The sequence below is a fragment of the Mytilus edulis genome, chromosome 11 (genome assembly GCF_963676685.1).
Source record: "Mytilus edulis chromosome 11, xbMytEdul2.2, whole genome shotgun sequence".
Classification (NCBI taxonomy): domain Eukaryota; kingdom Metazoa; phylum Mollusca; class Bivalvia; order Mytilida; family Mytilidae; genus Mytilus; species Mytilus edulis.
Window position 1 is genome coordinate 49626033 of NC_092354.1, and position 72089 is coordinate 49698121.

Consider the following 72089-nt stretch of genomic DNA (forward strand, 5'->3'; position numbering starts at 1 on the left):
CAGTAGTTGTGTAATCAGTGACACGTGCCCTCATTATTTTATAAGAATAACATATCTATCTAAGTTCGATTCAGGCGCGGATCCAGAGGTGGGAGGGGGGGTCCGGGGGGGGGGGGGTTGGAACCCCCCCTTTTTTTTGGCCGATCAATGCATTTGAATGGGGACATGTAGTTGAACCCCCCCTTTTTAAAATGGCTGGATCCGCCCCTGCGATTTCAACTTCTACCAAAATTTAACTCTAAAATAAGAAGCGTATAACGAATATAAACATCCATCATGTGTGCAGATATGATTACGGTAATGGGTCCTGAGTGCACTTTGTATGTCCTGAGTGCACTTTGTATGTCCTGAGAGCACTCAGGAGGTCCTGAGCGGTTGTTTAGACGTACCCGAAGAATAAATCATTTCCTGAACCTAAAATACATTTATCTGTAATTAAAGAAAATTCGCCTAAAACATTCTCTCATATATTTAAACAATTAATTGTAAAATAATTAATTCAACGTCGGACTTTCTGTCTGTTTACTAATACTTTTCTTGTTCAGTTTAGTTTATACCCATAATAGATGAACGGAAATAAGTACTTTTTTTAGGAAAATTTACAATTAGATGAACGGAATTAAGTACTTTTTAGGAAAATTTACAACTCAAATTTTCAAAAACAAAATTCTACACTTTTTACCTGGATGTTTTTCTCTGTCTCGAAGCCGCAACCTTTGACCCCGTATCAAACGTAGCGACCAACACCTCACATGACGTATTCTCGATGTTGAGGTATTGACAATATACAATCACATTTATCAATCACATTTATCAATATACAGCAAGTAAGTAATTTGGTGTTGAATGCCAGTAGATCAGAATTTGTTAATTGAACTTTACCTGTTTAAGGGGCACTAGCTGCCAAATTCATGTTCTTCATCGATTTTAATAAAATTCACATAACGTGTATATAGTGTTGAATTGTTTATTAAAATGTTGCGCACAATCTTGGCTGATATGCATAAAACCATTATATTTCATGACACTGCATGAAAAAGAAATAGACTTATCGCATAATACCAGAACCAGAGACATATATATTGTATCTAATATCTCTGCCAGAACTAAAAAATAAACTACAGTAAGTCCACATACACATAAGAGGGCATGGATGTGAATTAACAGAATAGAGAACAAAGGACAAAGAAAAAAAAGGAATAAAGAATAGAGAAAGAAAGAGAATAATGGAAAAAAGTGTAAGTTTTTAAAAATATAACTAAAACAAGAATGTGTCCCCAGTACACGGATGCCCCACTCGCACTATCATTTTCTATGTTCAGTGGACCGTGAAATTGGGGTAAGAACTCTAATTTGACATTAAAATTAGAAAGATCATACCATAAGGAACATATATACTAAGTTTCAGGTTGATTGGACTTTAACTTCATCAAAAACTACCTCGACCAAAAACTTTAACCTGAAACAGGACGAACGAACGGACGAACGAACGGAGGCACAGACCAGAAAACATAATGCCCCTCTACTATCGTAGGTGGGGCATAAAAAGAAGACAGAAAAAAAGACACCCCTCCGAGACGAGCCTTACATGCACTGTTATTACCCAAGGTTAATTTTACGGCGGCTCATTTTATTTTGGCTTAGAAATAAACATAATTGACAAGTTTCCTTCCCCTGCATTCTCGATCCCACATGTAAATAGCACGGTGATTTCAAAAAGACATTGATACATCATTACAACACTTGCCGTCAGTATTTGAATATATTGATTAAGAAGGTATAGAAGATTAATGCACGCACACTATTATCCACCACTGGCCTAAATAGTTAGTCCGCAAACAACGAGGGTCATAAAAACCCAGCACTTTGAACACAGCCACCGGCATGGTGTGAATCTGAAAGCTTCCCACTATCCATTTCTACCCATAGAAAACTTTTGCCTTTCATTTATCAAAAATGAAATATGTTGATATTAATGGTATATAAGAATTATTGGGGAATTCAAACCATTCCTATTGTAAGTGATACAACTAAATTTATATCAGGGTGATTGAAATGAGGAAAAAAAAGGGGGAATCAGGAGTTTAGGGCCCCCTGTTTGGGAAAAGAATTGGTTGATTATATATGGAATCACTGAGTCATGGCAGGAGCAGGCCCCTCTTAGGCAGTCGGTGGGCCCCACTTATGAAAAATTCTGGATCCCCCACTGTGGTCATGGTGGTCTTCAGTTGTATTATCTTTTAAAAAAAAAATTACACCTGTATAGTGTATATTCTTTAGTGTAAATCAAGGGAAAATACTGTGAACTATCTGTGCATTGGGGCTTATTAAAAGGTATTTCGGGGGGAAGAAAGAAGGGAGGGTGAGTCCATGGGAGGTAATCCCCACCCCTTTCAATTTGAGAATATATATGCTATTATCTTGTAAACGGTCCAGATCCCCATCCCTAAACCATATATATTCTTGAATGGGACGATAAAACAAATCAAATGAAATTAAAAGGAGGTCTTTGGGGGTTACCCCACTCTGTTCAATTTGAGAATGTGCTATTATCTTGTGAACGATCCAGATCCCCACCCCTAAACCATATATATTCTTGTCGGGGACAATAAAATTAATAATGAAATAAAATAAAAGTGAAGGTCCACCCCCTCTAGTTTGAAAACTTGTAAACGGTCAAGATCCCCACCCCTAAACCATATTTATATATTCTTGTATAGAACAATAAAACAAATCAAAGGAAATATAGGGAGAGTCCATGGGGTTCACCCCCACCCCCACATGTTTGAGAAACTTTTAAATGGTTGAGATCCCCTGTCATCCAGTGGTTAGGTGAAAAAATTTCAGGATCCCTGATCCCCACCGTCAAACCATATATTCTTGTATGAGACAATAAAACAAATCAAATGAATATAGGATCATCCCCTTTGTCTTGGGTTGGGAACCCCCCTTTTTAAAATGGCTGGATCCGCCCCGGCATACCATCTAGCTAGCTATAAAGGCTTTAAAAATATGAAATCAAACAAGGAAATTAACAGTGTAGGCAACTGTTTTGAATTTAAAAAAAAGTCTTTTACATATATCATGTATATATAACAATGTTAAATTTTTTGTGCATTTATTTTTGCTTATCGTATTTTCAATAATAGACAAAATTGCATGATTGAATATTGTAATTTAAGAAAAATCAGCATACATGATATAAAATGGGAAGTGGAAACTGGGAATTTGACAAAGAGACAACAACCCAATCAAAGAGCAGACAATGGCCGAAGGTCACCTATGGGTCTTCAATGCAGTGAGAAAAATTCGGCACTGGTCTTCAGCTCATAAATATGTATCAGAAATGAAAACGAGATACAGCTTTCAGTTGTATTAATAAAAACCTCACAATAAGTTCTGAATATCAGAATATACAGTATTGCAAGATTCTCTCAAAATGTACACATAGAGCTGAAAAACTGTCAGTGACTAAAATTAATCATGCTTACATTAAAGTCCATGGAGTCCATCTTAATATGCATACTCTCGTACAAAGGAATATAAGTATGCAATAGACATCAAGTTTTCAAAAATAAGAGTATCTATGCCATTAATTTACGACAAGATCTTAATCAAGTAATAATTAGTTTGTTTAAATATTTCGGAGGTTAGTATGACCTCCTCTTTGGTGATGATGTTTTCGTTTTAAAGTTGGGAAAATTGTTTGTACATGTACCAACAAAAATAAAAACACAAATTCAATCTAGAATTATGTTTTTATCATTTTTTTATGTTTAGGTTGTCAGCAAGATGAAAAGGACAAGTATGCAGTTCAAAATTCAAAATGTGGATAAGTTGAGGTTCTAGGTCTTACCTTTGCAGATTTTCATATTTTGCATGAATGAATTCAAAGGTTATATGATGGACAGCAGAGAAAGAAAAAAACAACTTTTCAATTATCCTGCTCCTGGATAAATGTAAAACATCTTGTTTTTCGGTAAGTTTTATGCTCTGTTTTGATAGTGTTAGTGCATTCATCTTTCCAGTCTTTCCTCTAAATTGTAAGTTTTTGGTGAGTGTTCACCATGAATTTCAGTAAGTAACTTGTGGATTTACATGTATATACTCAAAATTTAGTACTAATATTAATGGGATTTTAGCATGACATCCTGCCAAATGCTTGTTAATCATGTTTATGTTCCAGAACAAACAAGTATTTGGACTGTACGCATACAGTCTGCCCAATTTTAAGAAGTTGGTCAAGTTTATTACAAACAAATGTACAGTACAGATCAACATAACTGAAATCTTTAATAGATTAATACAAAAAATTTAATTGCAGTTAAAATAAAAACACAGGTTTGGTTGAGCTGGTACCAGACAGTACAAGTATACTTAAATGGTCTGACTGTACACATATGGTGGGACTGTAAGTTCTGGACCATAAAAGTAAGAACCGAATACTGATATGGTCTGGAACATTTAAACATGTCTTAAAATTAATATCAAACACATTGGTGTTTTTGAACTTGGTAATAAGTTATGTGATAGAACTATAATGTTTTGGGATATCAAAATCAAAAATATCCCATTTTTACTTTTAATAAAGAAGAAGATTATTGATGTATGTTTAAATGTATATTAAAATGAGACAGCAAGCCAACAACACAAAAAAAAAAGGATAAAACATACATATTTTGTCTGTATCAATGTTATAATTTCCAATATGTTCAAGGTATTTGTTCATTGAAATAAAACACAAATTGAAATCTGTCTGAACTTCAAAAGCTTAAAGAAATATTGTTTCTGTTGTCTGCATTTTGTATAATATATTGCAAATTCTTGTGAATAATGGAATGTTATTATAGTTGTCTAAAGTTTTAACTTTTAACATTGATCTTTATACTGTAAAATTCATAAATTATTGCGTGCATTTATTATTGCGATTCTGTCATTTTAGACTTAAATGCGATTTTAAATTTTACGATTTTGAAAAATCCTGTTTAATCCATATAAAATATTTCATAATACGAGTTTAAATTATTGCATTTACAACTCCGTTGCATTTTTCGCAATAAAAAAAAACTTGCATTAATTCCGAATTTACAGTATATATATATATTATGTATATAACTTGGGAAAATACCCAAATTTTATAAAGAAGAATAAATTAATTGATTGTTATATGGTATTAGAATAGGAAGATGTGGTATATTGCTAATTTGACAACCCTCCATCAGAGACCAAAGGATGTAGAACGTTAGCAACTGATGACACTGGACAACCTTTAACAATCAGTAAAATCCATACCGCATAGCTATTTTTATTGAAAATCATATTATTGCTACATGTATGAAAACAATTTTGTATAATCCATTACTTTAGATTTTATTGGTTCTTTTTCAGAAGGATTGATATTCACCACCTAAAATAAATGGAGAAAACATAGAAACAAGACCAGAATAAATTCAAAGAAAAAAGTTGGATCAGTTATTATTTTCATCACTCAGTCAATGATTTGAAGTTCTTTTAAATTCAAAAAAATATTGAAACCACAATAATGTCAAAGTTCTGTGCTGAATGTCCAAAAAGTGGACTATACCATCAAACAATGCTGGATGATAAGAAACTATTAATGTTTTGTGTTGAGGGATATTGTGAAAAAAATAGATTTACTTAAATAGCTACTAGTATGTAAAGCCTAACAATAGAGTTTTTATTGATTTCAAATGGCAAATAATTGTGTTTCAAGAAAGTATTCTATAATTCATGAATAAACATATATTGATACTTACATTATCTGCTTTGTTGTTTAAAAGTTTAGTTTTGAACAGTTAAAGAACAATATGCTAAATTAACATTTCCCAAGAAAAAAAGATATTCAATTAAAAAGATTCATCTTATAATAATTTACTACCAAATAGAATACATTGTAACATACACATTACTGTTTATTTATATCTATATATTTACAATTAGAATCCCATAGGATTTTAATTTGTCCCATGGGATATTAAAAATCCCATGGGATAATAAAAATCCCATGGGATTTTTTTTGTCCCATGGGACAACAAATATCCCATGGGACTACAATAATCCCATGGGACAAAAAAAAATCCCATGGGATTTAACCAAAATCCCATGGGATAATGGTAAATCCCATGGGATTTTGCCCTGTCCCATGGGATATTGAAAATCCCATGTTTTTATAATTCAAATTGCAAAATAAATATGAAAGTAATTGTAGAAAACCAATGAAATTATTGAATCCCATGTAATTCTGCACATTTTGGTTATATACATGATATTGTAGCTCTTGTTTGAGGCGGCGGCGGATTTGCAAATGAGTGTTTTGCAAATTAAAAGTGTCCAGTGTTATCGGAACAAATATAATTGGTGTTTGGGATGTTTGTAGAGGTTCATCAGACCTTGACCTCTTTTTATAAATCATTGACTATCTTAACCGTATGTGCAACTTCTAGTTAAACCCTTAATATTACAGACGTTCAACACAGTGATCAACAGCGTGTGCACGTGGTTGAACTTTAACTTAACTCCACTCACAATAATATTGAATGCTAATAAAAGATATTAAAGATCGATTTTGTCCACTGCACGAGATTTTTATATGGCGGGAAATGTCGTAACAGTAAACACAGTTGACCTTACTGACCGACCGTGGGAAAATTCATTCATGATTAAATTTGATGTGGAATGATTGACAGTATTGTGTTTTAGTTTTGAGGCTCTTGATCGATTTACCAGAATAGAAATTTAATCGATTTACATACATGTATAATAAAAACACGATTTAGTCTTCTTTAACTATTTTTTTTGTTTTATTTTTATCAGTCATTTCCTGGATTCCCATTTAAATAATCTATTTGGAGACCTCCTTTAAACTTCGGAAATAATACAACATCGATTTAAAAAATCAAACTGACTGCGCGAGCTTTAAAATGACTAGAAGTACGACGAAAAAGTAAAGACAGCTGATCATGACTAGTAGGACTAGCGTTCAACCCCATTGGGGTATAAATGTGCATTTAGTCAATAAACTATATAAGGTTAAACTTTGATTTTCGTGTATCGATTTGATACAATTTGTAAAATATATTTATAACACCCGCGATTTTCATAAAATATTTTAGACATGAAAATAGAAAGGCATATTATCTCGAGTGTCAACAATTTTAAATAAAATAAAAAAAATAGGAATCGAAATATGATCTCGGCGTTATAAATATTGTATTAAAGGAAACCAATTGTTTGACTTTCAAAGAGATTAACGGGAAATATGTCAAAATAGAAAGCACGAGTGATCTGTCTGACCAAAATGTTTCACTTGCGAGAAATGATTGACAGGTGTGAATAGATGTAGAGGCTCCGACGGGGAAAGTTGTATCAAAAGGAAAATAACTTAATTCACAATGCCTATATATATTTCATAAATACGATATGTTGGCCTTATACTTAAAATTGAGTTTCTTATAATAACATATAAAGGAACAGGACGTTAAAAGCGGGAAATAATATAACCATCAACGAAAACTCGTATAATTTACGGGATTGAAGTCTCAACTATTTGATTTAACTTTTAACAGTCTTGGTTGTTGTTAGGCTTATTATTATGAATTAGATGAAATTTTTACGGTTTACAAATACAAAATAGTTTATTGGCACAAAACTATTGAAATAATTGGCAACACAATATATTGTTAAAAATCGTCTTTATTTCATTTTCAAATTATAAAAAAAAAAAAAATTATATTTAATTTTAATTTTTATTCTTATATTTAATTTTAATTTTATTTCTTATATTTAATTTTAATTCTTTTTCTTTGAATACAAAACAATATTTTACATTTATCTATCCTCCATAAATACTAATATATCTGTACAGGTAAAATTTAATTCTAATCAAGCTGGTACAGATTGATTTACGACCTTCCACTTGGATATTGCACAGCAGGTGTTTATTACACTGGGACAACTGTCCGACCAGTCTGACATCTAGACGGATTAAGGCATCCATAAAAATAAGTCCCTACCTGTACTGTACTATCATAGGTATATCAAACGAGACATTTCAGTATTTGCGCTCTGGTTTTATTCAGTCTTAAAAACATTCTTATGACTTCTTTTATTGGTGTGCCCGTTCTTAATTTCATTGATTGGATTATCATTTACCTGAAAGTAACCATTATGTTACCTTTAACTGTCCAAATTTTTAAGAATGTCCCTCGTCTTTTAAAAAATAAATATTGGACAGTTGAAGGTATCATAACTGGTTCTTACAGGTAAATGATAGTACATTCATTGAAAAAAACACCTAACAATTCTGTCATTTTTTTTCATCATGTGAAAAGAAAACAAAACATCAAAATAACAAAAGGCAATTACAATTTTATTTTATTAAACAAACCTTCCAATTCAATAAGTTTGTGACTCTTTAACACTATCAAAAGATTTATTATCGTCCGTTTTTGGTTATCATAATTGACCTCTGATTTTGCAATTGATATAAACAATACGACGTTACTAAATACTTTTGACAGATAACCTTATTATCTTGATAATTTGATATTTGTCAGTGTGCCTCCATCGACCATATATAAGATTCATGACAAATGGGCAAATAGACATACATTAAGGTATAATTAACACAATTACTGAACTCTTGAGGTAAATTAAATAAATCTTCAAAAATCAAAAGCTACACAATTCTAACCAGCGGAACAAATAGAACACACTTGAAATATCAAGTAATGTGATGTTTCCTGGTGTTATGGCTACCGTAACCTTCCTCGTGTAGGAACATTGTTGAAGTTTCAAAGCGAATATCAGTTTTTTTTTTTTTTTGATCATCAATAATTATAAATAACAATACATACATCAGATAAATAATACATTTTTTTCGATCAACACATTTTTTAAAAGATTTCCGCAACTTTATTTCTCAATATCTGACCAAATCTACTTATAATGCCAAGTAACCATGTCTTTATTCCGACAAATCTCAAAATAACATTATTAATGAATCAGCTATTAACATTTCTTTATAATTTTCCAAACATCAAAATAAACCCATGTTATTTGTTTTTTTGAAATAGTCATTCACAATTAGAGCAACATATAACAAAATTCTTGACTGTATATGCATACGAGCCTAGTTGAACAGTATCACCATTTGTTTTCTTGATAAACAACACATAAATGAAAGGGTAACAACAAAAGTTTTTCTGTGACATTTATTTTAAATATTGGAATTATTCAATATTCACTCACTACTTTTGTAGACCTTTTCGTCCATTATCTGACAAAGAACAAAATGATTTATACAACTGGACACAATTCTATCATGTCAAAATATGTTGTTGGATTCATATAATTTGGTAGATTCCTTGTCATAATTTAATTTATTTTTTGGGCGCGGAGGAGGGTAGGGGAGGGAGGGAGGGAGTAGCTCATACTTTAACTTCTAAATTGTTTTTGAAATTAAAAAAATCATATGGCGAGTGGTTGGTAAGAGGGGAGTGAGACTTTTTTTCTCATTACATTTTAATTGTGGAACTGATTATCTGGGTGAATTTTATAAGAACAAGGACCATTACTTGGCACAATATTATCAGACCACAACAAAATTCTAACTTGATCTCTAACTTGTCATGATACATTTTGCAACACTATATACCAATTATAAAATCAATATCTGCAAGAGAGAATAAAAAATGTGCGGAAACCTGAATGTTTGAATGAATTTATTAAGTGTACTCCATTGACCATAACTCTGGTTCTTATTTGATCTGTAACTTGTCATGATGAACAGACAGACATACAGACAGACAGTTGAAAACGAGGCATTATAAGCTGTGGAATGATTGCCAATGAGACAACTATCAGCCAAAGTTAAAATGAAGTTCATGTAAGCATGATAGACAACCATTTGGCCTTCAACAATGAGAAAAATCCATACTCATACAGAATAGTTGGTTATAACGAAATCCTTGACATGAAGAATTGATGTTAACTGAGAAAACTAACAGCATATTTTCATATCCAAACAACCAATATATACATGATATATATTGACAGACAAGAACCAATGACAACCACTGTTTCTGTTTAATTTATTTCGGATAAGGAACAGTTTAGAGCTTGACATACCTGTTATTGTAATCTGCAAGTTGATAATACATATAGGAAGGATATATACAATGTATCAGCAATGTTTTTGATTTGGTAAACTTTTGTCATTAGGTTGCTGACTTTTATACCCCTTTTACTTATTTTATGTATTTGATTGTAACTTACTTGAGCCCTTTTTATACAAAAAAAATCTTGAAACATTATTGATACAAAATTATACTGAAATGTAATGCCTAATATTGGGTTTCATTACCTATTTCTTGTATGTTTGTAATGTAAGAGGCACTTGAACAGCTTCGCCATGAGCGCATGCTGCTGTTTCAAAAATGAAAGTTCAATATATAACTTTTCAAAATTAATCTCAATGCCATATTAGACATACATATGGACTTATAGACAAAGTTATACCATACTAAGTCCGAGAAGTAAAATTACACTCATGATATTAATATTAATGTAAATACATGATGGTATATGTATTTGTCATAGGCGAATTTAGGGGGGGGGGGGGGTTCTGGGGGGTTGGAACCCCCTTTTTTTGGACGATCAATGCATTTGAATGGGGACAAAAGGTTGACCCCCCCCCCCTTTTTTTAAATGGCTGGAAACGCCTCTGGGTTGATTGTATAGAAAATCACTGAAGCATGACTGGAGCGATTCCCCTTAGGTCAGTGCGCCCCCTTATGAAAAGTCCACTGGCATGGACTTTCTATACCAACAAAGTTTAGACTGTCCCTGGTGAATTTTACCCAGGAAACCCCCCCCCCCCCCCCCCCCCCCCCCCCCCCCCACCGGGAGAGATGTTCTTAATTTGGTTTGTCAGAGACTCTGGACATGGAATCCGGAACTGTAAAAGGATTATATAATAACAGCTGCGGTTACATTTCATTAATACTATAGATATTTCATCACAGGCCCCGGCCCATAGCCAGGAATTTCCAAGGGGAGGTTACATGGACTTGTGATACATGTAGTCATCCAGGAGAAGGGGAGTAGGGTGACTTTCATACAAATCCCTTGAACCCCCTGGCTATGATTGGTATGTATTGACTGACTCTTCTTTAGTTCTTTATATTAGATATGCACAGTGATTCATTTGTTATATTTTATATATTATTATTTACCTGCTGTACATGCTGTTTGCGTCTGATTAGTTGTCTCAGTGTTTGTACGGAAGTTCAGGACCTGCTTTAAACTTGACGTTCGTTGTGGTCATAATAGCAACAGCGAACTGAATTCCTTCTCCACTTAGCTTCATAACCTCTTGGTGTCAGCTCTAGCCTGTACGTTTCCGTAATATCTCATTATCTGACACTCAGTCTGTCAGTGTCAGTGACAGGTCATTGTTGGACTGAATCACTGAGCTGACAAAATGTGAGAAAACTTCAGACTTGTCTCTACATATTGCAACATTGACATCAATACAAAGTTAGATGTATCTTTATGCCACTCAAAGAGCTTATGTAAGGTCGTACTAATACAAAAAAGCTTAGTTGCTAGTTTCAGGGAAGTCTGCATCTGAACAGTTACCTTCTTTATAGTAGTATGGAGAACAATTTAATGGGAGATAACTCAGGAAAACAATTATTCAGTGAAAGTTACAATATCTTATTTATTCAGATGTTATACATTAGCAAAGTATTTTGTATTAATAAAATCTTTAACATAATCAAAATTGAACATTTGAAATGTTAATAACATCATATTTTGTTCAATATATACCCAAAATTGGTTTAGAGACTTGAGATGGGGTTTTAAAAAAGAAAATAAGGATATTTTTACTAATTTGCCATGGGTGGATTTTTTATATTTTTTTGATCCAATAAAAATTTGTGGAAAGAAACTTATTTCATGTATTTCTGTCTTCACCTTTTCAAAAACCAGCGACTTGAACTTGGCTAGTAAATGACTTATACAAAATAAGGCATTAAATAGATCACCCTTTAAGTGTGCAAAAAAATAGAAAATGCTTTATAAAAGAGGGACGAAAGATACCAAAGGGACAGTCAAACTCATAAATCCAAAACAAACTGACAACGCCATGGCTAAAAATGAAAAAGACAAACAGAAAAACAATAGTACACACGACACAACATAGAAAACTAAAGAATAAACAACACGAACCCCACCAAAAACTAGGGGTGATCTCAGGTGCTCCGGAAGGGTAAGCAGATCCTGCTCCACATGTGGCACCCGTCGTGTTGCTTATGTGATTACAAATCCGGTAAATTGTCTAATTCGGTAGGTCATATTCATGAAAGGGAAGGGGATGTAGTTACGACGTAAGGAACATATCCGATATCATTTGTGAAACGGTTATTCCATAACGGTCAACCAACTCGTGATGGCGTCCGTAAAATTTACGAAGGCATGATTTCAACTTCACCATTTGGAACTCTTGGTTTAATAGCTTCCTTGTTAGCAGCAAACCTCTATCAAGAAAATCATGATAGGAAATGCAAGCACTGGAATATCGTATCAATTGGGAGATATATACCCCGTATGCAGGTGCTGCTGGAATGTTGCTACTTAGAAATGGAAAGTTCACAATTGGAAAGCTGAAATCATCTCTTTTGTCGTAAAGTTTTGTTTTCAACCGACCCTCATTGTCAATTTCTAGATGTAAGTCAAGATATGAAGCCGACTTAACTGTATCTGTAGTATCCTTTATCTCTAGTTCGATTGGATAGATGCGTTCCACATAGTCACCAAATTTTGAATTGTTTAGTGAAAGAACATCATCTATATAGCGGAAAGTAGAGTTAAAGGATATTGCTAACTTCTTATCTTTCTTCCTAAGAAGTTCCTGCATGAAGTCAGCCTCATAATAATAAAGAAACAAGTCGGCGAGTAGAGGGGCACAGTTTGTTCCCATTGGAATGCCGACAGTCTGTTGAAAAACACGTCCTCCGAACGTAACAAATATGTTGTCAATCAAGAAATCAAGCATCTTGATAATATCAGTTTCAGAGAATTTTTTGTTTGAATCAGAGTGATTCTTTACAAAGTAGGATTTATCCCTCCCTAAGACAAGATACTTGTATCTACGTTGGCCATTCTTTTTTATGAAACAAAGTAATACCAACTCTTTCAATTTGTCTTTTAGTTTGGAATGTGGAATACTTGTGTACAGAGTAGAAAAGTCAAATGTTTTAATACTGTTACAAGATGAAAGAGAGTTAGATTGTATGTACTCTAAAAGATCTTTTGAATTTTTAAGTATCCACATCTGATTCACACCACCTCTAGAATAGGCAGTTTCACAATAACTTTGAAGCCCGTCTTTGATTGCTGATAAAATAGATGTTAATAATTTAGAAAGAGGTTTTGTGGAGCACTTGGAAGACCCAGCAATATACCGTTGTTTGTAAGGACACTTATGTAGTTTAGGTATCCAATACAGTGATGGAAGATCCAGTTCTTCATCTTTGGTTGAAATTCCAAAGGAACATAGAACAGACCTATGATTATCCAGGATTTCCTCTTTGGTAAGTGTCGTGAGGGTATATGTTGAGTTTCCAAGTGAATTGTCAATACCTAATTCGTTGATCAAGCAGTTGATGTAGTGACTTTTACACACAAAAACGATGTTATTTGGGGCTTTATCTGCGGGGACAACAACATATTTGTCATGGAGGTCGGATAGGTGCTTTGCAACATTTGGGTCTTTAAAGATTGACGTAGCATGGGCATTGATGGACCCATTCAGTTTCTTAATTCTGATTTGTATCAACGACCTCACTGCCTTAATCCATTCGGAAAGAGTGTCTACGTCTTCCTTCTCGCGCTTAGCCCATTGCCTGGCATAATCCTCGACTGAATCCATCAAAATTTTAAAGTTGTATTTCCAATTGATGGATTTAGGCTCACGATATTTGGGACCTTTCGATAACACATTTCGTAGAGAAGTGTTATTAACAATGTTAAGGTCACCGGTAATAACGTGGCCAGCAGGATTATATGTGAATTTGGAACTAGCACAAGTGCAATCAGGAGGTTTAGACTTGAAGTCGTCAATATCGAGATCCTGCAAAACGCGTTTGTAATTGAAAATTTTAGTTGCAATAGGTTTGGTGATATATAAACCTGATGCTTTTTGTTATCTATTAATCATGTTTTTCTTTGTCTAATATGTTCTCCTATTTATTTGTATTGTAGTCCTGTAATATTATGTTGTCATTTCAATGTTATATTTAACTTTGCCATTAAAGTGCGAGGTTTGGCATGCCATAAAACCAGGTTCAACCCACCACTTTTATTCCCCTTTAAAAGTGTCCTGTACCAAGTCAGGAAGATGGTCATTGTTATATTATTGTTCGTTTCTCTGTGTGTTGTATTTTAACGTTGAGTCGTTTGTGTTTTCTCTTGTTTTTGAGATATTGAGATAAGACGTGGCACGGTACTTGTCTATCCCAAATTCTTGTATTTGGTTTTCATGTTATATTTGTTATTCTCGTGGTGTTTTGTCTGATGATTGGTCAGTTTCTGTGTGTGTTGCGTTTCGGTGTTGTGTCGTTGTTCTCTTATATTTAATGCGTTTCGCTCGGTTTTGGTTTGTTACCCCGATTTTGTTTTTTGTCCATGGATTTATGAGTTTTGAACAGCGGTATACTACTGTTGTCTTTATTTGGTATAGGTATAAGAAATTATTGGTACAGACTGGTCTTTGAAATAAGGAGGTATTTTCGATTGCACTAATTTATGATGAAGGATATTGCCTAGGTTGACGCCGTCGAGACCTTTGTTGGCAAAGGAAAGATTAAGAAAAAACCTTTTCTCTTTTTCATCTTTTCCAATGCGAACTGGCTTGAAAAGTCTGCTTTTCTGTTATTTTCGTACTTTTATGCATAAAAGAGTTTCGTAATGTACATGATGTAAGTGTAGAAAATCGATCAAAGTGAAATCATCGTCTTCTTCTGATTTTTATGACGGTAAGGAATTTGCAACGCTTTTGATATGATCAAACAATAATATGTTTGCGTGAGTGATTTTTAGTGTTTAACGTCACTTGTAGCGTTATTACCACGTGACTCAATGAAAAATGTTAACGTCACTAATCAACATCAGATGCAATTACTTAACATTTTTAATAAAAAGAAATATAATAAAAAAGTATGTATAAGGAAAAAAGAAAAATGAAATTTAGAAAAATACAAAATAATTAAACAATACAGTGGTCTTCCTCATATAAATGCATAATTTGTGATCTTTTACATATATTTCCACAATATAAATGACTAGAGACCAAATAGAACTAATTTGGTGACTTTTAAAGTACTTTCAAATAAACATATATTTGAAGGAATTTTTGGCTAATTTTGACCAATTATGCAAATTAGCTCGTTACTAAAAATAGACAAAATTCAGAGAAGTCTCAAGTATATTTTCGAGATTCCTTTGAACCTAAGATATGAAAAAACTTCATTATCTGGAAAAGTTTTTACCAACCTCCTGGACGATTTTTGAAATTTTGCATGGTTTTCTGTGAAACAAGCTCATAAATAACAACATATTGATAAGACAATTACAACAAGTTCATCTTATCTTGTATGTATAGTTCATTTGGTCAAAGTATGTTAGTATTTATCAAATCCGTGTGCAGTAGATAAATTATAATGATAACTCTGCTTCTAAACGAGGCGTAAGACACCCAACAAGATTTATTTTTATTTTTGCGTTGTTGCAGTCGATCCAACACTTCATTTTAGTCAAAATTTTACAAAAACAAACTACAGCAAATGCAATGAATACCTTGAGACACCAGGATTGAAGTTTTGCACACAAGTTACGCGTTTCGTCGATAAATGACTTATCTTCGACCCTTGAATATTTTTATTTATCACAAGGCAAACAAAACAACATCAGAATTGAACATGAGGAAGACCACTGTATTGTTTAATTATTTTGTATTTTTCTAAATTTCATTTTTCTTTTTTCCTTATACATACTTTTTTATTATATTTCTTTTTATTAAAAATGTTAAGTAATTGCATCTGATGTTGATAAGTGACGTTAACATTTTTCATTGAGTCACGTGGTAATAACGCTACAAGTGACGTTAAACACTAAAAATCACTCACGCAAACATATTATTGTTTGATCATATCAAAAGCGTTGCAAATTCCTTACCGTCATAAAAATCAGAAGAAGACGATGATTTCACTTTGATCGATTTTCTACACTTACATCATGTACATTACGAAACTCTTTTATGCATAAAAGTACGAAAATAACAGAAAAGCGGATATGATGTATAATTTCATGACGAGACATCTATACATGTAACATATAAAAGGGGCTTCGGTAACCAAAAAGAATGAGAAGTCCATGTGCTGAATCACTGGCCCGTCAACACTAAGGTAATTAGTTCGAACCCATCACCTGTAAGTGCGTTCGATTCCAATATTTACTGACTAATATCGACAGATTTCACACCAAAGTTCGGCGGTTCTATTCTGACATTATGGCTTCTTCCATCGCTCAAATTAAAAGAGTCATATGTACAGTATACATTTATCTTGAACTAAACAAAATACCAATGTTTTGTCTGTTTATATAAAAAAAAAAAGAAGGTGTGGTGTGATTGCCAATGAGATAACTCTCCACAAGAGACTTACTGACACAGAAATTAACATCTATATGAGAAGTTTACATTACTTGGTAGGTTGCTGCAAATGGATTATCGTGGAAACAAATCAAAAGCAACCGTTTTTCTTTTTGAAGGTAAATGCCTGTTGGTGATTTGAAAAAGTCTTCAGTTCTTAAGATTTCCTTAACTGATGATCCATCGAATGAGATTCTAAGAATATTTCCCGAGGATGTTCCGACAACAAATACACTGCCATCATAATCTACGGTTAAGCCATTCGGACACTTCAGAACTTGTCGTTCAAATCTCCAGCAAATTGTCCCATCCATTTCACAATTAACAACTTCATCTCTTTTCCAGTCTGTATAGTATAGTTTTGAACAATGTATTGCAATGTCTCGTATGTCATTAAAATCTATCTTCACTGTGTTAAGGAGTTTTCCTGATATGTCATAAATTTGAATTCCAGTGGTCCGAACGACGGTTACAAGATTTGGAGAGTCATACGAAATTGCAGAGCAGATATTTTCTGTTTGGAAGCTAGTCTTAACTTTTGTTCTTGATGAAGAAATGTCCAAGATCTGAATTGTGCTTTGGGCTGGATAATTGATTGCAACAGTGTTGTTTTGAACTTCACATACACCCCAAGGATTTGAAAATAGCTTAATGGTTCTCGTTTTCACACCGTCATTGCTGTAACGAATTAGACTACTGTTATCATAATCAGTGAATAAGAAATCGCCATTTGACAGAATGACACAGCCGTTAATATTTATGTAGTCTTTTGTGTGAGATAGTACAAATTTTTGCTGTATCTTTAGCTCAGGGGTAAGAGATATGTTTTGAAATCTGTTATATAAATCTTCGGAAATTCGGGATCTCGACACAAGATCTATGTCTGCTTTGTTATTTGCGATAACTTCATGTACTTCCCTCGGTGATTGTTGTAACATTGCTTGCGCATGCGTTATTTTCTGAAATTTGAAAGACTCTTTGTATTCATCACGTACAATCTGAATATCTTTTAACGAAGCCATATTTAATTTGAAATTGTCTATATTTAAAGGACTTTTGAATTCAAGTTTGTAATCTCCAAGTTGTTTTCGTAGTCCTAAAATACCGGTTTCGATAGTCGCGACTCTGTTTCGAAGAGACCTGGCTCCGAGGAAAGTTTGCAAATCGGAGGCAAATGTTTTCATATTTGTGAGACTTTTATCAATATCAGAACATTGTTTATAGAAGGCATTGAGGTTGTTGTACGTTTCTTGCATTTCTCCTTGGCAGACATTAAATGTCTGCGTTACATTTTCCAAAAGATTTTTTTCAAATAATTCCATATATTTTATTACATCTTTTCTAAAACCTTTTATTTGTATTTCCATTTCATTCTTTCGACTTTCAATCTGTTTATAGTTTTCCTTCTTTTTCTTCCTTAAATTGTCAGTTATTTCAATGATGTCCTGTACGTTTTCTACAAGCGTGTTGAATGATTCAGAAGACTTGGCATTTTTAACAACCTTATCGAGTGGACCTTTTTGTTGACATTTCGAATGATTTTCTGATAAACTTATCCAACAACAGGGCTCGCTATGATCTGAACAAAATGCATCCAGTTTCATATCATGCTGTTTACACGTAAGACTAATAGTCATAGCAACTGAAGGCAACATGAGAATATCGCTGAGGGAATTAAGTTGATGAGATTTTGTTGATGTTTGGACTTTATGATGACTACCACATTTGCTACACAGTGATTCCTCACACGATGGACACCAGTGTACAGCAGGTTTTGTTTTATGTCTTGCAAAGCAGGGAGTACAAAATTCTCCGAGTTTAGACATTGTCCCTAGAAAAAATCAATTACAGAAATGATGCAAATAACACTGTTAAAGACAATAGACCATACCGACTTTTGACTCCGGGTTTTATCATTGTTCGCCAGGTTACCTGATCTGTGGCAGAACATCCTGGTAATTGGTCAATTACGAGTCGAATCAAATATGTAGTCGGTGCAATTATAGGGGAATGTTTACTGTTTTCCAATGATAAAGTCATGTATAGAAAGCATTACACAGTTATTTACTTTGACCGAGTACAAAGATGTCCTACCACAGAGACGGAAAATTGTCAATAAAATATAAAAAGTCAAATGAAGGCAACAGTAGTATACCGCTGTATGAAATTCATTAATCGATTGAGAAAAAAAGCAAATCCGGGCTATAAACTAAACTGAGGGAAACGCATCAAATACAAGAGGAGAACTAAGACACAACAGAAACACAACATTAAAATGTTACACACACAGTAACGAACCATAGTATCACAATGGCCATTTTCTTGACTTGGTACAGGACATTTTAAGAAAAAAAAATGGTGGGTTGAACCTGGTTTTGTGGCATGCCAAACCTCCCGCTTTTATGGCAAAGTTAAATATAACATTCAAATTACAACATTACATGACAGGACAAATAAATGGGAGAACATATAGGACAGAGAAACACACGAATAATAGCTAACAAAAGGTTCCAGATTTAAAATTTAACGCCAGACGTGCGTTTCGTCCACACAAGAATAACCAGTGACGCTCAGATGAAAAAAGTTTAAAGTACAAACAGGACCAAAAGTTTCAAAACGTTGCGACCAATACGTCTAGGGTTTTCTGCAAGAGTTAAGAACATCCTTATTATTTAGAACAATTCATACTTTTGCAAACAGTAAATTTTATAAAAATATAATAGATATACATGATAAAACCGAAGTGACTAACTACAGAATAAAAACCGACACATAACATTACACAACATAAACTAGCATATGAAAATAGACAGCCGAATTAGTCAAAGCCATCAACGCATTGACGTCACATTTGAATTTATAAAGTGACGTCACATTTGAATTTCTAATAAGATTTCCAAAAAGAAAATAGAATTAGGATTATTTTGAATACTTGAAAATTACAATACTAATTAATATCAAATTGTGGTAGTAATTAGATAATTATTTGTATTATCTAGCTATGTCGGTGTTTCTTCTGAATCAAACTGTAAACCAAATATATTGTATAAATTTCGTCGATCGAAACAAAAATTGGTCATATGAAAATGGTCTTTAACGAGGCGTATCTTAATGGACATGATAAAAATGCAACATTCATTAGATTTTTTTTATATTCTTCTTTGATTTTTGCCTTTATTTGAATGAACCATTTGTAATTAACTATTTCTATGAAATTAATGTGGTACCTAACACTACATGGAGACAACTCTGTAAAATCAGCTACACGTTTTAATTACGTTGTGTTGTTAATGAAATATTAAGCTTCTCAATGATCAAAATAACTGTTTGTCAAACTACTATATAACCAGTGTAATTTTTCTGATAAATTGGTTTTTATGAATTTTAAACGAGGCAAATTAATTTTAGTCGATGTGTTAGGTACCACCTTAAAGCATTTTGTTTATAAGCTCTTACCTCAATTAACAGAAAGTAAATATTTGTTTGTCAATATCCAAGGCGGTTGTTATCGTGTTGTCAATAAAACCACCATTGTGTAGTAAATACTAAGGAAATATTAAACGATAGATATTTAAACTCAATCTCAACTTTACCTGTTCAGCTTAATTATATAAACAGGTAGACCGAGAAAATGAAAAATCACAATAAGAAATTTTAAATTTAAATATCTAGTTTTCTCATTGCATTTGTTATGGTCTGTATGTTATAAGATTTATCGTTTGTTATCTTAACGGGTGATAAGTTAATGATACCTTTATATCTAAATATCATACCTAGATAAATATGAAGGTTATTTTATCAATTTTTATGTTTGATAAGTTTTGAATACAAAACAAATTATTTGGTTACTCTGTATACGTCAACGAAACAGCAACCAAACGTTACAAAAAAACTCCAAAGAATTCGGTATAGCACAAGACTCAAAAAGATGTTGAAAAATTAAGTGTATGCACCTGAGATCACCCAAGGTTTTGGTTGGGTTCGTGTTGCTTAGTCGTTAGTTTTCTATGTTGTGTCATGTGTTCTATTATTTGTCTGTTTGTCCTTTCGTTTATTTTTCCATGGCGTTGTCAGTTTTATTTCGATCTATGAGTTTGACTTTCCCTCTGGTATCTTTCGGCCCTCTTTTATGTGTTATTTCAAAATGTCAATTCTAGAAAAATATATTTTAAAATAATTACGTGTTATTTATGACATACTCATCAAAAAGTTATAGTTTGGTATACCTTTTAAGTTAACACTCTTTTTTGATAAAATCACAACTATAGATTGATACATCTTTTAAAAAATACAGCGACATAAACATGATACATAAGCAAAAAGATCTGAAAACTCCAAAGAATTCTGTTTTCGCACGTTCATAATGTCACATGCTTGATATATACTTTATACCATTCAATAATTGATTTCAAATACGATTTGATGTAAGCTTTTTGAAAAATTTTAAACGTAAACACAAACTTTACGGGATGAAGACAATCACTACCCGAAATATATATCAATTATGCTGTATCGAAAATAGCATACCAGCAATACTGACAATTTGAATAAGAACGCAATAGTATTGATAATTTTTGTTATTATAAATAACAATGACGAATAAAGGAAACATCAGTATACCGTTGTTCAATAGTCATAAATCGATTAAGCTAAAAGAGGGATGAAAGATTACACAGAGACATTCGAACTTATGAATAGAAATTTAAAAACTGACAAAGTCATGGCTTAAAAAACTAACACACAACTAAATCCATGAATACGAAATTGTTGAACTGAAATCTTACTAAAACTTCATGACTTTCGCGATGTAATAAATTTCCACCATTTTCTGCATGAGCAAATGCTTGTACGGAGTCAGTAATATGACTGTTGATATCCATTCGTTTGATGTACTTGACCTTTTGAAATTGCCATTTGATAAAGAACTTTCCATTTGTTTTTTTGAATTTTGACAATTTTTCTATTTTACTTTTTCCCCATGTCGAGCATTTGACAAATAACTTGTTATCAAGCGTAAATCAGAACATTTCAAACTAATTACAAGATTAATAAACAAAATCAACGAATTTTGTCAATTTTCACCTGTTTTAAGATTGGGCCAAATGATCAAATTATATTTTGGTGCAAATGGGGGAAAAAGATTGTCGCAGGTGGATAAATATTTTACTCAAATGTCAAACCTCCCTTTGCTGCGTTTTTTTTTCTTCTTAAAGATAAGTTATTTCCGTGTTATTTATATAAAGAGTTACAAAACACACTTTTTTCTATACTACAACATTGACTGCAAAGCTTGTACATATCAAATAACGTACGGTCAAAAACACATCCCGTAATATATTTAAGTTGTTAGTCCAATTGACTTCAGTTCTACAAGAAGAAGATATCATTGTTCATACATTGTTCATACATGATTTAATCAAAAGTTGATTATGCTGTTGATGACGTTTGGTTACATATTTCTTTATCTAAATTTGATTAAAGGTAAATCTAAACAATTTATAAATAAATGGACAGTATATGTATGCTTATTGATATGTTAGTATCAGTCATTTAACATGACTGCCGTAAAGGAAACTGGCATACTTTGATATACTTCATGTCACCGAGAGTCCCACTTAAATTTTAACATGTTCACGATATTAGAAGATGATTTATTATTTCCATGGGTTATATTTCTTGTTCTTGATAGGGTGATTTATAAAAGATAAAGTTATAATGACTGTATAATGCTCTTCATAGTTAAGTGTTTTCTCGTTTGTGTTATGTTCCATTTGGAAACAAGTAACTCGTGATGTTATTATTGCCCTTTGCAATTCAAGCAATGCTTGTCATTAGGAAATATATGATTATGTAACTTATTTACTTATAAACCATTCATACCATATTTACTTACCAAAGGTTATCGCACAGACATTTTCGATTGAAACAAATGAGTTTTCGAATACATGAGCGATTTAACGTATGTATCACGAGAGGACCCCTCCAGGTTTGAATGAGATAATATTTATTCACATAATCTAAAAAAAAAACATGAAATATTTGGTGTAGTAATAAAAAATCTCTATAAAACGGTCAAGTAATCACACTATCAAAAACCCCTTTGTTCATTAGTTTCACTCCACAACATATTTCGTTACCATGAACGAGACTTAAGAAACAAACAACATTAACTTAGAATAGCGCTTTGCTAATTTATGTCATTTGCTAATGTATGTCATTTTATCCCCTCCCCCCCCCCCCCTAAATAAAAAATAATCATATATCAACAGTTATAGATATTAATTTCATTATTTTATAGCAAACAGATATGAACACAATTTCAACATGTATATTAAATTTGGATGTATCAAAATATGTCGTTGATATAGTCATTTATAAGCCGTCTAGTTTTTTCAGAAATTTGGTTTCTTTGTCACCAATTAAGAATAGATTTTTTTTATCACATCTTTTTCTGATTTCCTATTTTCAGTAGCTGCCGCATTTTCTTTTGAGTTTTTAAGAAAGTATTTATATTATACGTATTGGTTATGACCTTTTCTTATAATGTCATTGTATACAATAGAAATAAGAAAAACAAATAGATGGCTATTTTACAAAGATGCATGTTCGTTGTGGTGTATTTATTTTAGAAATAATTCATTGTTCCTTAGTCAAGTTAGTTGCATGGAAAAATAAATTAAGTAGATTTATTTCCAATAACTGCTTTCACTTTTTTTCCCCTATGACTTTCATTTTCCCTAAGACGCAACAAGTTCCTAGATGCACTAAAATAAACTTTTTGTTTATAAATTGTTAATCATACAATAATTTTGGTTTCAATTTATCTTTCTTCTTTAGTTTGCAGTGATTTCCATTTTAGTCGTTTAAATCTACGATATCATAAATGTACATTTTATTTTGAAAACAAAGAATTTTAGCTAAAAATTTGTATCGAACATTTCTCTAAAATCATTGCTTTACTTTTTCTTTCTTACTTAGTCTGGCTGTCAATGATTTTATTTACCTACTTTTAAAAATTATATTTGTCGATTTTCAATTGTATTTACATAAAATATCATGTATGGATGGGAAGATATATCAGCAGACCCAAAGTCCTTGACCTTATCGTGCATGCACATATCATGACCATAAATTCAATAAATGATCATCCATCCACCACGACTTGTTCAGGTATTTAATCTATCCAAATGGCTATATATTTTCTGCATTTAACCTACCCAAAAGGTATATATACTTCTTGCATTAAACCTATATAAATGGTATATATATTTCATGCATTAAACCTAGTCTAATTTAAGTACTGAAATGGCTGGTTTACATTGTGAGTATTTAACTTGATATATATTAAGTTGCATTTAACATGAGTTGGCTTCTTCAATGAGGTTAATAAAGTTTTGAATCACAGCATAAAATTTATTTTATAAGTTCTATATGGTGGTTTACATTACGAGTATTTTACTTAAAATATATTCAGTTGTATTTAATACAAATGGTCTTTTTCAAAAAGGTAAATAAAGTTTTTATTTACAATATAAGATATCAACATCCTTATGGAAAAACTATCAAGTTGCATGACACTTTAGAAAATAAACGTAAAAAAAAAACCCAAAACATAACACTGATTGGCTTTTGTTAAAAGTAAAACAATTTTTGCCTTAAGTTATATGTAAAATAGAATAAACTGCTCATTTTAAGGTAGAAACATTGTATACCGCCATCTTGGATTGTACAATTACAGTTCAAAATCGGTCTAGTTAATTGCCTAAATCTGCAAATTTTGAGACAGATTTGCAATTTAATGGTTAGACTGATAATTTAGATAAGGAAAACTTGGTGATGTATTGTATTATTCAAAATATTTTAACAAAAATCATTTTCTTTTGTATTTAGAATCATTTTTTTCAAATGAGCCATTTAAGGAGAGATAACTCTTTTGTAAAAAAATTATACTGGACTAATAGGGAAATTTTTTATTTTTACTTGTATCAAGAAAACAAAATCGGTGACCCCCTTTTTTCTTTTTCTGTTCTTAAAACATGTAATAAAACCTATCTTCTCACAATTTTTTTCAAAATTCTATCTTATAGAATTTTTTTTAAGCACACAAATGGTTTTTTTCATGAACAATCTAACCAAATTTAGGCAACTTTCAACGACTCATAGCTTGAAATATAGCACGATGACTTATACATTTTATTATATTTTTGATAAAAGCATAGTAAAATCTTCATTTTGGCAAATTATAAGAAAATTATGTTTGAAAAAGTATATACTTATGATCTACCTTAAAAGTGCTATTATTCCTATTTAGTGAAAAGAATGCAATAATAGGATATTTGATTTGTGTAAAACTGTTCAACACTGAAGCTGTGAGTACGAATCTTGCACGTTACAGGTGCATTCGACTGCAATATAGATTAACTTGCATTGTCAGTTTTTCCACCTAAGGTCGGTGGTTCCATCCGGGTTCCATCCTGCCACACCAAGTTCATCCATCAGTTAAAACTAACAAATATGTGTAGCTGTATCAAAATAATAAGGGTATATTTTAAGTCGTCTCCTAAACAATTGGCATTGCTTTGTATTTTTTGTTAGGTATAGGCTTCTTCTATATGAGAGACTGCATCAAGTTGTTGATTCTTCTACTGATGACTGGACTGTCCGAAGAACGTGGTAGGTATCTGACTGTATTATGCTGTACCAAGATGAAATAAATTCAAAATAAAGGAATTTTTAATTTCTCAATAAAAAATGGTATTAAAAACAATGTTTTGATATTAGAATGCATTTACTAAGCGACGCAGGTAAATAGTCTCCAGAAGTTGATGTTCTTTTGTTGAGGTAGACAAGGGCTTTAGGGATACACTTATTTTACAAAATATTGACCATAATTTTATTTTAAAATTACATCTTTTCTTTTATTATAGTAGGGGCACGCACAAGGTCCTGATCTCAATACGAGTCTGAAAAGAAGGTTGTTTGCTGTTGTTTCTTAGTAAAATTGTTTATCATACTGTATGGCAATCTGTCTGTATTAAGTAACTTTTTACTCTCAATTTTTGATAAAAAAAAATTGGAGCTTAAACAGTCTTTTTGACATACCATTTAATTTCATTCAAATAGCTAATAGTTAACTGTCCGACTTATATATTTCAGGTCTGTATTGCGTTGTTTGCTTTAACGCAAGAAATCCAGCATTGTGTAAAGCAACTACTGTGTGTTCTTTGGAATCGGTGAGTGTTAAAATAATCTTGAATTTAACATATCAATTGAGTAAAGAGATGTCCATGAGCTTTTGGTGGGGTTCGTGTTGCTTAGTCTTTAGTTGTCTATGTTGAGTCTAATTTTCCGAGATTGAAAACCATGGCTTATTAATATCCATTAGTTGTGTTCATAAAAGGTATTTAAAAGAATTGATTATAATCAACAGTAGTTTTATACCGCTATTCATTCGGCATAAGACAATAACAATCAAAACCAAGGAGTACACAAAGACTCACAAAACTAAAGGACATTTACATCAACAGTTATAAATAATAATTAAGAAACAACACGAACTAAAAAACCGGTGTGAATTCAGGTGCTCCGGAAGGTTAAGCATTTCCTGCATCGTATACACGGCACCCGTCGTGTTATTTATTTGTTTAGCTCGGTAATGATTGAATATTATTATTACTGAGGAAGAATAAATCGACTAAACGGAAACGGGTTAATAATTTAAACCTTGGGAATCACTACAACTTTAAAAGGAAAACGATTGTACCACAGTGATATAAATAAATATTTCAGAAAAGAATTTAACTTTTTTAAAAGAACACAAAAGCACAGAAACAAACAAACAATTGAACACGAAAAGTTAACTCTAGAGGTTAAAGTGTCCAAACTCAGTCCATCGTTCTGTCTAAAATTAGTTTTTTACTTTACAGAAAGATCAATTATGTGGAGGAAGAAAATATCTAAACAATAGAGGACAAATACGATATGAACTGGGTTGTGTTCCGGCCCAGGTAAGATGTGTGTTTTAACATTTGAAAAAGTAAAATGACCACAATACCGAACTCCAAGAAATATTTGAATTGGAAAATCCCTATCAATTTTATTGGCAAAATTAAAAGCTTATTAAAATAAGATCATTATTTTTGAATACTTCTCGCTTCAGGAACCAAAAGTTTGTTTTTTTCAATGGAGTCTCGGCTATACTTAGATTTTAAAGGCTTTGTTCAACATTATTTAACCTATGTCATTAGTACTCCTTCAATTCGAAACTTTAAAATATAACTTATCACAAATGTTTCCGTACTGTACATTTCAACACAATATGGCAATGACAGAGCTCTGTTTTGACAAGGTTGTGATAGTTGTTTTTAATCATTATTGTATCTATGTGTAGGTAACTACACAAAACAACCACACGCAGACTAAACACGAAAACGAGAACGAGAACGAAAACATCATACACTTATGTTCCACATTATAATTACCACATCTGTTCGATTCAAATAAAAAGTATGGATAGGTCAAATTGTGTGCCGTATCACAGTAAGTAAAAGGAAACTGAGAATGTCAAAGAGACAAAAAAATACTTATTTTGCAATAAATAGGTTTACCGATACCAAACGAGAACAGGTTTCCGTTGTTGTCTCTTTATAATTGACTTATTTCTTTCGGTTTATGATTGTAATCCGGATGGTTTTTTTTTCGCTTAATCGATTTATGACAAAACTAAATTCTACTGTTGCCTTTATTTGATTTTCATCGTTCTACATTGCAATACTATAAAGCAAGCTCCTGGTTTTCAGAAAGTGAAGTAATATAATTGCATTGGTAATAAACTAAAAACCCTACTCCATCTAGTAACACATGCATTTGATTTTTTGTATTATTCCTGGGTTGTTAATATCACCATTCGTTGTTATTTATGTTAAAACATAGGAATATATTTGAGAATACTTATATTTCAGATATGCAAAAAAACAGTGACAAATTTTTCCTTATTTAATAATGCAGAACCAGACGATTTGGACCAAATTAAATGCTGTGACTCAGATTTATGTAATCACAGACATACATTGAAAACAGGTAACACTTTTAATGTTCTTCTTATGAACATTTTCGGTTTGAAACAAGGCTCTGTGTTGAAGGTCATGCTTTGAAAAATAATGGTTTACTTTTTATACAATGTGACTTGGATGATGAGTTGTCTCAGTAGCACGATAAGCACATTTTCTTATCTTTATTAACATAAATTTACTTAACCCTAAGAGATTCTTTTGATTTAGTTAGTCGTTTATTGTTTTAAAACCTTAATTTTGAGGCTTCATCGTACAGTTCTTTCGTATTTTCCAGTTGATTCCGACAACGACAATAATAACAAAGTAAGATTTTCCCTTGTTTTTCATGTGATGTACTCTAAATGAAAAATATACATGTACGTTATACAAATTAATCGTTATAATCTTATACTATAGATTTGCGGTGTGTGTTTTCCTCATTTTTGAAAGCATGCAATTACTTATTTTGAACATTTGATTTCAGTAACACCAAAAATACGGTTACATCAAGTCTTATAGATAAATGGTAAAACCCTTTATGAAGATAAGGAGATGTAGTAGGTCGATTCAAAAATTGTATACATAAGGGAAAAAAAGAGAGGAATAAGCTTTTAAAAATACGCACATAAATTGTCGAGTTAACTGCTAAGTATTTTGGCGTTTTCTGCAGTTAAGTGTTTCCGTTGATCCGTTGTTTTCCTCTTATTATTATATTGCAATAAAAAATCACAATATCTAATAAAATTTGTAGATTTAGCTAACAAAGTCCTTATATTTGTATAAAGTAACATTCGTTTATAGTGGAAAATTGTTTAAACGTTGAATAAGCTACAATTAAAAATTGCTTGCTGGTCCCTCTCTGTGATTACCGTTATATTACGCTGGTTCATTTCCCAATCAATTTGTCACCAAGGAAAGATAAATAAATCGATTTTCGTTCATAGTCTTTTTCAAAAATGATGAACGGTTCTTTATATTGGTATATAATCATTTTAAACGTTTCAAATTTATGAAATTATATTCGTACATCAATGTTTTTGATACACCAATAACAAAAACTGAAATATATTGAATTGATACATTTTGTAATTATTCAAAATTGTATCAGAAACCTAAACTTAATTATAAAATAATGAACCTGTTAAGGGGAGAGAATACTCGCATAACTTTTTCGAATAGACCACTTTCGAGTTCATCCGTCACCGGAAAAAACTCGTCAATTATACGCGCCTTTATCATCGTCATTTGTGTGTTTGGGGGCGTCGTCACTTCCTTCCAATGTTGAGCGAGTGGTTGGAAAACTATAATTCTATATTGTACGAATTATTCGGCAAATTGAATTCTCAAAATTGACAATCAACACTGCTGTCATTAGGGAAATGTCAGTAAGTACCTACAGAGCAACCATTATTTCTAGTTTATCCTGCACAAAGACGATCACTAAGACGCTTGATGAACGTAAATAGTGCAGGGATACAGGCGAGCCCCTCTATCTGGTAAATGACGTCATAAAGGCGTGTATAATTGACGAGTTTTTGCCGGTGACGGATGAACTCGAAAGTGGTCTATTGGCACATAATACAACGAAATGTCACTCTTGCATACAAATGGCACATCAATATAATTAATTATCTGCGAAATCGTCCCCCACCTTCAATGATGATTCTAAATTATAAATATAACCAAAAGTTGTTAATCTATAGATAGTTAAGACTAATGAAAGCTAACACAATGTAAAAATATTTCTTTGCAATTTTTTAAAACTTCCTCAGAAAAATACTCGAGCCACTTGACTTTCATAGCTCAAAATTAACGTTTTTACACAATATTTGAATAAAGTAATTGAAGATTATTCGCTTCTCAAAGTGTAAGACGCAATAAAAATCGTATGCTTGCACCATCCTACCGAAATACGGATTTAATTAAGTCCTGAACATTTCGACATTTCTTCGTATATTTTGAACAAAACCGGTTTTAACCAAATTACAAGTACGTGTTAAGATCCGACTAAATACCTATTTTCCTATATGGTCAGGTAAAGTTGCTATCTTATAGTTGTTTTCGCTTAATCAACTTATTACTATTCAATAACATTTATTTATAAATAAACTTCAAAATAATGTATTATTTTCCTATATCGTTTTATTAATTGTAATTCAGATATTTCTGTTCACATTGATGATATTGTATTCTCTCTTTTTTAAGATGTTACAACGAGAATACATGTATCAAATCCTGCAACGATAAATAAGCCAACTTTATCGCCAGTTTTCTCATCAAAAGCATCTGACATTACCTGGCCGACTTATGATTCTTTGATGAAATATTCTCAGCTTTTATCAAAATCAGGAAAATCGACAAATCTGGAAAAATTTAAATTGACATCGAAAGCAGTATTTGAAACAACTGATCAAAGATTATCCGAAACCACTTTTAAAACAACAGTTGTACCGTTCACAAGAACAATTTCAAAAACAACAGCTGAACTTATTACAAAACTGATTTCAAATACAAAAGTTGTAACAAGTAACAAAATGATTCATAAAACAACAGTTGTGCCTATTAGTTCAACAGGATGGTTGCGGGTCCCAGTACATAATACCAAATGGATACATATTCCAGGATAAAGGTGCACCGCCATACTAACATTGAGGAGTATTTTAAGGTATAAATGTCACAGGAAGTTCATCCATTAATATTGGATTATAATGAGCGTGATTGTGAATTCTCATATCAAGCATATGGTAGTTGTCATGTAATGTGGCTAACAGTTTCTCAATTCTATTTTCCATACCAAAATTGTAAATGAGTTTACATTTTCTCAATGTTTTTTACGTTCATTAATGAATAAAATCAGTTTAAGCTTATCAATCTTCAAACCCATTATGAATTTGAGAGACACATATACTAACCTACATACACTAACGGTATCATATGAGCTCAGTAAGACCAGTGTTATATAGTTATATTCTTTCCCCATGGCAGTATTCCCCTGGGAAAAACTGATATTGTCTGATTCCCTCCACAGGGAAATGGTGGATCATTGCCTCCGCGGAGACTTGACAATACGTATACATATTTCCTGGTTATGGTCACCAAAATTGCTTTACTACTAATGGCATATTTTTTCCATATTTTCCTTAGAGGGGATTGATCATAAAACGACATAAAAACTATAGAAAGGGTAACACGAACCCAACCAAAAGTCAGAGAGTATCTTTGGTGCCCCGAGAGGTAAACATATACTGCTACACATGTTGTCCATATAAGTTGTCCAAGTCATTTAATATATAATTTCATCTTTATCTCAGAAATTAGTGCTGAACAGATGATTTATTATCTGTGTACTTTATATCACCTTAATTGTACTATGTACACATGTAAACAGATCTATAGTTTAATAGATACACAATATTTATGAAAATATTTCTCAACATAATTGTTACGTTGATAATTGTCACGGTGATAATTGTATTAAACATTTATTATTAAGCTGTAGATATTTGACCATATTGACCCAAAACGGTAAATTATAAGAGCTTACATAATTTCTTAAACGCTCAGTGTTCATAATTGTCCATAGGGAAAAGTCTATAATGGTTTATTTTTACAAATTGTGATTTGGATGGAAAGGTTTCTCGTTGACACTCATACCACATCTTCTAATTTCTTTGTAATTTCTATGGTATGGATAAAAAGCAAGGTGAAATAATAGATACCAGGCTTAACTTTTAGTACGCCAGACGTGTGTTTCTTCTACACATTTTTCACCAAGAACGCTCGAATCAACATATTCATAGATGAAGACATTTTGTTGATGAGCATATCTGACGCAAAAAGTGTCTGTTATATTTAAGTATTTAGACTTCTACTAAGTCAGGGTTCCTCATAAGGGACAATGATATCTAAACATCAATTACAATGTTTTATGTAACTTGTCGATAAGTCATTAACTTTATATCGTAAATATTAAAGTCTGCAATCATTATTTATGACACTTTTTTATTGTAACAATAACATAACATCCTTGACACAACTTTCTTTACTATTTGACAATTAAAGTTTTATTCGTATATACCAATGTAGTTTCACTTATGTGATGGATGGCCTAGAGTATGAATGAATCGTCCTCCATCATCGGTCTATACCATTCTGGTTGCCTTCTATGTTCAATCGTTACAATTTTGTATCAGTCTGGTCTCATACATGTATGCCTAACATAGCATACAGAAAAAATAATCTTGTCCTAAAGACACATTTTGTTGTCGCTGAGGTTGGAGATAACTGTTTACCATATGCCTAAATTTAGAACATTTCCGTAACATATACACAACTAATGTCTTGCTTAGCTATGAAAATTGTATTTGTTGCTTTACATTGAATGAATGAAACGATTCGTTTATCGCCTGATATTAAGGTTGAATTATGCAAATTATCAAAAACACACATCGTAGTTGGTCGGTAATTTAAAATATAAATTACTTAAGTTTCATCTATGTAATGTTATTTTAATGTCTCTTAAAGTTAGATTAAAGGCTATTTGAAATTTCCTGATGTTTTGTCAAGGGGGAACACATATTCGTCGTTTTTAAACATCTATTTTAAACCAAAAAACTGCAGCTTTAAACAATATTTATCAAATCAATTGCATTATAGATGAAAAGCAGACATTTCAAAGGTGTAAAGAACTGATATTTAGGGCAATCAGTCAATGAATAACTAAGAAATACTTCTTTGAAATCATGTTTTCATTCAGGAAATTGGCCGATCTGCTTCAGCAGAGTAACAGTTAATCAGGCTCAAATTTTTAGCTGTCGTTTGGAAAATGATTGAGATTTAAAAAGAGATAAACCTTGGCATGATAGTACCTCGTTTCAAGATGTCAAAAATCACATCTGATATTGTTCGAAAAATGTCAAAATATATGAATTGCAACGTTTTGTTTTAATCGACTGGTCTAAAATAATAAACATACGGAGTCTGCAATAATGAACATGCGGTCAAAATTATCAAATTTAAGAAATCATTATTTTATTTCATGCTCTATGCTCATTTCAACAAGGGAGGGCATTATATTTGTCAATATCTGTACACCATAAAAAAAATCTAAGAAGTTAAAAATACATGAATTTCCAGTATGGACATTGATGTAAATTTGCCTTGCTAATTATTTTAGCTGTTCGAGTTTCTCTTTATATACTCTCTCAAGATAGACACAAAAGAATGGATAAAAATCGGACTTTGATAGGGTAATGGCTCATATAAGGGACCAGTCATATGTAACCCCAAAAAGGGGGATAGGAAGAAATAAAAGGGGTCTTTAATTTCATAATTTTTTTTATGTAAAGGTGCATTCAATTTTATAATGTTATAGATTTGCGGTATAATGTTATGGCGATGTCTTCAAAATCCGTAGGCATCAATTTTTACACCTTGTTCCGCTCGCCTCAATTGTTATAACCTGAATCCTTAGTTTCAACAATTTCACTAGCAGAACATTTTTCATCTAAAGCTAATATCGAACAATGGTGTGGTAAATACTAATGAGACCCTAACCGGCAAATCCAAATTAAGTTCGTGAGTTCGCAAAAAACTTCCACACTTGAAGTTTAAGATCCACTACTGACGCAATATTTTAAACTTGTAATGCATTTAGAAACTTAATACTATTTTTTTGTTATTACGAACAAAAGTATTGAAAATGTGTGTATGTGCGTTTGTGTGTAATTGTCCGGTGGTGGCTTTTTTTTTTTTTTTGGGGGGGGGGCTGAAATTTGTAGGTCTTTGGTAAAGGGGGTATTCATTGACCTTCTTCAAGGTGTAGACTTGAAAAAAAAAAAGAGAAATTCCACCGTTTCCTCACACGTCCCCACCCCCAATGAAAGACAATTACCATAAGTATTACTTATTTATATATTTTAACTTTCCGATGTATTGTTACCAAAGAAATTTCTTCTTATTTAGCTTTCGTGTTTGACTGTTAACCGATTTATAAATTAGTTTCTCAGAAAAAAAATATATCTCTATACATTAACGTTACTTTCAGGTGTAGATATGATTTATTTCTGAGACAAGTGCTTGTGAAAATCCACAAGAATTTGCGGTCATCCGATGATCAATACTTCACTACTTTGATTATAACTGTTCTTGTCTATACCGGTTTTCAAGAAAAGGTTTCTCTATAGATAAGTTGTCAAGATGATAGCCAATAAAAACAACAAAACTCTGAAGAATCAAAATTGCCCAAAAAGGACCTTTTCTATAGAGTATACTCAGACACATTGCACTATTTGTTAATTTTTTTTTTAAATCTTTTAAATAGTTTCCAGGATAAACGCAAAATATTAAAAGCCGCTGCCGAAAATCTTCACTTTGAAAAATTCAAAACACAAATCTCTATCTGTAAGAGAATAACAGGTGAACAATAAATAAATACAGTGTTGTAAGTTCATTTAAACACCAATCTGATTAAATTACAGGTATTGTGTGTTCAAGCTTTGCTTACGCCGATCTGGAAACGCTCAATTCAAGACCATTTGGGATTCTCTGGTTTTGTCGGATTAACCAGGACATAAAATAAAACGAAGTGTTATCAGATCCTTTAACCAAAGCTTTAGTTAGACAGATGATCTGTACATTATATATATTAATCATTTGTAAGACACCGACTGTAGTGTGGGTAGGAGCACGTGTATTTCCATGATGGACTTTAATAAAAAAAAAAAGAACTTGGTTATTTTTTTCTTAATTTCATAATTGCTTTATCTTGGCCTGATTTTAAATGGAAATAATCTATTTCGCTTCCCTTCTGAAAATATAAAATTTCTTTCAAGAAATTTGGAAATGTCCCCCCCCCCCCTCTCACCAAATAATGAGCGACTTCCCACAAAATATTTTATATTGTGGGTTACTGCATGTGGTGGTGCTTTCGTGGTAGCATGTTCGCATAGATTGGGAGAGGTCATGGGTCGACCCCGGCCGGGTAAAATCCAAAGACTTTCAAATTAATATTTGCTGCTTCCCTGCTAAGCACGCGAAATTAAGGAATAAGAGCAAAAGCTGGCCGCCTCGGAATTTGTCTGGATAAGGTGACATGTCTTTCTTCGGAAAGTTACCTTGTGAACTAGCATGTTAAAAATCCGGCTCAGGTCTAGTACAAATAAGGGTTAATATTCATATCACATTACAGCTAATTTTTTTTTGCACTTTTAACTAAATAACCGTATGAACTACGTAAAATCCTTTGACATTACCGAAACGGATAAAAATGAGTACATAATGAAAAAATCCCATCTAATCGGATGAAAAATAAAATCCAAAACACTTCACCAGGAATCAACCCCTCTGTATCTCAGAAACCGTTGACGCCACCCCAAATCCGTTAACATACTCAAGTTGCAGAATTTTATTAGCAATTAAAAAAATCTCCATGAAAATAAGTTTAGAATAAACAGTTTATACAAATATGTGAACATTACCCAACCTGACCATTTCGCATTTCGCGGGCAGTACGTTGACTAAGCATGCGGTCTCCGAATTTGGATATTTTGGCTTTTTCTGTGGAAAAAAGATTGTTTCAAAGACAAATTAAGGAAGTACAAAACACTACATGTATACGTCATATCATAAATATTTCCGACTTTGTATTGTTTTGGAGGAGTAATACTACATTATACATCTTACCATTTATATTATCCAATAACATTTTATAAAACAAACCATCTCGCCATATTATGCATGAGTAGATAATTTTATAGCTATTGTTGTGAACTATTTTTAAAACTGACTGTGAGTTCAATGGTGTATTTTGCAATGAATAGAACTAAGAAAATGTGGTATGAGAGCCAATGAGGAAACTCTCCATCCAAGTCATAATTTGTAAGAGTAAACAATCATAGGTTAAAGTACGACCTTCAACGCGTAGCCTTTGCTAAACCCAATTATCAAGCTATAAAGTTTTATCATATTTTCGCCACAGCCGCAAATTTCTCCAATTAGCTCCTGTATTAATTGATCTTATAATAATCTCCCTCCGAAATGTTTGAAACGTTGATTTTGTTAAATTGCGTTGTCTCATTTTTCCTATTATTTGCACTCTCGCTAGTGATAGACACATATTTGAGCCGCGTTTATAGTTTACAGAAGCAGATCGGAATCAGTTATGACGTAGACAGTAATTATTCTAATCGTATTCATGTTCATTGACCATATTGATGTAACGACGATGAAAGCACATCATATAATGACGTTTCGACATTATATAATGAAGTAAACCAAACCACATCATATAAGATTACAAGTACATAATATACTGACACAACCACATCATATAAAGATATTTGCACATAATATAATGGTAACTGCACATCATATAATGATATGTACACATCATATAAGTATATGTACACATCATATAAGTATATTTGCACATGATGTAAGTATATTTGCACATGATGTAAGTATATTTGCACATAATATAAGTACATTTGCAAATCATATAAGAATGTGTTGCACATCATATAAGAATGTTTGCACATCATATAAGTATATTCGCACATCATATAAGTACATTTGCACATCATATAAGTATATAAGCACATGATGTAAGTATATATGCTCATCATATAAGTATGTTTGCCCATCATATAATGATATTTGCACATCATATAATGATGTTTGCACGTCATATAATGATGTTTGCACATCAAATAAGGATATTTGCACGTCATATAAAGGTGTTTGCACATCATATAATGACAAGTGCACATCATATAAGGATATTTGCAAATCATATAAAGGTGTTTGCACATCATATAATGACAAGTGCACATCATATAAGGATATTTGCAAATCATATAAAGGTGTTTGCACATCATATAATGACAAGTGCACATCATATAAAGGTAAATACACATAATATAATGAAAATGGTCATAACAAGACAGTGTTGGCGTTCCATACATTTCCATTGATCTATTGCATATAGTGTTATAAAAAAAGACCAAATCTCAAAAACTTTGACCATGAAAATTAGGTCAAGGTCAGATGACACCTGTTAGCTAGACATGTACACCTTACAATCATTCCATACACCAGATATAGTAAACATATTGCATACAGTATGAGAAAAACAGACCAAACACAAAAACTTAACTATAATTACTGAACCATGAAAATGAAGTCAAGGTTAGAGAACACCTACCAGTTGGACATGTACACCTTACACTCATTCCTTACATCGAATCTACAAGACCTATTGCTTATAGTATCTGATATATGGACTTGACCACCAAAACTCAACCTTGTTCACTGATCCATTAAATGATAAAGTATAAACTGCTTGACGGGCATGAGTACCTTGCAAGGTAAAAATGTACGCACATACCAAATATAGTGATCCTATTTATCATTATAAGAGAGAAATTAACTCTACAACAAAATTACATTTTTTTCAAGTAGTCACTGAACCATGAAATTGAGGCCAAGGACAATGGACATGTAACAGACGAAAACTTGGTAACATGAGACATCTATATATAAAGTATGAAGCATCAAGGTCTTCCACCTTCTAAAATATTAAGCTTTAAAAAAGTCAGCTAGATCCGCCGCCACTGGATCACTTCACTATGTCAAGCTTTCTGCGACAAAAGTCAAAGGCTCGATAAAACTACAAAAGGCAGATTTCTATTCGAAATTTAGAGAAATAAGAACGTAAATAAATATGTTTTTTTTTTTAATTTCAAATACATAGAGAAAAATATCGTTCAATATTACTGTAATAGTTCTGAAAGTTATTCTGATTCAGTTTATTCCTAAACTTTACAAAAACGGTAATATTTCTAACAAATTAATATTTCGGATCGTGAAATATCGGGTGTACTGTACTTTGAATGATTGTGAAAAGGCTCTTGAAAGATCTGTTGCTGCTTATACGTAAATGCAAAAAAAAATCCATGGTAACGAATCTTTCTTTATTATTATCGATTATTTATGCCTGTAATCAGTATATTGTGGAGAGGGCTAATATAGGCTATGCCTATTGCCCAATCTAATTCAATTTATTTGAATAAAATATTGTTTAAACTATAAGCTATATTAACAGATTGGATTAACATGACTTATTCCGCTTCACTTTTGTTTGTAAATAGGGCAATAATGGTTCAATTGGTACCATTGGATTTGTTTGTTTGATTATACCACACCGACTAGTTTCACTATAACAATATAATGGTGTCTCTCCGCCCTGCATAAGTTTAATGGTGTCTCTCCGTCCTGCATAAGTTTAATGGTGTCTCTCCGTCCTGCATAAGTTTAATGGTGTCTGTCTGTCCTGCATAAGTTTAATGGTGTCTGTCTGTCCTGCATAAGTTTAATGGTGTCTCTCCGTCCTGCATAAGTTTAATGGTGTCTCTCCGCCCTGCATAAGTTTAATGGTGTCTCTCCGTCCTGCATAAGTTTAATGGTGTCTGTCTGTCCTGCATAAGTTTAATGGTGTCTCTCCGCCCTGCATAAGTTTAATGGTGTCTCTCCGTCCTGCATAAGTTTAATGGTGTCTCTCCGCCCTGCATAAGTTTAATGGTGTCTCTCCGTCCTGCATAAGTTTAATGGTGTCTCTCCGTCCTGCATAAGTTTAATGGTGTCTCTCCGCCCTGCATAAGTTTAATGGTGTCTGTCTGTCCTGCATAAGTTTAATGGTGTCTGTCTGTCCTGCATAAGTTTAATGGTGTCTCTCCGTCCTGCATAAGTTTAATGGTGTCTCTCCGCCCTGCATAAGTTTAATGGTGTCTGTCTGTCCTGCATAAGTTTAATGGTGTCTCTCCGTCCTGCATAAGTTTAATGGTGTCTGTCTGTCCTGCATAAGTTTAATGGTGTCTGTCTGTCCTGCATAAGTTTAATGGTGTCTGTCTGTCCTGCATAAGTTTAATGGTGTCTCTCCGTCCTGCATAAGTTTAATGGTGTCTGTCTGTCCTGCATAAGTTTAATGGTGTCTGTCTGTCCTGCATAAGTTTAATGGTGTCTCTCCGTCCTGCATAAGTTTAATGGTGTCTCTCCGTCCTGCATAAGTTTAATGGTGTCTGTCTGTCCTGCATAAGTTTAATGGTGTCTCTCCGCCCTGCATAAGTTTAATGGTGTCTCTCCGTCCTGCATAAGTTTAATGGTGTCTCTCCGCCCTGCATAAGTTTAATGGTGTCTGTCTGTCCTGCATAAGTTTAATGGTGTCTCTCCGTCCTGCATAAGTTTAATGGTGTCTCTCCGTCCTGCATAAGTTTAATGGTGTCTGTCTGTCCTGCATAAGTTTAATGGTGTCTGTCTGTCCTGCATAAGTTTTATGGTGTCTGTCTGTCCTGCATAAGTTTAATGGTGTCTCTCCGTCCTGCATAAGTTTAATGGTGTCTGTCTGTCCTGCATAAGTTTTATGGTGTCTGTCTGTCCTGCATAAGTTTAATGGTGTCTCTCCGCCCTGCATAAGTTTAATGGTGTCTCTCCGTCCTGCATAAGTTTAATGGTGTCTCTCCGCCCTGCATAAGTTTAATGGTGTCTCTCCGTCCTGCATAAGTTTAATGGTGTCTCTCCGCCCTGCATAAGTTTAATGGTGTCTCTCCGTCCTGCATAAGTTTAATGGTGTCTGTCTGTCCTGCATAAGTTTAATGGTGTCTCTCCGCCCTGCATAAGTTTAATGGTGTCTCTCCGTCCTGCATAAGTTTAATGGTGTCTCTCCGCCCTGCATAAGTTTAATGGTGTCTCTCCGTCCTGCATAAGTTTAATGGTGTCTCTCCGTCCTGCATAAGTTTAATGGTGTCTCTCCGCCCTGCATAAGTTTAATGGTGTCTGTCTGTCCTGCATAAGTTTAATGGTGTCTGTCTGTCCTGCATAAGTTTAATGGTGTCTCTCCGTCCTGCATAAGTTTAATGGTGTCTCTCCGCCCTGCATAAGTTTAATGGTGTCTGTCTGTCCTGCATAAGTTTAATGGTGTCTCTCCGTCCTGCATAAGTTTAATGGTGTCTGTCTGTCCTGCATAAGTTTAATGGTGTCTGTCTGTCCTGCATAAGTTTAATGGTGTCTGTCTGTCCTGCATAAGTTTAATGGTGTCTCTCCGTCCTGCATAAGTTTAATGGTGTCTGTCTGTCCTGCATAAGTTTAATGGTGTCTGTCTGTCCTGCATAAGTTTAATGGTGTCTCTCCGTCCTGCATAAGTTTAATGGTGTCTCTCCGTCCTGCATAAGTTTAATGGTGTCTGTCTGTCCTGCATAAGTTTAATGGTGTCTCTCCGCCCTGCATAAGTTTAATGGTGTCTCTCCGTCCTGCATAAGTTTAATGGTGTCTCTCCGCCCTGCATAAGTTTAATGGTGTCTGTCTGTCCTGCATAAGTTTAATGGTGTCTCTCCGTCCTGCATAAGTTTAATGGTGTCTCTCCGTCCTGCATAAGTTTAATGGTGTCTGTCTGTCCTGCATAAGTTTAATGGTGTCTGTCTGTCCTGCATAAGTTTTATGGTGTCTGTCTGTCCTGCATAAGTTTAATGGTGTCTCTCCGCCCTGCATAAGTTTAATGGTGTCTGTCTGTCCTGCATAAGTTTAATGGTGTCTCTCCGTCCTGCATAAGTTTAATGGTGTCTCTCCGTCCTGCATAAGTTTTATGGTGTCTGTCTGTCCTGCATAAGTTTAATGGTGTCTGTCTGTCCTGCATAAGTTTTATGGTGTCTGTCTGTCCTGCATAAGTTTAATGGTGTCTCTCCGTCCTGCATAAGTTTAATGGTGTCTCTCCGCCCTGCATAAGTTTAATGGTGTCTGTCTGTCCTGCATAAGTTTAATGGTGTCTCTCCGCCCTGCATAAGTTTAATGGTGTCTGTCTGTCCTGCATAAGTTTAATGGTGTCTCTCCGTCCTGCATAAGTTTAATGGTGTCTCTCCGCCCTGCATAAGTTTAATGGTGTCTGTCTGTCCTGCATAAGTTTAATGGTGTCTGTCTGTCCTGCATAAGTTTAATGGTGTCTCTCCGCCCTGCATAAGTTTAATGGTGTCTGTCTGTCCTGCATAAGTTTAATGGTGTCTCTCCGCCCTGCATAAGTTTAATGGTGTCTGTCTGTCCTGCATAAGTTTAATGGTGTCTGTCTGTCCTGCATAAGTTTAATGGTGTCTCTCCGCCCTGCATAAGTTTAATGGTGTCTCTCCGCCCTGCATAAGTTTAATGGTGTCTGTCTGTCCTGCATAAGTTTAATGGTGTCTCTCCGCCCTGCATAAGTTTAATGGTGTCTCTCCGCCCTGCATAAGTTTAATGGTGTCTGTCTGTCCTGCATAAGTTTAATGGTGTCTCTCCGCCCTGCATAAGTTTAATGGTGTCTGTCTGTCCTGCATAAGTTTAATGGTGTCTCTCCGTCCTGCATAAGTTTAATGGTGTCTCTCCGCCGTGCATAAGTTTAATGGTGTCTGTCTGTCCTGCATAAGTTTAATGGTGTCTGTCTGTCCTGCATAAGTTTAATGGTGTCTGTCTGTCCTGCATAAGTTTAATGGTGTCTGTCCGCCCTGCATAAGTTTAATGGTGTCTGTCTGTCCTGCATAAGTTTAATGGTGTCTCTCCGCCCTGCATAAGTTTAATGGTGTCTCTCCGCCCTGCATAAGTTTAATGGTGTCTGTCTGTCCTGCATAAGTTTAATGGTGTCTCTCCGCCCTGCATAAGTTTAATGGTGTCTCTCCGCCCTGCATAAGTTTAATGGTGTCTGTCTGTCCTGCATAAGTTTAATGGTGTCTCTCCGTCCTGCATAAGTTTAATGGTGTCTGTCTGTCCTGCATAAGTTTAATGGTGTCTGTCTGTCCTGCATAAGTTTAATGGTGTCTGTCTGTCCTGCATAAGTTTAATGGTGTCTCTCCGTCCTGCATAAGTTTAATGGTGTCTGTCTGTCCTGCATAAGTTTAATGGTGTCTGTCTGTCTTGCATAAGTTTAATGGTGTCTGTCTGTCCTGCATAAGTTTAATGGTGTCTCTCCGTCCTGCATAAGTTTAATGGTGTCTGTCTGTCCTGCATAAGTTTAATGGTGTCTCTCCGTCCTGCATAAGTTTAATGGTGTCTGTCTGTCCTGCATAAGTTTAATGGTGTCTCTCCGTCCTGCATAAGTTTAATGGTGTCTCTCCGTCCTGCATAAGTTTAATGGTGTCTCTCCGCCCTGCATAAGTTTAATGGTGTCTGTCTGTCCTGCATAAGTTTAATGGTGTCTGTCTGTCCTGCATAAGTTTAATGGTGTCTGTCTGTCCTGCATAAGTTTAATGGTGTCTGTCTGTCCTGCATAAGTTTTATGGTGTCTGTCCGCCTGGCATAAGTTTAATGGTGTCTGTCTGTCCTGCATAAGTTTAATGGTGTCTGTCTGTCCTGCATAAGTTTTATGTTGTGTGAAAAGTTAAGATTGTCTCATCTGATGCCCATTAGATTTTATGCATAGTCATATCTATAAAACGAAAATCCTTGCTAATGTTTGTAAAATTTGATAAAAAAAAACATTGTTTAAAGCAAAAGAGCAGATAAACAACTGTCATATTCCTGATTTGGCACTGGCATTTTTCTAAACAAATTGTGGGTTAAATCTGGTTTTCTTTGGCTTGTTTATAAATATTCCATTTGTATGAGAATTGTTCAATATTCCATATTATTGTATAGCAATATAATATTCCCCACAAAAAGTAACCAAAAGTTAGCGTGCAATAAATTCTAATATTGCACTAGTGCAATAAATCTTCAAAATTCATGACGTCATCAACGACAAAATCTTAGTTTAAACAAATTTTGACTTTCAAATATTATATTGCTATACATTAAAAGGGTTATTGCATGAATATTGGGGAATATTGTCCCTCGTAGAACAAATATTGCACTCGCAAGCTCGTGCAATATAAAGTTCTACTCGGGACAATATTCCCCAATATTCATGCAATAACCCTATAATATTGTCAAATTAGGGGATCAACAATAACATACTTAATTGTTTTTAAGTTGCCATATCTGGAATCTAGCAGCATGCATCGCAGACATACAATCCAGCTTTATTTAACGTTCAATAGATATCAGAAGATGTGGTATGAGTGCCAATGAGACAACTCTCCATCTAAGTCACAATTCGTAAATTAAAGTAAATCATTATAGGTCAAAGTTTGGCCGTCAGCACGGAGTCTTGGCTCACACCGAACAAACATGCTAACAATCGATTCCAACAAATACGCAAGCCAAAAAAAAAAAGATTATGTAGTTAATTATAAAGCCAGTATAGTTAAGCATAACTAAGGAGCCCCTTGAGTGTCATGTAAATATAAAAATGCTAGTTTGCCGGATATTAAATCTTGCACGCACCAGATTGAAACTCATGCGCACGACTTTTGATTGTGCATGATTTTCAAGCTAGCGCGCATGACTTTCAAACACGTGCTCAAGACTTTCCATAATGGTGTTTACGACCTTCAAGATCTGGTGCGCATGACTTTAAAACTGGAATTCATAACTTTAAAACTGAAGTTCATGACTTCAAACTATTTCGCATGACTTAAAAAAATTGTGCGCAGGATTTTCAAACTGGCGCGCACGACTTTCGTAGATGATGTGAAACTTTAAGAACTGGCGCACATGACTTTCAAACTTGTGTTCCTGACTTGTTCATATGACTTTCAAAGCGGCGAGCACAACTTTCAAACTCGTGTGCACCAGTTCAAAAGTCGAGCGCGCTAGATTTTGAAAGTTATGCGCACCAGTTGTTTTTTTATGTCTGTATGCGCACCAGCTTAAATGTTCGGCAAAAAAAGATATTTTTGTTAACTTGGCACTTAAGGGGCTCCGCAAGAGACTCTTCTCATAATGACATATACGCTAATCCGATAAAGTTCATAAAAATGTAAAATATTAGTAAAAAGATATACAAAAGATCACAAAGGAAACTACGCTATATAAATTATTATGCGTCCTTATCGCACTGCTGGACCAACCCACATAAAGAACGCTAAAAGTAAAAACTCTGAAAGCTGAATGAACATTTACCGAACCACGACAAGAGGAATACGATCAAATGGAATATAATTCTATAGTTGTACAAGTAAATCAAAGTGCTGAAGTAATGAACATCGAATGACCGCAAGTTCTTGTGCATGGTCCGACAAGCACTTATCTTAGTAAATAAAATCACATCTCTATACCTGAAAGTGAGGTTAATGTACAGATGTAATTTTTTTCTTGGGGCGTGGATGATAAATTAATGACAGGGAATTATACCTTATCGTAATGACTATTATATTGTAGTGATACACACCAGTATACTCTGGTTTATTATAGTTATATATTATATTAATATTTGTATATTATAGTTCCATGTATATATAATTTCCATACATTTGTTTACAATTCTATTTCACTATATTAATAATAGTGCAGTGCAAGTGCATGGTGCACATTCTTCTGTAATAATTCGATTTTTCTAATAGATTGGATTTGAGAAGGCATAAGTATTTTCCCGCTAAAAATGTTTAATCTCCCATGCAGAGTTATCGTTCCTTAAGATTACAAACGTTCTTGAAATATTCTTCCGCATGCGTATGCATAGATATTAATGATTTTTTACTTATATGTATTGAAAGATACATATATATCTATTTTTTTTCGATAATTAACGCTCGTAGAGGTCCTTTTTGGAAATCAACTTTATATCTAGACACCTTTTTAGATATTGTTGTAACTCTCGAGGTAAAGGGTTGAATTTAGAAAAAATAAATGAACGATTGAATGTCCATTCTTATTAAAATAGTTGCACGCTACTATAAGTTGAAGAATATCAATTGGTTAACAAAATTTTATTTTCTAATTATTAAGTCTGGTCACGCATTGTCTTTCACGATCAAAATAATGCGTTACCTGATCATTTACGATCAAGTTTGATGAAACATTGACAAAATTCAAAGTTTTCACAAACAAATGAACGGTTTCAAGGGAATGCTTGATCACCGTTAGCTATTCTTTCACGATCAATTATCTCGATAAACCGATTGAATCCCGTGAATAAGCACCATGAACTGTAATTATCTTCCAATCGGTCTTAAATACAAGGCTCTGGATCTAAACCACTTGGTTGGGATCTTATCCGATAAGCATAACCCATTGGTATACTGGCAACTTGAAGATGTCCACCCATCTCATATATTTATAAGCATAACTTATTGGTATACTGGCAACTTGAAGATGTCCACCCATCTCATATATTTATAAGCATAACTTATTGGTATACTGGCAATTTGAAGATGTTACCATCTCATATATTTATAAGCATAACTTATTGGTATACTGGCAACTTGAAGATGTCCACCCATCTCATATATTTATAAGCATAACTTATTGGTATACTGGCAACTTGAAGATGTCCACCCATCTCATATATTTATAAGCATAACTTATTGGTATACTGGCAACTTGAAGATGTCCACCCATCTCATATATTTATAAGCATAACTTATTGGTATACTGGCAATTTGAAGATGTTACCATCTCATATATTTATAAGCATAACTTATTGGTATACTGGCAACTTGAAGATGTCCACCCATCTCATATATTTATAAGCATAACTTATTGGTATACTGGCAACTTGAAGATGTCCACCCATCTCATATATTTATAAGCATAACTTATTGGTATACTGGCAACTTGAAGATGTCCACCCATCTCATATATTTATAAGCATAACTTATTGGTATACTGGCAACTTGAAGATGTCCACCCATCTCATATATTTATAAGCATAACTTATTGGTATACTGGCAACTTGAAGATGTCCACCCATCTCATATATTTATAAGCATAACTTATTGGTATACTGGCAACTTGAAGATGTCCACCCATCTCATATATTTATAAGCATAACTTATTGGTATACTGGATACTTGAAGATGTCCACCCATCTCATATTTATAAGCATAACTTATTGGTATACTGGCAACTTGAAGATGTCCACCCATCTCATATATTTATAAGCATAACTTATTGGTATACTGGCAACTTGAAGATTTCCACCCATATCATATATTTATAAGCATAACTTATTGGTATACTGGCAACTTGAAGATGTCCACCCATCTCATATATTTATAAGCATAACTTATTGGTATACTGGCAACTTGAAGATGTCCACCCATCTCATATATTTATAAGCATAACTTATTGGTATACTGGCAACTTGAAGATGTCCACCCATCTCATATATTTATAAGCATAACTTATTGGTATACTGGCAACTTGAAGTTGTCCACCCATCTCATATATTTATAAGCATAACAATGAATAATAATTAAGCACCACGGACTGCAGCTATCTCCAAAAAGATCTAAAAATATAGCACCAGGGTCTAAACCACTTGCTTTGTGATATTATCTGATAAACACAACCCATTGGTCCAGTCTGCAAGTTGGAGTTGACCCTTTGTAGTTAAATATACTGTCTAATGGATGGGTGCACGCGAGGGTGGACGATCAAGTAACAAGAAAATAAGGCTGAAAATTCGGGAGACAATTTCTTAGCAAACAGAGGATTTGACGTATCAAAAAGTGTAAAGACTTTTGTATGCGAAAGTGAAAATTTCTGCATTTTCCAAGGGAATAGGTTAGTTATTTTTTTTTTAGATAAAGCCAACAAGAAAAGTGCTCATGCCTGTGTTCGCATACAAGTTGAACTTGTACAAAACAATTGTACAATTCTAGTCGGTTAAAGAGCTCACCAGAGCTCATGTTTTCTCTGTTATAATGTATATATATGCCGACTCTAAATAAAATTTACTTACTTACTATATTCTACAAAAAATATTGCTGATTGACCCTCTAAAATTACATGTGTCCGGTTCTACTAATTAGCGCCCGAGAGCGCACGGGTGAAGAAAACGCGCCCGGAAGAAAGAAAAAGCGCCCGGGGAAAAGAAAGGGCGCCCGGGAGAATAAAATAATAATATGTATGATAACAATAAATGTTTTCCTGAATAAAAAAAAAAAATTATCCGTTATATAAATGGGGATTTTACAGAATTACATGCATCATGCATGTGTCACTGAGGTGAATCAGTTTGTAGATACGACACCCCTCCCCCAATGGGCCATTCCAGTTAATGTCTGCTAAAGGGGTATGGATGGTCCTTTCTGAGGGGTGTGAAATTTCTACATCTTAGGGGTAAATTTTTTAGGTTTTTCATCTGACACGTACACTTATACGCAAAAAACTTCTGAGGGTCTTGCAACAGTAAATAATTAAAAATGATTACATCCTAGGAGTTACAAAAATGCCTATGTCAGATCTTAGGGGTGCTTTGGAATGTAGATAGTTTCGTATCATGCATTATCTGGTATTGTATTTAAAATTCTGATGGGTAATATCCTTGCAGTAAAAATTTCAAGTAGGTCATGTTTTCCCATGAACGTCCATCCACCCAATATGAAGAGAAACTCTACATCTGATAGGTCTTAATTTTTAGATCCGATAGGTAGTTTTTCATGATGTTTTTTTTCTGATACGTATGATAAAAAATCTCCCCATCCATCCCCACCTGTCAGAAATTAACTGGAATGGCCCAATTCTAGACCCTCACTGAGGTGACAAAGGAAAAGATTCTCCTGTTGGGGAAATGGTAGCATTCAGTCAATATTCATTGGCAAATTTATGTGAATCAATTGCTCCATTTGACTTATTTTTTTTATAGACATTCATGAATAAAACAACGAAATTTTGTTAACTCGGACCAGTTTTTAAGACTGTTAAATAAAAAAAAATGTTTGGACGTTTTTATAATAAAAATCTATATATACCGTGAAAAATTATTTACTATTTATTTTTTTATGTTGTTACATGTAATATGCTCTAGATAATTTGCAATGGTGCAGCCTAGGTATTTTGTAGATGTTTAGCGTGGATCTTCAGCGTAGGTTGTATATGTAAAAACAAAGAAACTGGGGGCCTAGGACTGATCCTTGGATACTCCAGATTCTAGTTTCATTCTGTCTAATGTTTCGAATTCTAATAAAAATGAACACACGGTTGTATCATGTTGTTCAAAAAATGAAATATCCACCAGTATCATTTGTATTGTTTCAATGCCCATGGAGACAATATCAAAGAAATAAACTTTGGAAATGCAAGTTTTAGCCGCATGTTGAGTAAAAATTTAAATGCTTATGTAACTATCTCATTAGTACAGTGGCGTCACTTGCGTACTAAATTCCATGAAAGATAATTAAGGTGGATAAGGATGTTTTGTTAAAAAAAAATCCTCCAATAGATTTCTACAATATTTATCATTTTGCAAGATTAGGGTGTCCTCAGCAAAATATGAAAGTATTATGACCACTTTCTTGGTAAATAAGGGAGATAACCCACCATGAGTTACCCCCCCTAATGATGATTTCCTCAATTTCCCAATAAAACACTAATTTCATGTTAATTTTTTAATTTTTTACAGTTAAAACATTTTTTTTCTACATAATTATAAAAAATAAATTTGTTTCATATAATAATAATTGGATGTGTGCTTTACTTTCAGTTACAATCTGTGAACGGGGTAAAAATAACACATTTTGATGAAAATTGGCACTTCTGTAGGAGCCAATTATGCAAATTAGGTCACCCTGTACAAAAAACCACCCAATAGTTTTTTTTTAAATACAAGCATTTTGAAGGTCTATACCTAAGCATTGTTTAAGCATAATATGAACATACATTTCTTACCTCATTTATTGTCTGTACTGTATACTGATAATTGAAGTAAAGTGTCAAAATTTGGAAAATTGACTTAAAATACCATTTAATAGATAAACTGTCATAAATTAGTAATTAAAATTGATGAAAAATGTATGGTGAAAGGGAGTTTGTTCTGTCAGTCATTCTAAATAAACAAAACCTTAACATGGACCTGCCAAAAAAAAAGAAGATGCCCTTTGGGTATCAGTCTGTCCGTAAGTCAATCTGTTCAGATCAGGTTCTGGTTGTAACATTTTTGTCTTTTTATGTAGGCTATTGATATATGGTATAAGGGTAGCTCAGCTCCAAAGGATGTGTTACTACCATGATAAGTGACTTTTGACCTTGAACTTTGACCTCAAGGTCAATTTAATGATTCTTTTTTTTCTAGAACTGTAACTTTTGTCTTTTGATGTAGGCTTAACTGCTGCTTTTGATATTTTGTATGAATGTAAATCAATTCATGAAGATGTGTCATGCACCATAGTGACCATAGTATTTTTGACCTTGAACAAAGACTTCAAGGTGAAAATGATTTCCATATAAACAAATTTTTGTTTGCAGGTCTTAAAGTGACAAAAACTTTGCACACATGATAATGCTATGACTACCCCACACTTGTAAAATTCAAAGTATTGATAACAGGATGAAGGTATTGGACAGACCTAAAAAGTAACTACACGTTTCAACTTATCACTGTCAGGGTGTTGTATTGGCCAATTACGAATAATGAAGTCATTAATTCTGCCAAGTATTTTCTGTAAGAAAAAATATTCGACCTTAAATGTTACAAGTACCAGCAATTAGGAAGTAGTTTTCAGACAGACCAAAAAGTGCTAACATTACATCAGACAACTCATGATTATTGGTTCTCACTTCTATAGATTGAATGTAATAAACAATTAATTTCTCCAAAGGCAACAATGGTTGCCTTTTTTCAAGATACAGAATCAATCCTCCCTATATATTGCTCCTTATTCTAAATAGGGACTATGTTGCGAATACTTAGATGCTTTCCCTTTTGGGGCCCTAACCAAACGCTGAAAAGATACAGTGCAAATGAAGCATCTGTTTTACACTAATCAGAGATCAGTAAAGGGCCCAAGATATGTTAACTGGTTCTTAGTTAGAAGTATAAACTGAACAAACACAGGTTTGGGACAAAGAACCAGTTTAATATTTTCTTTGCATATCAATAAAGCAATACATGTAAACATAATTACAAACAAAGCAAATTCCAGTTGAAAATCTGTGGTACTCCTAACACAAAGTACATAATAACTGTGAGTTCTAATAATAAAAAAATAACATGCACTCATATGGACCTGATTAGCCATAATCTCAATTCTGAATACCATGTTATGTTCATAAAATGGTTGTGCCAATACAATCTGGTAACAAATAGATGTAATACCACCATCATGACCATTGATTTTCCTAAACAGTCCTTGTTAAATTTGCACTTTTCAAAGAATTGTACAGAATTTTTTTTTTTAAATGAAATATACTTTCTTTGACACATTTTGTGTGTTAATGTGCCTGTTCTAACTCAGGAGTCTGTAATTCAGTGGTTGATGTTTGTTTATGTGTTACATGTACATATTGGTTTCTCAATTATTTTTTGTACATAAACTAGACTGTTAGTTTTCCCCATTGAATTGTTTTACATTGACATTTCGGGACCTTTTTATAGCTGACTTTGTGGTATGAGATTTGCTCATTGTTGAAAGCAGTACAGTGACATATAGTTGTTAATTTTGTGTGTCATTTTGTTCTCTTGTGGAAAGTTCTGTCATTGGCAATAATACCACATCTTTTTTTCCATATTTAGCATGAGTAAGGTTGTATCCTGTCCAGCACTAGTACTATAGAAAAAGATGACACTGTACATTATACATTGCATGTAAGAAACTAACCATCACTGGATATTAACCGATAAAATTTTCCTACGCAACTGGTTGTTACTTTCTATGATTTGGTGGTACATGTGTATTACATCAATAACAAGTTATTCCTCAGTACATGTAAAATGTTTAGTAAAACATGTGACTGTTTTGGCATTAAAGCCATGCTCTAACAAAATAGATTTGAGGCCATTTTCACTGTCTCTGTTAAATGCTAACTGTAGATGTTTCAGACAAAGTCCACTGTGTGCTAATTTTCTAGCTGTTAGCTTGGTGATGCGTGAGGCCCTTATCAAGGGAATGTAAGAATCTGTTAGCAAAGCTGAATTGAATGGAAAAACATCCTTTTCTGAATATTCAAAGTGAGCAAGAAGTTGAAATAGACTTGTGACATCAGCACATGCATTGTGAGCATCATATTCTACGCCAAGTAATTTTGTGACCAATGTTTGTTGTTTATGATTTCCTATGTCTTTAGTTTTGAATTTCCTTCTTGCCAATTTTATTGTATCAATGCACCCATAAATATGTAACATGAATTCTGAAAGAAGACTGTGCTGACGTAGTTTGTTCATCAATATGGGAATGTCAAACGAAGCAATGTTGTGACCGAAAAGAATTGGTTTCTTCTTTTTGCTGATAAACTCAATAAATTCTAGGAGTACAATCTGAATATCTCTGCTTTTAACTGGTTTACCATGATGGTACATCTGATCACAAGAAAAATCAAAAGTCAATCCTGTTATTTCTGATGATTTGGGTGAAATAACCTCCCTAGGTGATACATACTCATTAAAAACAGTGGTTCCATCAAATGCAGCCAGCTGAGTTATATCAGACTTCCTTGATAATCCTGGAACAAAAATAAACAAATATTGCATTAATAATTAAAAGTGTATCTATCCCGAAATGTGAGATGACTTGTTCCATATATCAAGTTTGGTTAAATTTTGCTTTAAATACTGTTTTTGTCATATTAATTTTTCTAATTTAAAAAATGATTTAAGCGGCAGCAAGTTTTAAATGGTGGACTCTATAAAAACTTATGGCTTCTTGAAAAGTGCATCCAAATTTATGGGAGTCAAATTTCTTGATTGCAAGAAAAAATGTTTCAATTTCAGCAGGTTCTAATTTTAGCAGTCCACCCTATTTTCACATGAACATTATATTGCAATTTCATTTTCATCTAACTTATTGCTTATTATATCTGTCAAGTTCCTCATGAATAAAGCAAAATTTAAATCAAAGCCTATAGTGTATGCTGTTAAACTGTAATCCATGTCAATTTTATTTTTCATGATGTAAGGGACTTAACTCCCAACAAACATCAGTAATATATCACTTTATTCCAAGATTATCATTGAAGTATTCCCAATACAATGGACGTTTACTACGCTTTATGTTATGTCACTTTCATCTATTTCACTGAATTACAATTACATTGTAAGCTTATTTCACTTACTAACAATAGCAATGTAAGTTTTAAGGTCATGGTAACTTTATTCCAAGCATCAATATTTGATTAAAGAATCACTAATAAAGTCATGAAAGTAGGCAAATCATGTATCTTGTGTGCCATTATTTTAGCCTGCTATTTGTGATTCAATTTGTTTGTTTACACTTACCTGTTGTTTCTAAATCAAAAACTACTACTGATTCTTCTCCTCCAAACTTCATCTTCGATGGAATAGTTTCTGTGTCAATATGTTCTTGCACTTCTATTTCTCCTCCATAGGTGTCTCCCTCTTTTACTGATTCTCGCTGATTATCTTTCAATTTCTTGGACTAGAAACAATAAAAAAAACATTTAAGAACAATTATGGAAAAAGTGATTCAGATCTATGCAAATGCACAGTGGGATGTTTAGAACAATTGCTATTTTAAGTTGAAACATTTAATGTCTCCTTCCAATCAAAATTGAGAGCCAGAGAATTCTCCATCTGTGGGTTTTCAACCAAAATGTTAATAAACTTTAAGACTTGTGGCTAAGTTTGATCAAATTTGGCCCAGTAGTTTCAGAGGAGAAGTTTTTTTGTAGAAGATTACAAAAATTTACGAAAAATTGGTAAAAACGACTATAAAGGTCAATAACTCCTTAAGGGGTCAACTGACCATTTTGGTCATGTTAACTTTTTTGTAGATCATACTTTGCTGAATATTATGATGTTTACAGTTTATCTCTATCTATAATAATATTCAAAATAATAACCAACCAGTTGCTTCGCAGGGCGCAGCATTATACGACCGCAGATGTAGAACCCTGAACAGATGGGACAAGTATGGACACAACTTTTAAGTTTGATACAGCTATAAATGTGGATTGTGATTAAATAGTTGACTCAACATAGGTTTATGTCACATTATGATTTTGGACCCTTTGGACCTTAATGTAGACCAATTTGAAAACTGGACCAAAAATTAAGAATCTACATACACAGTTAGATTTGGCATATCAAAGAACCCCATTTATTCAATTTTTGATGAAATCAAACAAAGTTTAATTTTGGACCCCGATTTGGACCTACTTGAAAACTGGGCCAATAATTAAAAATCTAAGTACATTTTTAGATTCAGCATATCAAAGAACCCCAAGGATTCAATTTTTGTCAAAATCAAACTAAGTTTAAGTTTGGACCCTTTGGACCTTAATGTAAACCAATTTGAAAACGGGACCAAAAATTAAGAATCTACATACACAGTTAGATTCAGCATATCAAAGAACCCCAATTCTTCAATTTTTGATGAAATCAAACAAAGTTTAATTTTGGACCCTTTGGGCCCCAAATTCCTAAACTGTTGGGACCAAAACTCCCAAAATCAATACCAACCTTCCTTTTATGGTCATAAACCTTGTGTTTAAATTTCATAGATTTCTATTCACTTATACTAAAGTTATAATGTGAAAACCGAGAAAAATGCTTATTTGGGCCCCTTTTTGGCCCCAAATTCCGAAACTGTTGGGATCTCAACTCCCCAAATTAATACCAACCTTCCCTTTGTGGTCATAAACCTTGTGTCAAAATTTCATAGATTTCTATTTACTTAAACTTAAGTTATTGTGCGAAAACCAAGAAAATGCTTATTTGGGCCCTTTTTGGCCCCTAATTCCCAAAATGTTGGGATAAAAACTCCCAAAATCAATCCCAACCTTCCTTTTGTGGTCATAAACCTTGTGTTAAAATTTCATAGATTTCTATTCACTTTTACTAAAGTTAGAGTGCAAAAACTAAAAGTATTCGGACGACGACGACGACGACACCAACGTGATAGCAATATACGACGAAAAATTAAAATTTTTGCGGTCTTATAAAAACTGCAAAATTTCTTAAAATTACCAATTTAGTGGCAGTAACTCAACAACAGGTTCTCCAATTCATCTGAAAATTTCAGGGCAGATAGATGTTGACCTGATAAACAATTGTGCCCACACCAGATTTGCTCTAGATGCTTTGGTTTCAGAGATATAAGCCAAAATCTACATTTTACCCCTATGTTCTATTATTAGTAATGGTGGCCATCTTGGTTGGTTGGCAGGGTCACCAGACATATTTTTTTTAACAAGATACCCCAATGATGATTGCGGCAAAGTTTGGTTAAATTTGACCCAGTAGTTTCAGAGGAGAAGATTTTTGTAAAAGTTAACAGACGACAACAACAGACGAATGACGCAAAGTGAAAAGAAAGGCTCACTAGGCCCTTCAGACCAGTCGAGCTAAAAAAGGCCTACCTTTATTGTGAGTCTTTTTCTTTTGAAATTAGTAGTTGACTGTGTTTTCCTAATCTGTTTACGCCTTCGATCCTTTCGAATTCCATGAAGTATGGTCAAATGTCCAGGAGAGAGTAGAGAATTCTTATTCACCTGAAAAGAATGAAGACATTTGCATGTAATGTATTAAATTGATCTATTTTGAATGATTCATTTACTTTAAAGATATATAAAATTTAGAATGTAGAGAAAAAAGTACAGATCTGAAGAAAACAAAATATCTAAAAAAAATATAATTATAGAATAACTACACATCAATTCACCAATGTATACATGTAGTGTGTGAGTTAATTATCAGTGTTGTTTGGTCATGAGTTAAATATTTTTCTCTATTTGAATTTTTGTATTAGTTACTCTTTTTATTACACTGGCAAATGGCATTTTTTCTTCTGAATATAAGGTAGAAAATGTAAGGAACTATATCTTTCACAATTTGTTTTGATCCAACATCATGACAAAACCTACAGTTGTATGGTGTCAGGGGATTGAAATAACAACATTTATACACAGAATTATACGACTTTTAAAACTTTCTTTTTCTCTTTTTACTTTCTCTCCTCTTTTTACCATTATGAAAGCTAGTATTATATTCTATAAACTGTTTGCTTTATATGCATGTCCATTATATTATACTATTATTGAAATTTTATATTGTATTATGGAGATGACTTCATAAGTATGATTTACTTGTGTCTAATCCATTTTGCTTTAATTAAGCAAATAAAATAAGTTTAAACATGTTAAACTAAGCATACATAATAAAGCCCCTAAATACATTTACCTTGCTTAACCAACCATAGCCTTCATTCTTTTGCATCACAGCTGAAGACACCCTAGCTTTTAATGATTTAGTCCCTCCATAAAACCTGAAAAAATCCCATAAATAAATGTTCAACATACAAACAAAATAGTTTATGCTCCACAAAAATAAAACACATAAATATGTCTCTCTGTTGCAGCTAGTCCTGGAAAATGACAGTTAGTGGATCGTAACTGTGGGGCATATGCATATAATGGTAAAGGAACTAAGATGAGCTTGAATTCATAGCTATCACAGTCTTCAACATTAATGACATTGACATGATTTTACAAAAAAAATATTCATGTTTTCCATTTTTAATGACAAAGTTAGACATTAAACACCCCAGATTGCATTGCACAGTTACCACACATTATTGGAATACCAGAGAGTGTGTCACTTACAATTTTCATGTGTCTTACAAAAAGTTCTGTTTAAAACTGGAATTGTTTTACTTTGAAATTTTAAATTACAACATTGAAGACAAGGAAAATTTGTGCAAACAAAGACTTCTATTTCATTTTTTAAACAGTTGCAGAGATTTTGACCATAATCAAAAGAAATCCTAAAGTAATGTTAGGCATACCTGTTTTTTGGGGCAAAACTAGCAACACTGTTGTTGAAACTTTCGTTTGACTGTGTTGACCCTAGATTTAACAGCCTATCTGCTCTTTCAATATAATTTTGTGCCAACTTGTCCAGCTCTTCCCTCAGCTTGTCTCCAGAAAGGGCTTTCCCATTGGGTAAATGTTTGAATCTGTAATATTTATAAACAAACAGAAAATGAGATTGCACTGCCACTGGGTTTTTTTCTACACTAATAGCAGAATTCTAAAAATGTTATTCAGTCTAATGATCTTTTTTGTTCTGAACACATCTACAAGTAACTGTAGTAAATATTAATATGACATGTGATCAAATGTGAAAAATTAAATCCTTATTAAAGTTTATTTTCAATCCACACTGTACAATGCTGTACTTTTAGAAGAAAGAAGTTTTGAAAGTTATCAGATGGGCCAAGACAAAGATGGATACATGATTAATACATAATGATGACAATAGTTCACACAGCCCTACAATTGTTTTAATTATACATATACTTTACTGAACTCTAGGAAATAAGAACTTGTAAAAAATTATTGCAGCATTGAAACATTAAATGATCACTTCATCAGGCCAGGGATCAATGTTATGGTATAAATTACCTAAATTTAGTTGGATCTTTAACATATGTACACCAAGTTGGACTGCACTGTTCATGGTGTCCAAAAATATGTGGCACTATAGTGGCCAGTTCTGTCTTCATTGATTGTTTACTATTTTGGTGTTTAGAAATAGTATACATAAAACACCGCACTATATAGGGAATGACTTTTGCTGATTTTAACTGTTTGTAGTTTTTTGACAGACCATATAGACGTTTGGACAGATTTTTCTTTACATGTGTTTTGTCATCTTTTTTAATAATTGAACGAGGCAGTCTTGATTGGGTTGTAGCATCATTATCCGCATGTAAAGTCCCAACCGTATATCCATCCTCAGCAAGCCTTTGGATCATTGAACATGCCATGTCTGGCTCCATACCTTTGCTTGATCCTGCAATACCATAGATGCCAACCCCCTTTTGACACAATTCGTAACAAACTATCAAATTTTCCGTATTTTTGAAAAGTTTTCAGTAATCATTCATAAACTTGCATTTACCAATAAAAATTACTGACAAGTGGTTGCTAAATGATGTGCACTAAAATTTGTCGTTCAACATGTTGTCTTTAGTATGTATTCCATTCATTAATTTTGTAGATGTTCTCCACTCGTACATTTTCGTTTTGTCAAGGAGAGGTAGAGAAAGGGGAAAAGCTACTTTAAAATGCAGGTATGCCTCTTCGGAAGTTAGTTAGTTCCCAACAATAGGCTAATACTCCCGAGAAACCGGAGGCATTACATTGGCGTTTTCTAAGTACCGGACCAGGACAGAAAAGTAATGATAAAAATCCGCGTTTTACAAAATTGAACGGCGATGATTGGGAATCCGTAACTATTTGACTTTGACCGTAATAGCGTAGTTTTTATCGCAAAATCGGAAAAACTACGGAAAAATCGTAATGGTTGGCATCTATGCAATACAAAATAAAAATAAAGTCAGTGTGTCCAATAATTTGTAATACTGTGAAAAACTGTTGACAAATTAGAGGTACAAATGTACATTATACACATGATATACATTATCATTATTGACTTTTCTTGAGGTGTACTCAAGGGCTATACACAGACATGGTCACTGGTTTCTTCTGCAGGGCTCGACATTAACGTTTGTCCGATTGTCCGGGACAAGTGGACACAGGTGTCGGGCAAGTAGATTCACCATACTACTTGTCCGATGGGACAAGTGAAAAATCAAGGTCAGATAAAAATAGATCAAATTCAAGACTTATACATTCCCAAAAATATCAATGATTGTTTTATTGATCATACTTAATGAAATAATCATTCATTGATTGAACCAGAGACATATAAAACTTGTATAATATGTCTCTGATTTGGAGTATTGAATGCTGGCAGCCATAGACCAGGGGGATATAAGTAAGGGGAAAGAAACCAATGTTAATGTATCTTCTTAGTATAAGCTTCCTTGAATTAGGAGCACCTCCATATGGAGTTTTACGGTTACCTGTGTCATTTTTGTCTTTTGTGGATAGTTGTCTCATTGGCAATCATACCACATCTTTTTTTTATATTTGATAAGAACAGTGTAACATTCCCATATACTGTTATTAAAATGTGAGCAAAACTCTTTAAAAAAAATTAAATTGTGTCCATATTTTACCGATGCCCTACATGCACTATAAGCTTATGTATTTTCAGTGGATCATGAAATTCGGGTGGAGTATAATAAAAAATAGCAAAGGCCCTATACATATATTGAAGTTGAACAGTCCACCCCTTATTTTCAATGAGTTAATCATTATTCTATACCTGTCCAGTTAACATTACACTCATGTGGTGGCTTTGGTTCATTTTTTCCTATGTAATATTGGCAAATACTACAATTTCTGGTTCTGACGTCAAATTCTACAACTTTCCCAGTATTAATTCCAATTAGACTTGCATGACCTGAAATAGTATGTAGAAAAGGGAGACTCAATATTATTTCATTTCATTTTTAGCTAACATTTTAACGAAAAAGAAGATTTCAAATTGAAAATCTTTGATGGTTTAATAGAGCATGATACCCTGTTTTTTTAAAAGAATAAATTAAAGTTCAATTTTGTGACAATAACTTCTCAACGTAATTTCATAAATCCATAAAAAACAAGAATGTGTCCAAAGTACACGGATGCCCCACTTGCACTATCCTTTTCCATGTTCCATGGACCATGAAATTGGGTAATAATCTAATTTGGCATTAAAATTAGAAAGATCATACTATAGGGAACATATGTACTAAGTTTCAAGTTGATTGGACTACAACTTCATCAAAAACTTCCTTGACCAAAAACTTTAACCTGAAACTCCCATTTTCATTTTCTATGTTCAGTGGACCATGAAATTGGACTCAAAAGTCTAATTTGGCTTTAAAATTAGAAAGATCATATCATAAGCAACAAGTGTACTAAGTTTCAAGTTGATTGGACTTCAGCTTCATCAAAAACTACCTTGACCAAAAACTTTAACCTGAACGGAAGCACAGACAGACGAACGAACAAACAGAGCCACAGACCAGATTCAGTCATCGGCCAAAAAAAAGGAGGTCCAACTCCTGGACCACCCCTCCCTTGATCCTCCTATGATGCTGTTGCAAATTGAACTCCCTCCATTTTTTATTGGCAAAAAAAATAAAAAATTTGAAGAAATTTTCTTTTTAGTTTTTAAAATCTTAAATCATAGATTTCTATTCAATTAAAGTAAAGATATTGTCTGGAAACCAAATGTCTTTGGACTTCTCTAGCTGAGTACAACGACAGGGTCAAGGTGATACCAATATACAACCGCAATATAAAAAAAATTAAAAATGAAATGCAGTTCAAGTCAATGGATATAAACAATTCACAAAATTTTCATGCGAATTTGTTCAAGTGTTTTTGAGTTATTGTCCGACATGGCAATGATCGACGGAGGGACAGACCGACAGACAACTGTATTAACGGGCATATAAAAAAAACCAAAACTATTCATTATAATCTTAAAGTAATATCCAGGTTCACATGGATCCTGAACACAGAGGTTTTTTTGAGCAGGTCCAAAAGGCTAAAACCCTAATGTATACGAGATCAATAAAATAGAAGCCCATCTACACTTCATATCAAAATAACTGATAATATAATTTACCTGTGTGACTATTGTAAGACCAACCAGAACCTCTCTTCTGCCATCCAGCATCGAAGCTTCCCTCTAACTCACTGCACTCTGAACATTCCAGCTCTTCTCTCTGTGCTTCTTTACATGATGCTTCTGCTGCTTCAATGATAACTGGGGCTAGTTCCTTCTGTTTTTTACGTAATGTAGAGGCATCTACTGGAGGAATGTTGCATCCTGTCAGGAAGTTGTTCACATGGCTGGGTCCCATACCTGCATTAATCATGGCTGAAAATGAAAGATTTAAATATTATTTAGTTTCCTAAAAAAAAACATTTACAATATTTGGCTCATACCTGCCAACTTTTCAAATGCCCATGGGGGTTTTACATGAAAGGGGCCTTCAAATATATTATAATGTGTTTTTTAGGCTTCTTCATGCTTTAACAAGCTCATACCCATTGTTTTCTTTAAAATAGTGGACAAAATTGCTCTTACAAAATTACCACTTGGGAGGCTCCATGGGGGAAATCCTCTGCAAATAGTGACAGATGGTGGGTCTTTTGTTATGTCCACTATTCAAATTGTAAATGTTTACCCTTCCTTAATTGAAGGACAATATAAGAAATACGGTGCAGTCCAGTGTATCCACTGACCTAAGACTTATGTCTTCACTTCATTCAACTGATAAAACCTTTTACAAAGTAAATAATAAATTGCAGTGAGTACATTTTATATTTCTGACAATGTACATGTATTTTTTATCTTGCAATTTACACTGGTTATACATATTTGAGTTCAGCATTAGTTGTTTAATACCAACAGATTGCCTCCGATTGTTTAAAAGAAATCAAGATAATTGAAACGTGAACTACAGATCTAGTCAGAGGGGACCCCAAAAATTGAAAATGAACAGTTCTAAAGAAATTCATGTATCCATATTTCAGTTACTGATTGCTCAACTTGGAAACATGTACAAATAAAGCAACACAGGGTGTTGATAGTTCATGAGTTGTGGTATATTTGCAATTGGGCCCCTGAAAAATTTGTATGAAAAGTGTTTATATTGATTATTTTTATATTTCCCCTAGTCCAAATAATTATGACGTCTTGAAAGGCTATTATAATTTTTTTCTTTGACGCCTTACATCGACTGTAAGGCGTCAAAGAAAAAAATTATAATAGCCTTTCAAGACGTCATAATTATTTGGACTATATTTCCCCATGATCATAGTTAAGTAGTTGTCTCTTGAAAACAATCACCATTAGCATTCCTTTTCTATATAATTACCTAAACAAACTTTGTAGTTGATATCAAAGCCTTTGCCGTTGCTCTTCTTCCCTGTTGGTACCAGACTGATGTGTTGACAAGCACTGCTCGGACACGAGATATATAAAAAAACTAGCCATCCCATAAATCACCTCATCTTTTATATCAGATAATCTAAGCCATGAACTGCATTTCTCACAGTTCATGGACCTAGCCAGCACATCTAGCTCAACAACCCGTCTTCCTTGGAACCAAGGTTTGGAGGATCCCAGTTCAACATTTTCCCCAACTTCCAAATCAGTTGCATTTACACTTGTAGGTCCTTCTACAAAAACAGCGCCGTAATCATGGTCTTCACCTCGTAATGTTTCCTTACTATTCATTTTTCTCATACGGTCCGCCTTTTTACTTCTTCCTGTAGTAGCCATCTTTCCACGAACACGTTGAGAATACTTGTCGTCTGCCATGTTTGTTGTTTACCGCCGGAGTTTGCAGACGCGGTTCCGGTTCTATATTTACCATGACAATCACGTGACAATTCAAAACATCACGTGACGTAATGTCCTGCTCTACCTTAAATATTTAATGACGTCATAAAATGCTATTACTGTTCATCCAGACGCTTTGAAAAATGATTTTTTAATATTAAAAACAGCTCTTTTTGTCCACTTTGGCTTGCCATAGTGATCAAACGGGAGGCTGCGTCTGGCGTCCTCAACGCCCCTTTTTTTCCTTAGAGTCAAACTGAGAAGAATCTGAGAAGCGACCTGAAATGGGCCCAATTAGTGTTTCAAACTGGTCAGATCTTTCAATCTAATCCGAGTTTCTTTAAAACTGATCCGAGTTTTCCTGGTCCGACTTGTCCCAATCTTGTCATTCAATCAGTGTCTCGTTTTGACAAAGCTTCCTGTTCTAGGAACTTACACTGCTGTCGACCAGTTCTTCTTCTTTATTCTTTCCTCCACTATCTGGAGTACCACTACTTTTGTAGTGTACTATACAAATCCTTGGTTATATCAATTATACACTAATCAATGTCTATTACTTTAAAAGTTCATGCACTGTGGCATATATATACTAAAATCTAAAATTACTTCATGTACCACCAAATTATCAATGTTACTGTGGCAATTTGTTACTCAGCATATAACTCAGCTTTTTATTGTTCATTCTGAATTAAACCAATATGCCATCTTTGTTGGTCATTCACTCAAGTTTCCTTACACTGCACCAGTAGCCTTATATCTCCTACTTCACTAGAAAAAACACACAACAATTAAAGTTGCTTACATAATAGTTACTTTATCACCTATTTGGGACAAAATTTTTATTATCCTAGTATAATTTCCTTATACCTTAATAGAAAAGTATTTTCTTAACTTAATAGAACAACTTAGCCATTTGTATCAACCCTTAAGTTTCCTTACAAACTTAAATTTAAGTAAAAATATCAGAACACAAGGCTTACTTAACATTTAATTGTCATATTAAACCTTAAACTTTTGATTAATAGTAACTTAATAATTTTCTTTATTTTATTTTAAACTATTTAATGATTTTAAATGACTTTAAATGACTTTGCCATCCTAACTGCCAACTAGATCCAGTATAGAGCATCTTTTATGGTGTAGAGCATATACCATTCCTCTTGTTATGGCCTCAATTTTCTCCATAAATGAAAAAGTCTGTATTAAAATTGGAACTTGTGGGCTAGAAACATCCAAAATCACCCTCAATAGCATTGAATTGTTCGAGAAGACAAGATTTCCTATTTCATGATTAAAGTCATAAATCAAAGTTCTTAGCTTTGGAATAAATTGATTCCTCACAGTATCTGTACTAGCACATTGTAGTAAGAAATGTTCAATATCTTCGATCTCATCCATACACAACGGACATATTGCACTTACTTCATACTTATTAAATCTACTACGATTTGATTGCAGTGTATACACTCCTGTAAGTAGTCTAGCTTTTACATTAGCTTTCATAATAGAAATAGAGTCAAGTCCTGTGTTGGCCCAAACGTTATGAACAGTTTCACAATTCATTGACATGGGATGCAAAAAGCGAAGAGTAGACTTTCCTTCTGCCATATTCGTTATCTTCTGTCTCCAGAATGTTTCTATTCTCTTTTTCACATAGTTTTTCCAACTTTCTCTATTTGGAATTGAATTTAGGATGTCAAAAATAGATTCAAATTCATACAATGAGAGTATATCGTTCACATAAATAAACCAGCTATGAGAGGTATTATCCTTCATTACAAGTTGTCTAATACATATCTCCTTCTCTATATCATTGTTTCGCACAATGTTGCCAAAGTTTACTAAAATTTGTCTATGTAAAAACGCTTCTATTGGCATCTGGCCAGACAGAATATATATTGCTGCATCAGCGGTTCGTTCTGGCAAGTTTTGCAGGATTTTAAGTTGTGATTTGTGAAAAAAGTTCAATTCATCCAGTTCCTTTCTGGTAAGTGTTACACAGTCTAGTCCAAAAATTAATCGTGGGCGAACATATGTATTCCATAATTTGATGACTATATTTGGGTTGACTCCATTATATCCGTGCATACCTGCACCCATTAGCGAATAGCAGGTTCGTCTAGCTAATTTGATTCTTTCTGATACCAAACATTTTTCAACTGAATTTCGATTAATTCCGACATGAGTATATGAAACAACATGTTCTATAGGTTTTTCGTGTAAATAAAATTCATCCACACATTTTTCATTTCTTCTACTATTGAAAGTCATAATTTTACTTTTAGCTTCACTAATAAAATATCTATCTTTATTTGCAAAAGTTTCTTGTAAATTTAACATTGTCTGTAATGAAATAGCATCTTCCGCTAATAATACAATATCATCTGCGCATGCTGGTGAGGCAATATGTATCGTTCCAATACGGAGGCCCAAATGTTTGTTTTGATACCAATCTAATAACGGATTAATATAAAGTTTATACAGAGTAGGAGACAAAATACCACCTTGTCTAACTCCCTGTTGCTCATCAAAAGCTCTTGAGAAATGTCCATCCCACTTAACCTTTGATCTCATTTGCTGATACCATTTATATACTACAAACCAATCCTCATCCTTAACTCCAGACTGAAAAAGTTTTAACATTAAAGAATCATGCCACACAACATCAAATGCTTTAGAAGCATCAATAAAGGCTACAAATACTTTCTTTTTACGATCCTTTGCGTCAGCTAGCGCCTCAGTAAGTAGTAAAGCTGCATTTGTTGGAGATACCCGTTTAGTAAAACCACGTTGCAATTTATTTTGAAGTCTATCTAAGTCTGGTGAAATTTTAGACATATGTATAGTCTCAAAAACTTTTCCCATTATACTACATACTGTAATTCGCCTATAAGAATTTGGATCCTGCAAGGGTTTACCATGACTCTTGTGTATTGGAGTAATAATTCCAGACTGAAAAATTTCAGGTACATCTCTTTCTTGTAAAACACGATCAAAAAGAGCTTTTAATATTATAGGTACAATTTGTCCACCACATTTCAAATGTTCACTCATTAGATTTAACTCGTCAGGTGACTTTCCATTTTTCATTTTGTTTATAGCTGCTGTAACTTCATCTAAAGTTGCATATTGCATTCCCTTATTCCCTGAATTTTGTAGTGTCAAAATATTTTGTATATTACGCTTCACAATTTGATGCTGATGATCACAAAATGATGAACTTGTAGATAATGTACTTAATTTTTCGAAATACGATGCCCAGCCATCCCTTATTTCTTCTGAGGACTCAAGATTTATGCCATCAATAACTAATTTAGTTAATTTCTTAACTTGCCCAGTTCTTTGAATATTAATAAGTTTGTAAAAGAGCTTCTGATTTGAAGTATATGAGTCCATTATTTCATAATACAGTTTATATCTATTATTGGCATCCAACTGCCTCTGAGCTTGTCGGAGTTTCTTTTTAGCCAATTTACAGTTCACCCATAAAATGTTAGTTTCACATTTATTTCCCCCATCTTGTTTGAAAATATTATATGCTTGTTTACTGTCATGACAAAGACTTCTCAAATTCATAGGCCACGGCTTTAACTTTCGAACCCTACGTTTTTTAACCTCCTCTGAAGCATCCTCTGCACTTGTTTTAAAAATATCAGCCAGTAGGGGGAAACAACACTTTACCTCAATGCAAGCGCCATCTTGATGCTCGGAAATATCTTTTTCTGTTTACCAAAAGGTTGATCTAGCGGATCATACATATCAGAATGATAAGTAAGTCAGCCACATAATATTTTGAGAACATGAGCTTGCGATCTATCTATATGACAATAATAATCGCACGGAAAAAAACTATCTAAATCAGACGATCAAAAAGTTGTGCTATTGAAAATTATTGAAAGGAAATTGGATTTCAACTTTTTTCAAGAAAATGACATGGACAGTTAAACTATTCTATTTTTTTTTACATAATATCCCGTACACATGGTGTATAAAGTTCTACGCTACTGCTCGATATTGGAAAACAAAAATTAAATCAAACATCAAAATAACGAGTTTGCAGTTGCATTTTGACATTGTTGTTTTATTGATATGCTATTCAAATACCACATCATAAACTATTTACCACACAGTCATGCCGAATCCTTGAAATTTATAGTTCCTAATTAAGTGTTGGCAGAATGTAAGTGAAAAACATCCTAAATTTTATATAATTTACATTGCTTGATATAGTCATGTAATGTTTTTTTTTTTTTACAAAAATGTACCATGTTCGTACTCTCAGTCATTGTTAATTGTCAGGTCAGTTGTAAATTGTTGTATTGCACATGGTAAGCATTTTTGCTCAATTTATAAAGGCACCAACATGCCCAAAGGTGTGGTATGATTGCCAATGGGACAATTTTTACTCTCCACAACCTGTGACACAAGAGACCAAATGACACGAAATTAACATTTCTATAGGTCAATGTACAGCCTACAACAATGAGCAAAGCCCATATTGCAGTCAGCTATAAAGGCCCAGAATGACAAATGTATAACAATTCAAGCGAGAAAACTTACTAATTTGTACGAAAAAAAAACACAAAAAAAATAATTATGTATTAAACACGTCATCAACAAACGACAACAACTGAATTGATAACTCCTGACTTGAGACATGCACATACATGCAGAATGTGGCGGGAATAAACATATTAGCTGGATACCTACCCTCCCCTAACCTGGGACAGTGGTGCAACAATACAACATCAGAACGAACTATAAAAAACAGTTGAAATAGACCTAACTTATATTGTAAGTAAAGTTAGTAAAGAAATCTTTATTTAAAAAGTTTGGTTGCATATATAAATATTAATAGCAAGGAACATTCATGCTCTTAATTAGATCTCTTTAAGGATTATGAACATTTTTGCTAACCATGGAAATTTCCGAGAAAGTCCAGCCTTTCCTTTGTACTGTACATTTCGTAATATTTGACCATTCTATATATATGTATTTGACCATTATATACATGTACATGTATGCTTGATAGATAGAGCATAATTGCATACATTCTAACATGTAGCAATAATTTCCTTTGTAAGACAAGTTTATAAATCAAATTCATGAAATGATTGGTTACAACAAATGTAAATATGGGCCAATTCAAATACATCTTCTAATGTGCATTCGACTTTAGTGACTCACCAGGAGAATTTTTGGAATGTAAAGGTTATTCAGGCCTTTTTGTAAATAACAGACAATTGCATCCCATTATCCCTATTTTCTATGGCAATGCAATAAAACAATAAATAATATACATGTAGCTGGGTTGAAAGGAGTTTTTCCTTGGGTAACATGTATATGTGCAAAATAGCACATCTCTAATACATGTATTCATTATTTTCGCTGTTTTGACATTTTTGATATTTTTGAACTAAAAACATTCCAATTTTTTTTCTTCAAACCTTTAGATTTTGAGTGTTGCAGATGCTGTTCATTATGCAGAGGTATGTGAAATGGAAAGAAAGAGATATATGAACATACAGTGAATGAGTTTTGAATTTAAGTTGTAAGTACATTGTATATATATAATATAATTATTAAAAATGATATATCAGCTTATCAGTGAATGTAAAAACATTTATTAGAGTTCTATATTTCAGTTAAAGTAACAATTTTTGTTATTTGTGTATAAAGCAGCTTAGCTAGGCAAATGTAAAAGTTAGTTTGTTAATACATGTAGTACATTACTCATCTTACAATATCATATTTCTAGAAAAAAATAATTCTATTGGACTGTTTTCCTCTGTCGGATACGCAATTGATATTAGAATGAATCATCAGTAACACAAAAAAAACTTTATCTTCAGAGGCAGATTTAGGGGGCAGTGGCCGACCCCCATCCCATCCCTTTTTTGTGGGTTGATTATATAGGAAATTACTGAAGCATGACTGGAATGGGACCCCTCTGATGACTATTTCTGGATACACATGATGCAATAGTTTTATATTCTTGATTTATATTATCCGATATCTATATGCTTCTCTTTTTCAGGTAAAAATGAGATACACATTGTAAACTGTTTTAACAAGAGCATCAAAAAATTAAAAACAAAGAACAATTCCAGGTCTGAACTTTTGTGGCTGCATGCAATTATTTCTAAAATACCAGGAAACAAGATGTAGCTGCACAGCAGACACGGCAGATCATGAAATTGCATATAAAATAAGGAATGCTACACTAGAATCCAAGAAATCTTTTAACCAAGTCAAGTGTTTATAAGACATGTAATCATGAAAATTCTTACACATATATAAGTATTCACGGTCACATGTAATATCCCAAATATAAGAACTATATGGTATGTGTGACTATGTCATGTTACAACATGTATGCTCAGAATATTTTAATGTCACAAGGAAATGAACTGGATAAATGAAATATTGTCAACCATTTAAATAAAACAGACTGGCTTACATAAAAATCAACTGTATATGTGAAAGTTCAAGTTGAATAAAATTGTCTTGAATTAACATACCATATATTCAAAAGTACTGAATTGCCTTTCTCAGAATTGTGTATGTTTAATACAATGATAGCTGTAGGTTTTATTTTTCTTGGAACTGTATCAATATAAAAAAGGGAGATGTGGTATGATCGCCAATGAGACAAATCTCCACTAGAGACCAAAGTAAACGTTAGAAAATACAGGTCACAGTTACATGTATGTTTGGCATTGTGTAGCAATCTTTGAAAGACACAATGATTAAAAAGTGTAAAATAATTCAAACAAGATAAACAACTATCAATGATTCCTATTAAACCTGCAGCCAACACACTGAAACTAAAACAATGTTCAGTCAATTACAGTCATATTCACAATAGGTACTATTTTGGGTCAACAGAGAATTCAAAATACCATCAAAGGCAATAAAGGTCAACATGAGGACTTAATTTTTCAAATTTGCTCAAAAATCAAAAAGAATGTAAGTTCATAAGACCACACTCATTCTGTGTCAGAAACCTATGCTGTGCAACTATTTAATCACAATCCAAATTCAGTGCTGAATCCAGCTTGAATGTTGTGTCCATACTTGCCCCTAGCCTTCAGGGTTCAACCTCTGCGGTCGTATAAAGCTGCGCCCTGCGGAGCATCTGGTTGGTTATTGCTTAAAACTTAAAACACTTTTCAGTTATATTAATCCTAAGATCTGCATAATTTTTGGTGAAGATTTACAATTTTATCATGAAAATACTAACACATATATTAGTATTCACAGTCACATGTAATATCCCAAATATAAGAGCTATATGGTATGTGTGACTACATGTATGTCATGTTATTTTTGATATTTTAGAGTAATTGTTTGTTTTTTTTTTTATTTTAGAGTAATTGGGTTTTTTGCCAGTCAGGAGCCTGTAATTCAATGGTTTCCGTTGGTTTCTCTGTTTCACATTTGTTTTTCGTTCATTATTTGGTAAATATTTTCATGTTAGTTTTCTCGTTTTAATAGTTTTAGATTTGTCATTTTGGGGTCATATATATATATATATAGAAAATGTAGTAATTGTTTTGCTCATTGTTGAAGGCCATACGGACGTCGTTGACCTATAGTTGTTAATTTCTACATGCCATTTGGTCTCTTGTGGAGAATTGTCTCATTGGCAACCATTCCACATCTTCTTTTTGTATAGCTTGTGACTTTTGTAGCAAAGGCGAGACAGCTATCCTACATTCCGTCGTCGGTGGTGTGGTGTCCATAAAAGTTCACTCTTTGGTGAACGTTTTTGGAATTTTAATAACTTTTTAAAACTGTCCTTGATTTCTACCAAACTTTGAAGGAAGCTTGTTCATGATGTGAAGATCGTAACTATCCAGAATTAAATTTTAAAAAAAATCGGTTTATCCGTACTTTACTTATAAATGGACCTACTTTTTCTGCCAATTACATCCAATCTGGAATAGTTTAAAATTTTAATAACTTGCTTACTTAAACTATTCTGGATTCAGGATTTGTACAGAACTTGAATAGATGTTGGTTTATGATCAAAAGCTATAGTATGGTAACTAGAAGGATATTTTACAATAATTTATTTCCTGTTTTTCCGTATATTACTTTTAAATGGACCTTTTTTTCTCGCATGACATATATACAGTTTGCAGTAAAAGTTTAAAAAAACATTTAATAATTAGATTTATAATCCAATTTTTATTTTAACCCGATTGAACAAAACCAAAAGATATAGTATCTAAAGAAAAAAAATGTTTTCACCATTTTTTAGTTTAAACAGTATTTATTAATGAAAAATGTCAAGATAAATATACAATGTTACATAATAAAAGTTCAAATATGGGATTCGGAAACAAGTTTGGAAAAACTTGTATAAATCCGTCTCCCACCATTTTTTGTTGAGCCTGCTACATTTGGTACAAAAGTAGGCGAGACCCTTACGATTTTTTTCTATGATGAACTCTTTAGATTGTAATATATTTCAATGATAAGATGAAAAGAAAAGAGAAAGTCACAATAATGTATTTATGTACATCGTATACGATTCACATTGACAAATACAGCATGTACAGAGTGGTCCAAAAGATGGAGAAAATGATCAGAAAACTGGAATGAAATATTCTGTTGTCTGTGGTGCTGTCATAAGCACATACTTACAAGCCGCTTTTGTAATAAATAGATAAGTATGCATTCATATATTATTAGAATAAGAAAAGTCTAAAAAAATTGAAGACAAATTAAGACGATAAAAATTAAATAATTATCACTGACACAAGAGTAACCCGAACAGTTCAAATAGTATATATATATATACAACATATATATATATATATACAACTCGTCTAAACATCAACCCAACAATGTTAGATCTGTAAATTTGCTTTCGCAAATTTTTGGTTCTTCCCTCGCCGGGATTCGAACCCATGCTACTGTGATATCGTGACACCAAATCGCCTGCACTGCAGCCGTCCCGCTAGACCACACGACCTCTCAAAATAAAGAGCTTTCGGTGGGCATGTGTTACCTTTCCACGTCAGTTTTAATCTAGCGGCGTACTACAGTACATGATATATAAGGCATGAAGATGTTATTGTTACAGATCAGCTAAATTATCTATAGTACTGAGGATCCTACAAATTAATGTAAGATACAGTCACAGAAAATAATTATATTCATAAGTACGTCTGAGTCAGTGACAACCCTACAACAGATGTATCCATCGGATCGCCATCAATGATGGTGATACATGGCTGTGTACATAATGTATATACAACTCGTCTAAACATCAACACAACAATGTTAGATCTGTAAATTTGCTTTCGCAAATTTTTGGTTCTTCCCTCGCCGGGATTCGAATCCATGCTACTGTGATATCGTGACACCAAATCGCCTGCACTGCAGCCGTCCCGCTAGACCACACGACCACCTGGGCTCTCAAAATAAAGAGCTTTCGGTGGGCATGTGTTACCTTTCCACGTCAGTTTTAATCTAGCGGCGTACTACAGTACATGATATATAAGGCATGGAGATGTTATTGTTACAGATCAGCTAAATTATCTATAGTAAAGGATCCTACAAATTAATGTAAGATACAGTCACAGAAAATAATTATATTCATATATATATATATATATACAACGACCTGCAGGTAGAATGCGAATTACCTGTCACTAGATTCGGTAATAATGTACAAAAATATGTGCACTACAGAAACAAATAAATTGAATTTATTTTTCTTTTAGTTGCCATTTTATAATCATATATTTATATATCATGTCGAAATGAACAAGCGCATGTGTGTAATTAATACGCGTTAACTAGTTAGTTTATATCAAACTGTGTATTGACCTTTTAAATTTAGAATAATCGAGTTCAAATATATCAATATGCATGTTGTAACTTATTGTCATTTTGACGTAATTTTTTTTAAACCAATGGCAAGATACGATTTATTTTTCGACTATCTCTGTTATTTAGTCGTTTGATATGGTAAAGTACCAACAGCTTCGAATAAGATCTTCCCAGCATATTAGCATTGGTTTCCCTCCCCTTACTTATATTCCCCTGTGTCGACAAACAACAGACAGTTATTTTTAACCAAGAAGATGTCATTTCAATGACTTGAAAGGGTAGGTTTTAAATATTTCTGTTATTATAATACTTAAAAATTCCACTCCAAATAAGCTAGATGTCAGTCAAGTAGGTCCTGTGACTTTGGTCATGATGTCTATTAATCCATGTCCAAATGTTGAAATTGATTTAAATACAGGTCGATATATAACTTCCTTTGGTTCATCGATCATTAGATTGTTCTCGAATAAAGGAAGAAATTCGTCATCATCACAATTGTTCCGACTTTCATGTAATATATATGCAACTGGACGTACATGTACAATAATATTCCCCAAGGGATGTGAATATTTTCTAGGAAAACTATTGAATATTAAAGTTACAAATCAATTTCGGGATTTATTTTCTTTCTTGATATTCAATGACAGCAATTTAAAGAATAAACTGCTTGTCCGCTTTACGGGTATTCTTGCCAGTTGAACATGTTGAACAGACCTATAATTACATTCAAAAATAGGAAAATATGACATTAAATTTGTTGTCTTTTTTTTTTAAACATCGTTGGTCAAATAGCTAAAGTATTATACGTTGTGAGACGAAGACTATTTTAATAAGGACGTTCCCGATTATGAATAAATTTGGTTGACGTTTTTCACGCTTGTAAGAATATATATTCGTACTTTTTTGATTCCATTCCAAGAAGATCCTTGAATTTCCTGTAAATTTTTTAAAACATCTTTTTTTTCAAATAGCTGAAGTATTAAATTGAGAATGGAATGGGGAATGTGTCCAAGAGACAACAACCCGACCATATAACAGAACACAGCAGGTCTTCAATGCAGCGAGAAATTCCCGCATTCGGAAGTGTCCTTCAGCCGGCACCTAGACAAATATATATGCTAGTTCATTGATAATGGACGTCATACTAAAGATGATCTCTCAAACTGCATCATAGGTGTTCTATTCTGTGACGGATTAAAGC

The 72089-nt window shown here is 33.3% G+C and overlaps 2 protein-coding genes and 2 long non-coding RNA genes across 4 annotated transcripts; 2 read left to right on the top strand and 2 right to left on the bottom strand.

Moving 5' to 3' along the window:
- Positions 1–1287: 1287 nt before the first annotated feature.
- LOC139494728 (uncharacterized) lies at positions 1288–5778 on the top strand. The gene is made up of 3 exons (XR_011657124.1): positions 1288–1777; positions 3781–3979; positions 5389–5778. It is a non-coding gene; the product is annotated as an uncharacterized lncRNA (long non-coding RNA).
- Positions 5779–16368: 10590 nt separating this feature from the next.
- Positions 16369–20314, bottom strand: LOC139494727 (uncharacterized). The gene is made up of 2 exons (XM_071282937.1): positions 20192–20314; positions 16369–18566 (listed from the first exon to the last, which is right to left on the bottom strand). Exon 2 carries the CDS (start codon positions 18559–18561, stop codon positions 16780–16782), a length of 1782 nt encoding a protein of 593 aa, XP_071139038.1. The 5' UTR covers positions 18562–18566; positions 20192–20314; the 3' UTR covers positions 16369–16779.
- Positions 20315–25328: 5014 nt separating this feature from the next.
- On the top strand, positions 25329–26745 carry LOC139494870 (uncharacterized). Its single transcript, XR_011657185.1, has 3 exons — positions 25329–25408; positions 25892–25968; positions 26662–26745. It is a non-coding gene; the product is annotated as an uncharacterized lncRNA (long non-coding RNA).
- A 22928-nt stretch (positions 26746–49673) lies between these two features.
- LOC139495739 (uncharacterized) lies at positions 49674–60359 on the bottom strand. Its single transcript, XM_071284101.1, has 7 exons — positions 59318–60359; positions 56194–56584; positions 55575–55745; positions 54971–55055; positions 54151–54282; positions 52049–52208; positions 49674–51276 (listed from the first exon to the last, which is right to left on the bottom strand). The coding sequence occupies exons 1-7, from the start codon at positions 59568–59570 to the stop codon at positions 50528–50530; spliced, it is 1941 nt and encodes a 646-aa protein (XP_071140202.1). The 5' UTR covers positions 59571–60359; the 3' UTR covers positions 49674–50527.
- Between the last annotated feature and the right edge of the window lie 11730 nt (positions 60360–72089).

Coding starts and splice junctions, on each gene's coding strand:
- LOC139494727 (XM_071282937.1), bottom strand. CDS start 18,561: ATGTCTAAACTCGGAGAATTTTGTACTCCCTGCTTTGCAAGACATAAA.
- LOC139495739 (XM_071284101.1), bottom strand. CDS start 59,570: ATGATTAATGCAGGTATGGGACCCAGCCATGTGAACAACTTCCTGACA. Junction 55,056..55,574: donor AGTTTTGCCCCAAAAAACAG/GTATGCCTAACA, acceptor GGATTTTTTCAG/GTTTTATGGAGGGACTAAAT. Junction 54,283..54,970: donor GCTATGGTTGGTTAAGCAAG/GTAAATGTATTT, acceptor CATTCTTTTCAG/GTGAATAAGAATTCTCTACT.